Genomic DNA, 72,089 nt, shown 5'->3' with positions numbered 1-72,089 from the left:
TCAAGCGAGGCAGAGATCAGCCCGAGTCATCCAAGAACGGCCGACCATTCTGCGCCTTCCACAACCTGAACACCCACAACACCAGCGACTGTCAAGAGCTTAGAGCCATACGAGAAGGACGCTACGATCGACGCCCCAAGCGCAATGACCGGGGCTACGGCCGCGGAGGAGGACGTGGAGGCGGACGCTGGGATGACCGTGGCCCGCGCCAGGAGTGGCGCGACCGGCCTCGTGAGGACCGTTGGTAGGACCAACCTCACAAGGGCGCCTGGAGGGACCCGCCTCGTGAGGATCGCCCCCAGGGCAACGCCGGTCTTCCCCTGCTGCCGCCACCAAGAAGGAATGACGACCACCACCAGGACGAGGGGGCTGGGGGCTTCTAGGAACCGCGTGCGGTCGCCTACATCTTGGGCGGCGCCCAGGCCCCAGCCTCTCAGTGCATCTTCAGGCAGTTCGCTCGTGAGGTGAACGCGGCGCTCCCCAAGCTCGAGGTCACGTGCCCGCTCAGGTGGTCCCAATGTGCCATCACTTTCAACTCGGCGGATCATCTCGAGTGTGCAGCCACCTCTGGCACCCTCCCTATGCTGTGTTCCCCAATCATCAGCAATGTGCAGGTCACCAAGACCCTTATCGATGGCGGCGCAGGGCTCAACGTCATGTCCGTCGACACGTTCGACAACCTCCAAGTGCCATATGAGCAGCTCCAGCCCACCAAGCCATCCTCAGGAGTGACCGACGGCTCCACCACACCGATAGGGCAGGTCCGCCTGCCTGTCACCTTCGGGGAGCGCAAGAACTACCGCACCGAGCACATCGACTTCGACGTCGCGCACATCCGTCTGCCATACAACGCCATCCTCGGGTATCCAGCCCTGGCCAAGTTCATGGCAGTCACTCATCATGGCTACAACGTTCTCAAGATGCCAGGAAGCGGGGGAATCATCACGGTCCTGTGTGAGGAAAGGGATGCGGTGTGCTCCCTCGAGCGCGCCTTTCAAGCCGCAGCAATCGACGACCCCGACAGCAGAAATGAAGGCCCTCTGGAGGCCGTCCCCAAGAAGAAGCAGCCGCGCCGTGCAGGACCTCAGGAGGATGGCGTCGTGGCAGGAGCCACGTCAGGACCGGCGCTCGCTCCAGGGGCGCCTCCCTACATCACATAGGAAGGTGCGCCCGGCACCCTCCTCAGGCAGGGCTCGGGGGCTCTCTTCTGGAGGGCCTCAGACCTTGCCAATCTCACGAGGGAGGCGCTTGGGCACCACTTGGAGGCGTGCTTCGCGGCACGTGACCCTCAGGAGAGCACAAGGCAAGGAGTGCCCATCACTCAGGAGTTCATCACCAAGATCACCCAGGAACTGCAAGAAGCAAGAGCCATGTGCGGCGACAGCCGCCCACAGGGCGCAGCTCCGCATCCTGGCGAGGGTGCTGGGCTGCGCGTCTGCATCGACATCCCAAGGCTCAACAGGGCCGCATCTCAGGAGTGTTTCTGGCCTTCGCGTGTGGGCTGCTGCAAGGGCCCGTCGCACAGCTACGTTCGTATGCCCTTTGGCTTGCCGAGCACGGCGTCGGCCTATCAATGCAACATGCGACATGTCCTGGCCAGGCGCCACACCATTCTGGAGGAGATGGAGACGGTCTTCAGGGAACCTCCCCAGCCCCTAGAGCCTCCCGAGGCTCAGGGTTCTGGCGGCTCATGAGGAGTCATTTCTTCAACGCACGCCTTCAGCTGCACCAACTCTACTTCGTCTACAGAACCAGGTGACATCTTCCAAGCTCGTTTAGCTGGGAGCGCCCCACGGGCTGCATTATTCCCAGGCCGCATGGGTCCGTCCCTACGGCGTGTATCCCCTTTTGCTTATGCCTTTAGCTTACCTTGTTGGGGGCGCCCCTTGGGCTGCATCATCCCCAAGCCGCTCGGGCCGGACCCGGTGGCACGCATCTTCCTACATTTATCCAAGCTGATTTGCCTTCCCTGCTTAACCTGCACACGGTTATCACCTCCTCGATTGCTGCCCACCACGGGTCTGTTCAGCCTATGCAATTCACTTGCACGTTAAAAGGGGGGCTCCTGAGCATCGCGACTCAGGAGCTCTTACTGGCTCTTCAGCCCTCACCCCCTGGCCTTGACCACGGCATCGCAACCTGGCATACCAGCGGCGGCTGAGCTTACTCGAGGGCCGGGACCTGAGGACGTAGAGTCCTTGCATCTAACCGCCTTGCAGGGACATACAGTCACCAAGACTCAAGACCAGGCGCAACCCGTCTTGAGGTAGGGCCTCGTGAGTCCTGCGCTGGCTCACGAGTGCCCAGATACACCTCGCAGCCCAGCCGTGCAAGCCACGTGTCAGGGCGGGGCTGTACACGCCCCGGGGGCTCCTCCCGGAGGGGCCCCCCATCCCACGCCCAAGTGGAAGCACCATGCTCCGCGCTGGCTGTCGACACTGCCGAGGAGCGGCTATGCCTGTGCAGAAGCGGAAGCACTATGCTCCGCGCTGGTGATAAACAACTGAGGGCAGCCCACGGTCGTACCAACCTCAGGGAGCCCAGAGCTCAGCGCCCAGCCTCACCACAACGCCTTCCCTCGGGAGAGCCACACGAGGGGGCTGGGCATAGGGGCTGCGCTCGGATCACGCCCAAGCGCACACCACCCAACCAGGTCCCCCGGACCTGGGCGTCGCGAGCCCCTCCCAAGGCCTCGGCAAGGGCATGTATGGAAATTGTTTGCACGTCAAGGGGGACTCCTGAGCATGGCGACTCAGGAGCCTAACTAGTCACGTAGCCCCTCACTCCTTGGCCCATCCTGGTCTCCGGTCGGCCCAATGGCGGTTGAGGTATGCACGTGGCCGGGCTCTGCCGACGTAGAATATTAATCTATCCTCACAAACTCTCCCTATATGCTGTTTGCGCGTCAAGGGGGACTCCTGAGCATCGCGACTCAGGAGCCTAACTGGTCATGTAGCCCCTCACTCCTTGGTCCGTCCTGGTCTCCGGTCGGCCCAATGGCGGTTGAGGTATGCGCGGGGCCGGGCTCGGCCGACGCAGAACACAGCAAATAGGAAGGAAAATGCAAAATCTCGAAGCAAATATTACAAGCATATTGTTCTCACAATACCAAATGAAAAGTCTAAACGCCTCCACGAGGCATGATATATGTTGCAGGAATGAAACGGGAAGAATAGCCGCAGGTCACCCCTGGATATCGCCATCGCCTGCGGAAGGTGCTCCCCATGGGCGACGATGTTCTCACCTTCAGCCGCAGGATCCGCGGCATCGCCAGACAGAGGATCGGAGACAAAGCTGCGGAACTTCCCCAGCAAAGCCTCCACTTGGCCTTCAACAGCTGCGGCGGCGGCTTCGCAGTGATCTTCAGCCACAGGCTCCAGCAGCTCGTCAAGGCGGGCGTTGGGGTCGCGGAGGTACAGATGGCTGAGGACGCGAGTTAGCGCGGCCGAAGACAGGACGCGAGCTTCTGCCTCCGCCATGGGACCGAGGTTGTCAACGACCTCCTCAAGCACCTTCACCATGAGAGGAAGCAGCTGGGCGGGGCCGTCCTCATCGGTATCCAGCGGCTTCTCTAGGTTGTGCTCGTAGAGTGTCTTCAGCGCCTTGCGAGACCTCTTCTCGAGATCGGCGAAGGCCACGCGGTCTTCGGCCAGGACTCGCACCTTGTCATCAAGATCGGCCTCCCTCGCCCCCATCTTCCGCTCCAACCCTTCCAACCGGTTGCGCTCGGCGGCCTGTTTCTTCCCCAGCTCCGCCAGCTCAGCATCACGGTTCTTGATGGCTTCCTCCCAGGCCTCCATCTCCACCTCCTTCGCTTGGCGGCGGCGAACCTCTTCGGCAAGCTTGTCGAGCAGGCTCTGCAACTCGCCCTCCAGCGCTTGGCAGCGGTCACGGGTGGCCTTGGCGTCCTTCAGCGCCGTCTCACGATCGGTTGCAGCGCTCGCGGCTCCTTGCTAGATCGGAGTGAAGCCAGCCAGAGGCCAGCTCCAGATGCCCATCCACCAGGCGCGGGTCCGCGCTCAGGAGATCCGCCTGCAGCTGGGTCATCTCCGAAAGGGCACGGTTCAAGATAGCAGCAGGAGCAGAGGAACCAGGGAGTGGAGGTGCTGCGAAGGGAGGAAGCGGCACCGTCACCAGGGCTCGGGAGACCGCGGGTTCCGGAGCAGCTGGGTCCTCGTCCGTCGCGCCAAGCGCCGGCACCTCCAGAGCCAGCGGGGCCATGGGGGCTGACTCCACACGGCGATGCTCTTCTTGGCCCTGCGAGGACAACCGGGCTGGGGAAATGTGGGCGTTGCTGCTTCCTTTCTCTGCGGAGGGAGGCACGGCCGCCGTATCCTCCTTCCACTTCTTCGCCGAAGATGCCGGCCTGATCAACCAAGGGCGAGCGTTATTACCTCTAGAGCACTACTTTGGATTTCCTTGAAGACGAAAGGATGATGCAGCAAAGTAGCGTAAGTATTTCCCTCAACTTTTGAGAACCAAGGTACCAATCCAGTAGGAGGTTGCGCGCGCGTCCCTAGTACCTGCACAAAACAAATAACTCCTCGCAACCAACGCGATAAGGGGTTGTCAATCCCTTCACGGGCACTTACGAGAGTGAGATCTGATAGATATGATAAGATAACATTTTTTGGTATTTTTGTGACAAAGATGCAAAGTAAAATAAAAGCAAAGGAAATAACTAAGTATCGAAAGATTAATATGATGAAGATAGACCCGGGGGCCATAGGTTTCACTAGTGGTTTCTCTCAAGAGCATAAGTATTTTACGGTGGGTGAACGAATTACTGTTGAGCAATTGACAGAATTGAGCATAGTTATGAGAATATCTAGGTATGATCATGTATATAGGCATCACGTCCGAGACAAGTAGACCGACTCCTGCCTGCATCTACTACTATTACTCCACTCATCGACCGCTATCCAACATGCATCTAGAGTATTAAATTCATGAAAACAGAGTAACGCAAGATGGCATGATGTAGAGGGATAAATTCATGCAATATGATAAAAAAAACCATCTTGTTATCCTCGATGGCAACAATACAATACGTGCCTTGCTGCACCTACTGTCACTGGGAAAGGACACCGCAAGATTGAACCCAAAGCTAAGCACTTCTCCCATCGCAAGAAAGATCAATCTAGTAGGCCAAACCAAATTGATAATTCGAAGAGACTTGCAAAGATAACCAATCATACATAAAAGAATTCAGAGAAGACTTAGATATTGTTCATAGATAATCTTGATCATAAACCCACAATTCATCGGTCTCAACAAACACATCGCAAAAAGAAGATACATCGAATAGATCTCCACAAGAGAGGGGGAGAACATTGTATTGAGATCTAAAAAGAGAGAATAAGCCATCTAGCTAATATCTATGGACCCAAATGTCTGAGGTAAACTACTCACACTTCATCGGAGAGGCTATGGTGTTGATGTAGAAGCCCTCCGTGATAGATTCCCCCTCCGACGGAGCTCCGGAACAGGCCCCAAGATGGGATCTCGTGGATACAGAAGGTTGCGGCGGTGGAATTAGGGTTTTGGCTCCGTATCTGATCGTTTGGGGGTACGTAGGTATATATAGGAGGAAGGAGTACGTCGGTGGAGCAACAGGGGGCCCATGAGGGTGGAGGGCACGCCTGGGAGGGTAGGCGCGCCCCCCTACCTCGTGGCCTCCTCCTTTGTTTCTTGACGTAGGGTCCAAGTCTCCTGGATCTTGTTCGGTGAGAAAATCACGTTCCCAAAGGTTTCATCCCGTTTGGACTCCGTTTGATATTCCTTTTCTTCGAAACCCTAAAATAGGCAAAAACAACAATTCTGGGTTGGGCCTCCGGTTAATAGGTTAGTCCCAAAAATAATTTAAAAGTGAATAATAAAGCCCAATAATGTCCAAAACAGTAGATAATATAGCATGGAGCAATCAGAAATTATAGATACGTTGGAGACGTATCAAGCATCCCCAAGCTTAACTCCCGCTCGTCCTCGAGTAGGTAAATGATAAAAACAGAATTGTTTGTGTGGAATGCTACTTGGCATAATTTCAATGTAATTCTTCTTAATTGTGGTATGAATATTCAGATCCGAAAGATTCAATATAAAAGTTTAATATTGACATAAAAATAATAATACTTCAAGCATACTAACTAAGCAATTATGTCTTCTCAAAATAACATGGCCAAAGAAAGTTATCCCTACAAAATCATATAGTCTGGCTATGCTCTATCTTCACCACACAAAGTATTTAAATCATGCACAGCCCCGATGACAAGCCAAGCAATCGTTTCATACTTTTGACATTCTCAAAACTTTTTCAATCTTCACGCAATACATGAGCGTGAGCCATGGATATAGCACTATAGGTGGAATAGAATGGTGGTTGTGGAGAAGACAAAAAGGAGAAGATAGTCTCACATCAACTAGGCGTATCAACGGGCTATGGAGATGCCCATCAATAGATATCAATGTGAGTGAGTAGGGATTTCCATGCAACAGATGCACTAGAGCTATAAGTATATGAAAGCTCAAAAAGAAACTAAGTGGGTGTGCATCCAACTTGCTTGCTCACGAAGACCTAGGGCATTTTGAGGAAGCCCATCATTGGAATATACAAGACAAGTTCTATAATGAAAATTTTCCACTAGTATATGAAAGTGACAACATGAGTGACTCTCTACTATGAAGATCATGGTGCTACTTTGAAGCACAAGTGTGGTAAAAGGATAGTAGCATTGCCCCTTCTCTCTTTTTCTCACATTTTTTTTATTTGGGCCTTTTGTCCTTTTTATGGCCTCTTTTCTTTTCTTTTTTTTATTTTTCGTCCGGAGTCTCATCCCGACTTGTGGGAAAATCATAGTCTCCATCATCCTTTCCTCACTAGGACAATGCTCTAATAATGATGATCATCACACTTTTATTTTCTTACAACTCAACAATTACAACTCGATACTTAGAACAAAATATGACTCTATATGAATGCCTCCGGTGGTGTACCGGGATATGCAATGAATCAAGAGTGACATGTATGAAAGAATTATGAATGGTGGCTTTGCCACAAATACGATGTCAACTACATGATCATGCTAAGAAATATGACAATGATGGAGTGTGTCATAATAAAGGGTACGGTGGAAGGTTGCATGGCAATATATCTCGGAATGGCTATGGAAATACCATAATAGGTAGGTATGGTGGCTGTTTTGAGGAAGGTATATGGTGGGTGTATGATACCGGCGAAAGGTGTGCGGTATTAGAGAGGCTAGCAATGGTGGAAGGGAGAAAAGTGCGTATAATCCATGGACTCAACATTAGTCATAAAGAACTCATATACTTATTGCAAAAATCTACAAGTTATCAAAGCAAAGTATTACGCGCATGCTCCTAGGGGGATAGATTAGTAGGAAAAGACCACCGCTCGTCCCCGACCGCCACTTATAAGGAAGACAATCAAAAAATAAATCATGCTCCGACTTCATCACATAACGATTCACCATACGTGCATGCTACGGGAATCACAAACTTTAACACAAGTATTTCTCAAATTCACAACTACTCAACTAGCACAACTTTAATATCACCATCTTCATATCTCAAAACAATTATCAAGCATCAAACTTCTCATAGCTTTCAACACACTCATAAGAAAGTTTTTACTATTCTTGAATACCAAGCATATTAGGATTATTTAAGCAAATTACCATGCTATTTAAGACTCTCAAAATAATCTAAGTGAAGCATGAGAGATTGATAGTTTCTATAAAACAATTCCACCACTGTCTAAAAAATATAAGTGAAGTACTAGAGTAAAACTATATAACTCAAATGATATAAGCGAAGCACATAGAGTATTCTAACAAATTCCAAATCATGTATGGCTCTCTCAAAAGGTGTGTACAGCAAGGATGATTGTGGTAAACTAAAAATCAAAGACTCAAATCATACAAGACGCTCCAAGCAAAACACATATTATGTGGTGAATAAAAATATAGCTCCAAGTAAAGTTACCGATAGAAGTAGACGAAAGAGGGGATGCCTTCCGGGGCATCCCCAAGCTTTGGCTTTTAGGTGTCCTTAGATTATCTTGGGGGTGCCATGGGCATCCCCAAGCTTAGGCTCTTGCAACTCCTTGTTCCATAATCCATCAAATCTTTACCCAAAACTTGAAAACTTCACAACACAAAACTCAAAGTAGAAAATCTCGTGAGCTCCGTTAGCGAAAGAAAACAAAAGACCACTTCAAGGTACTGCAATGAACTCATTATTTATTTATATTGGTGTTAAACCTACTGTATTCCAACTTCTCTATGGTTTATAAACTATTTTACTAGCCATAGATTCATCAAAATAAGCAAACAACACACGAAAAACGAAATCTGTCAAAAACAGAACAGTCTGTAGTAATCTGTAACTAGCGCAAGATCTGGAACCCCAAAAATTATAAAATAAATTGCTGGACGTTAGGAATTTATCTATTAATAATCTTCAAAATAATTAACTAAATATCACTTTCCAAATAAAAATGGCAGTAGTTCTCGTGAGCGCTAAAGTTTCTGTTTTTTACAGCAAGATATCAAGACTTTCCCCAAGTCTTCCCAACGGTTCTACTTGGCACAAATACTAGTTAAACAAAAAAACACAACCAGAACAGAGTCTAGGTAAATTATTTATTACTTAAGAGGAGCAAAAATCAAGGAATAAAAATAAAATTGGGTTTCCTCCCAACAAGCGCTATCGTTTAACGCCCTTAGCTAGGCATAAAAAAGGATAGATCTAGGTATTGCCATCTTTGGTAGGCAATCCATAAGTGGCTCTCATAATAGATTCATAAGGTAATTTAATTTTCTTTCTAGGAAAGTGTTCCATGCCTTTCCTTAACGGAAATTGGAATCTAATATTTCCTTCCTTCATATCAATAATTGCACCAATCGTTCTAAGGAAAGGTCTACCAAGAATAATAGGACATGAAGGATTGCAATCTATATCAAGAACGATAAAATCTACGGGCACATAATTCCTATTTGCAACAATAATAACATCATTAATTCTTACCATAGGTTTCTTAATAGTGGAATCCGCAAGATGCAAGTTTAGAGAGCAGTCATCAAAATTACGGAAACCTAACAAATCACACAAAGTCTTTGGAATCGTGGAAACACTAGCACCCAAATCACATAAAGCATAGCATTCATGATCTTTAATCTTAATTTTAATAGTTGGTTCCCACTCATCATAAAGTTGTCTAGGGATAGAAACTTCCAACTCAAGTTTTTCTTCATAAGATTGCATGAAGGCATCAACGATATGTTTAGTAAACGCTTTATTTTGACTATAAGCATGAGGAGAATTTAGCACAGATTGCAACAAGGAAATACAATCTATCAAAGAGCAATTATCATAATTAAATTCCTTGAAATCCAAAATAGTGGGTTTAGCAACATCTAGGGTTTTAATTTCTTCAATCCCACTTTCATCATATTTAGCATCAAGATCAAAAAACTCCGAATTTTTGGAACACCTTCTAGGTAAAGGTGGATCATATTCAGTCCCATCATTATCAAGATTCATATTGCAAAACAAAGATTTAATAGGGGACACATCAATAACTTTTAGATCTTCATCTTTATTTTCATAGGAACTAGAAGAACACGCTCTTATAAAGGCATATTTCTTAGCACGAATCCTAGCGGTTCTTTCTTTGCACTCATCAATGGAAATTCTCATGGCTTTGACAAACTCATTGATATCATGCTTAGGAGCAATATATCTAAGCTTTAAAGAATCAACATCAAGAGAAATTATATCAACGTTCCTAGCGAAATCATCAACTTTAAGCAATTTCTGTTCAAGCAAAGCATTGAAATTCTTTTGTGAATTCATAAATTCTTTAATATTAGATTCAAAATCATAGGGCATCTTATTATAATTTCATAAGAATTGTTGTAGGAATTACCATAATTATTAGAGGGATTACTAGGATAAGGCCTAGGATTAAAGTTTCCTCTATACGCGTTGTTACCAAAATTATTCCTACCAACAAAATTCATATCCATAGATTCATTACTGTTCTCAATCAAAGTAGACAAGGGCATATCATTAGGATCAGAAGAAACACTCTTACTAGCAAATAATTTCATAAGTTCATCCATCTTTCCACTCAAAACATTAATTTCTTCTATCGCATGCACCTTTTTATTAGTAGATCTTTCAGTATGCCATTGAGAATAATTAACCATAATATTATCTAGGAGTTTAGTAGCTTCTCCTAAAGTGATTTCCATAAAAGTGCCTCCCGCGGCCGAATCTAAAAGGTTTCTAGAAGCAAAATTCAATCCGGCATAAAATTTTTGTATAATCATCCACAAATTCAAACCATGAGTAGGGCAATTACGTATCATTAATTTCATCCTCTCCCAAGATTGTGCAACGTGTTCATGATCAAGTTGCTTAAAATTCATAATATCGTTTCTAAGGGAGATGATCTTAGCGGGAGGAAAATACTTAGATATAAAAGCATCTTTGCACTTGTTCCAAGAATCAATACTATTTTTAGGCAAAGACGAAAACCAAGCTTTAGCACGATCTCTAAGCGAAAAAGGAAATAGCTTCAACTTAACAACGTCGTTGTCCACATCTTTCTTCTATTGCATATCACACAAATCAATGAAGCTATTTAGATGGGTAGCGGCATCTTCACTAGGAAGGCCGGAAAACGGATCTTTCATGACAAGATTCAGCAAAGCGACATTAATTTCACAAGATTCAGCATCGGTAAGAGGAGCAATCAGAGTGATAATAAAATCATTATTGTTGGTATTGGTAAAGTCACACAATTTAGTTTTATCTTGAGTCATCGTGACAAGCAAGCAATCCAACACACAAGCAAAAAAAGCAAGCGGGCAAAACGAGGCAAATAGAGAAAGAGAGGGAGGATAGAGAGAGAGGGCGAATAAAATGGCAAGGGTGAAGGGGGGAGAGGAAAACGAGAGGCAAATGGCAAATAATGTAATGTGGGAGATAAGGGTTGTGATGGGTACTTGGTATGTTGACTTTTGCGTAGACTCCCCGGCAACGGCGCCAGATATGGCTCGTTGTCGGGAGTCAAATCTTGACTTGTGCGAACCTCCCCGGCAATGGCGCCAGAAATTCTTCTTGCTACCTCTTGAGCATTGCGTTGAATTTCCTTGAAGAGGAAAGGATGATGCAGCAAAGTAGCGTAAGTATTTCCCTCAGTTTTTGAGAACCAAGGTATCAATCCAGTAGGACGTTGCGTGCGCGTCCCTAGTACCTGCACAAAACAAATAACTCCTCGCAACCAACGCGATAAGGGGCTGTCAATCCCTTCACGGTCACTTACGAGAGTGAGATCTGATAGATATGATAAGATAATATTTTTTGGTATTTTTGTGATAAAGATGCAAAGTAAAATAAAAGCAAAGTAAAAAAGCAAAGGAAATAACTAAGTATTGGAAGATTAATATGATGAAGATAGACCCGGGGACCATAGGTTTCACTAGTGGCTTCTCTCAAGAGCATAAGTATTTTACGGTGGGTGAACGAATTACTGTTGAGCAATTGACAGAATTGAGCATAGTTATGAGAATATCTAGGTATGATCATGTATATAGGCATCACGTCCGAGACAAGTAGACCGACTCCTGCCTACATCTACTACTATTACTCCACTCATCGACCGCTATCCAACATGCATCTAGGGTATTAAGTTCATGAAAACAGAGTAACGCCTTAAGCAAGATGACATGATATAGAGGGATAAATTCTTGCAATATGATAAAAAAACCATCTTGTTATCCTCGATGGCAACAATACAATACGTGCCTTGCTGCCCCTACTGTCACTGGGAAAGGACACCGCAAGATTGAACCCAAGGCTAAGCACTTCTCCCATTGCAAGAAAGATCAATCTAGTAGGCCAAACCAAACTGATAATTCAAAGTGACTTGCAAAGATAACCAATCATACATAAAAGAATTCAGAGAAGACTCAGATATTGTTCATAGATAATCTTGATCATAAACCCACAATTCATCGGTCTCAACAAACACACCGCAAAAAGAAGATTACATCGAATAGATCTCCACAAGAGAGGGGGAGAACATTGTATTGAGATCCAAAAAGAGAGAAGAAGCCATCTAGCTAATAACTATGCACCCGAAGGTCTAAGGTAAACTACTCACACTTCATCGGAGGGGCTATGGTGTTGATGTAGAAGCCCTCCGTGATGGATGCCCCCTTCGGCGGAGCTCCGGAACAGGCCCCAAGATGGGATCTCGTGGATACAGAAGGTTGCGGCGGTGGAATTAGGGTTTTGGCTCCATATCTGATCGTTTGGGGGTACGTAGGTATATATAGGAGAAAGGAGTATGTCGGTGGAGCAACAGGGGGGCCCACGAGAGTGGAGGGCGCGCCTAGGGGGGTAAGCGCGCCCCCTACCTCGTGGCCTCCTCCTTTGTTTCTTGACGTAGGGTCCAAGTCTCCTGGATCTTGTTCGGTGAGAAAATCACGTTCCCGAAGGTTTCATTCTGTTTGGACTCCGTTTGATATTCCTTTTCTTCGAAACCCTAAAATAGGCAAAAATAACAATTTTGGGCTGGGCCTCCGGTTAATAGGTTAGTCCCAAAAATAATATAAAAGTGGATAATAAAGCCCAATAATGTCCAAAACAGTAGATAATATAGCATGGAGCAATCAAAAATTATAGATACGTTGGAGACGTATCAAGCGTCAAGAAATAACAAGTACCGGCAGGATAAAGCGAAGCTCGAGGCACCTACCGGTCCACCACGAAGTACTCCACCTTTCGCTTGTGAAGCTTGAGGCCTGACAGCATCGGGACCTGAGGGGCAGGCGTTCGGGCCCCGGCGGCGCCAGGCGGTGCGGAGACGGGACCGGATCCGGCCCCAGGAGGCGTCGGGGTGGAAGCGACGGATCACCAGCGACGACCTACCCTTTGTTGGGATGAGGGGTTGCTCTCTCTCCCCTTGGTAGGTGTAGGCTTCGGCATCATCAGGAAGGGCGTGGAGAATCTCGGCCTTGCTCAGAGGGGAGGTCTCCCCCACCTCTTCTGGGGTCTTCTCTGAGTCCACCTCCTCCTCCCCCTCTCCGCGGGACTCGCCAGAAGACACCTCCACTGGTTTCTGCATCATAGGAGCTCTCGAAAACGCCGGCGGCACCAGCCCACGTGCATCAAAAGTCGGCCTGGAGGCGACGAATTCCTCCCGGTCCCTGCGTTGGAATAGGGGAATGAAGGTGCTAGGCGGGTACTCTGGTTGTCTCCGACTATGAGACGCAGGACGGCGTCCAGTTCGTCATCAAGCAGGTTGCCCAGCCTTAGGCGGGCCTTGTTTCCCCTCCTTCAAGCTCCAAGAAGGGGTGGGCGCGCGCCTGGAGTGGGCAACCCGTAGCGTCAAGAACTCCCTCAGGAGCATCGCTCCTGTTATTTTGGCCGCCCTCGCATTGCCCGGCTTTAGGTCAGTCATCATTTGTCCCAGCACCGACGATGCCCACTCGTCGACAAGCTTTGCCCTGGGCCACTCCTTGCCCTGCCGGGGTGCCCCCATCGGCAACATCAGGTGCGGATGGGCAAGCTTGGCATCCATCATGACCCATTCGGATCGAATATTGTCGGCCCTCTTCCCGGTGCTCGAGATCGAGTTGGCCTTGCCGGACGCAACGAAGTTGGCGCATCCAGAGATGTGACCCTCGCTGATGCGGAGGAAGAAGAAATGGTGCAGGAGTGCCACGGACGGCATCATGCCCAGGTACGCCTCACAGTAGTAGGCGAAGATGGACAGGAGGAGGACAGAGTTGGGATGCAGGTGCAACGCCTGCAGCCCGTAGTGGTCGAGGACTTCATAAAAGAAATCAGAGAAGGGAGGAACCAACCCAACAGCGACGCTGCTCGAGAAGAAGGGGAAGAAGGTGCCCCCCTCAGGATATGGCTCATCGGACGCAAGCCGAAGCTCCGTCTTCCCCCACTCGTTGCTCTCCCCCGCTGTCAGCAGGCGCATTGAGGCGAGGCTCTTGTCCGTGATGGTGGGCGCCTCGAGAGCAGGCTCATACCAAGCCGGTGCCGAGGAAGTCATGACCTTGCGCGGCGCCATGAGCGGCAGATGCAGAGCAAGGCCAGAGCAGATCTATAGGTAGCGGCGGCGAAGAGCGAGAAAGAGGATTTGGAGCAAGGCAAGGAAGAAGCAATGAAGGCAAACGCTGCCTGCGCCAGCCTTTTGTCAAGTCAAGTAGTTACCGAGGCAACATGGGGAAGCGGAGACGCCCACGTCCAATCATCCACCACACGTCAATCGAGGCCATAGGCTTTGGGGGCCCCGGTGCTTCGTACTTGGCCCTTGGCTTCGCCGCAAAGCCAAGCCCGAGCGCACCTTGGGCCCGGGGGGCTACTATCGGCGTTCTGGGAACAGGGGTCCCTAGACTTGCCTACCTGCGGCCCACGGCGTGGCTGAGCCAGTAGGCCGTACGGCCCATCTTCACCAGCAAAGCATCCAAGACCCTTGCGAGGGTCCGAGCCTCGCGAGGCGGACGATGCAAGACCTCCTCTGGAGTGGCCTGGCTAGGCAGGCTCACGAGGAGCGGAGATATCAAGGCGGGGCAAACCTCGCGAGGCTCTCGTGACATGAGCCATGACGCACGGCACCAGGCGGGCGCTAGCGCGCGCAACGTCCTTGTTTCCTCTTTGGTGCTAAGGAGGCCAGCGCATGCGAAGAGTACCGAGGCATCAGGCAAAGGTTGCTATATTGGTGCAACGAGACCAAGACCAGGAGGATGGCAAGACAGAGGTCATCGTGGAGCCCAAGACAGTGTCACCACCAGAGCTTTTGGCAGGCGAAGACCACCTTTGTAAGGATAGCTTGTACTAGCTGCCCCCCTTCAAATTAGCCTGCCATTGTTGGCTCCCTTCCCGCTCGATATTTTGGAAGAGGACCAGGGCTTATATAAGTAGAGCTAGCCACCATAGACAGGGGGAGACGGGACACAAGAGAGAACGACGAGAAGGGGACGGATCATTCTGACCATCCTCACACACACAAGCTCACCGAGCTCAAGAACACCTCAACCTCAGGAGGCTGTTCTTCCCTTGTACTGTTCATCATCAGCCCTAGAGGCAATCCACCACCACCACATTGGAGTAGGGTATTACACCACAACGGTGGCCCGAACCAGTATAAACCTTGTGTCTTTCTGTGTTGCGAGTTCGTCGAGTTCGTCCGCGAGATCTTAGTGAGCTAGGGTGTAGATTGGTAGTAGGGAAAGACTTCGCGCGCACCCCAGTGTTTGAACCTTAAGGGTTTGCCGAAACCCCACATCCGACAATGTTTAATGACTACACCTCATGTATCCCCAAGGATATGATCCATGTTACCCTACTGAACCTTACTATCACTGGTGTTCGGTATAACACTTCACTGTCTGATACATCTCCAACATATCTATAATTTATGAAGTATTCATGCCATGTTTACAACAATTTTATATGGTTTTGGTATGATTTGAATGGAACTAACCCGGACTGACGTTGTTTTCAGCAGAACTATCGTGGTGTTGTTTTTTGTGTAGAAATAAAAGTTCTCGCAATGGGCTAAAAATTTACGGTGATTTTTTGTGGACCAAAAGAGACCCCCGAGCTTGTCGCTCCCTCGTGGCCCCCCTTGGTGTGAAACTGACGCCAAAAATTCCTATAAATACACAAACCCCTGAAAAGAACCCTAGATGAGAAGTTTTGTCGCCACAAGCCTTTGTATCCATGAAAACTAAATCAGGACCCTGTTCCGGCACCCTGCTGGAGGGGGGAATCATCACCAGAGGCCATCTTCATCATCCCGGCGGCCACCATGATGAGGAGGGAGTAGTTCACCCTCGGGGTTGAGGGTATGTACCAGTAGCTATGTGTTTGATCTCTCTCTCTCCCTCTCAATCTCTCTCTCTCTCTCGTGTTCTTGATTTGGCACGATCTTGATGTACCGCGAGCTTTGTTAATATAGTTGGATCATATGGTGTTTCTCCCTCTCTATCTTGTTGTGATGAATTGAGTTTTTACCTTTGAGGTATCACTATTATCGGATTGAATACTCTTATGGATTTGAGAACACTTGATGTATGTCTTGCATATGAAAACCTCGGGTGACAATGGGGTATTATATCGATTCACTTGATGTATATTTGGCACTCGATTGCGGATTCGTGAGGTGACATTGGGGTAATCTATGCATTGGGGTGACATTGCAGAGGCATGGGCAGGAACTGCTAAAAGGATCGAGAAGAGGTGTCTAGAGGGGGGGTGATTAGACCCTCAACAAGCAAAAGTAGCTATTTTTAGGTTGATTAAGTTGAGGTGGAGTTTTAGCACAAATTTAAGCATTCACAATACATTTCAAGCAAGCATGGCAAGAGTATATGAGCAGCGGAAAGTAAAGCATGCAAGTTGCACGAAAGTAAAGGGATGTGATTGGAGTGTGCAAACGCAATTGGAGACACGGAGATTTTTGGCATGGTTCTGATAGGTGGTGCTATCGTACGTCCACGTTGGTGGAGACTTCAACCCACGAAGGGTAATGGTTGCGCGAGTCCACAGAGGGATCCACCCATGAAGGGTCCACAAATAAGCAACCCTGTCTATCCCACCATGGCCATCGCCCACGAAGAACTTGCCTCACTTGGGTAGATCTTCACAAAGTAGGCGACCTCCTTACCCTTACAAACTCCTTGGTTCAACTCCACAATCTTGTCGGAGGCTCCCAAGTGACACCTAACCAATCTAGGAGACACCACTCTTCAAAAGGTAATAGAAGGTGTGATGATGATGAACTCCTTGCTCTTGTGCTTCAAATGATAGTCTCCCCAACACTTAACTCTCTCTCGGGTTGCAAGGCTTATGCCTCAACCCATACCTTACCGACTACTCACACATGGAGATCAGATCGCGGGGAAAAACATTGAAGAACACATCTTGATATTGATTGATTGCAATATGTTTTACAATGGATGCCTTGTGCGATGCACGATTACAAGTATGAATGGGATGGTTGATCACTATGGTGGTGGTGGAGATAGCTATGGATATGGTGGCGGCTAGGGTTTGTGGACCAGGATGATGATGATGACGTACTGACTTATGTGCTTCGTGCTTGTCTCTCTGTTGACATTTTGACGGGGTCCCTTTAGCAAAAGTTGTTGGGTTGGACGACCTTCCTTGGAATTCGTGCCATACGGGCGCTCATACGGGCGCCCGCGCCCGTATAGAACTCCGTCTTTTGTGTTGTCTTTTTGAAGACGTCTCCTAGTGATTCCTTCCTATTCCATTCTCCTTCCGTTCCATTTCCACACGTGATTTGTTCCCTTTTAGCCCATTTCCTATGGAAACACATCAGAGAGAGGATTTGTGTAATCCTTTGCATTCATTAATGCTACTTCTTGAGCTTGCGTTGGTTTTTCCCTTCAAGAGGAAAGGGTGATGCGGCAGAGTAGAGATAAGTATTTCTCTCAGTTAGAGAACCAAGGTATCAATCTAGTAGGAGAAGAACACACAAATCACCAATACCTGCACAAACAATCAAACACTTGCACCCAACGCGATAAAAGGGGTTGTCAATCCCTTCATGGTCACTTGCAAAGGTGAGATATGATAGAGATAGATAAATAAAACTAAACAAAAGATAAAATATTTTAGTTTTTTTTTGGTTTATAGATCTGAAAGTAAAAGATTGCAAAATAGTAGATCAAAAACTAATATGATGGAAAATAGACCCGGGGGGCATAGGTTTCACTAGAGGCTTCTCTCATGAAGGCAAATAATACGGTGAGTGAACAAATTACTATCGAGCAATTGATAGAAAAGCGCAAAGTTATGACGATATCCAAGGCAATGATTATGCAATATAGGCATCACATCCGTGTCAAGTAGACCAACTCCTGCCTGCATCTACTACTATTGCTCCACACATTGACTGCTATCCAACATGCATCTAGATTATTAAGTTCATAAAGAATGGAGTAACGCCTTAAGTAAGATGACATGATGTAGAGGAATAAACTCATGCGATATGATGTAAACACCATCTTTTTATCCTCGATGGCAACAATACAGTACGTGCCTCGACCCCTACTTTGTCACTGGGTGAGGACACCGCAAGATTGAACCCAAAGCGAAGCACCTCTCCCATTGCAAGAAAAACCAATCTAGTTGGCCAAACTAAATCGATAGTTCGAAGATAAATACAAAGATATCAAATCATGCATATAAGAATTTAGAGAAGATTCAAATAATATTCATAGATAAGCTGATCATTGATACGTCTCCGTCGTATCCACTTTTCCAAACACTTTTGCCCTTGTTTTGGACTCTAACTTGCATGATTTGAATGGAACTAACCCGGACTGACGTTGTTTTCAGCAGAATTGCCATGGTGTTATTTTTGTGCAAAAATAAAAGTTCTCGGAATGACCTGAAAATCAACGGAGAATTATTTTGGAATATATAAAAAATACTGGAAGAAAGATCCACGTCTGGGGGCCTACACCTGTCCACAAGGGTGGGGCGCGCCCTACCCCCTGGGCGCGCCCCCTGCCTCGTGGGCCCCCTGACGCTCCACCGACCTCAACCTTGACTCCATATATTCACTTTCAAGGAGAAAAAACCCAGAGAGAAGGATTCATCACATTTTATAATACGGAGCCGCCGCCAAGCCCTAAACTCTCTCGGGAGGGCTGATCTGGAGTCCGTTCTGGGCTCCAGAGAGGGGAATCCATCGCCATCATCATCGTCAACCTTCGTCCATCACCAATTTCATGATGCTCACCGCTGTGCGTGAGTAATTCCATCGTAGGCTTGCTGGACGGTGATGGGTTGGATGAGATTTATCATGTAATCGAGTTAGTTTTGTTAGGGTTTGATCCCTAGTATCCACTATGTTCTGAGATTGATGTTGCTATGACTTTGCTATGCTTAATGCTTGTCACTAGGGCCCAAGTGCCATGATTTTAGATCTGAATCTATTATGTTTTCATCAATATATGAGAGTTCTTGATCTTATCTTGCAAGTCTATAGTCACCTACTATGTGTTATGATCGGGCAACCCCAAAGTGACAATAGTTGGGACCACTCCCGGTGATGACCGTAGTTTGAAGAGTTCATGTATTCACTATGTGTTAATGCTTTGTTCCGGTACTATATTAAAAGGAGGCCTTAATATCCGTTAGTTTCCACTAGGACCCCGCTGCCACGAGAGGGTAGGACAAAAGATGTCATGCAAGTTCTTTTCCATAAGCATGTATGACTATATTTGGAATACATGCCTACATTACATTGATGAACTCAAGCTAGTTCTGTGTCACCCTAGGTTATGACTGTTACAAGATCGATCACATCCGGCATAATTCTCTATCACCGATCCATTGCCTACGAGCTTTCTGTATATTGTTCTTCGCTTATTTACTTTTTCGTTGCTATTGTTATCATCACTACAAAACACCAAAAATATTACTTTTGCTAACGTTACCTTTTACCACCATTACCACTACTATCATATTACTTTGCTACTAAACACTTTGTTGCAGTTATTAAGTTATCCAGGTGTGGTTAAATTGACAACTCAACTGCTAATACTTGAGAATATTCTTTGGCTCCCCTTGTGTCAAATCAATAAATTTGGGTTGCATATTCTACCCTCGAAAACTGTTGCGATCCTCTATACTTATGGGTTATCAACCATAAATCCACAATTCATCGGATCTCGATAAACATACCGCAAAAGAAGATTACATCGGATAGATCTCCAAGAACATCAAGGAGAACATGGTATTGATAATCGAAGAGAGAGAAGAAGCCATATAGATACTAGCTATGGACCCGTAGGTCTGAGGTAAACTACTCACGCTTCATCGGAAGGGCAATAGATTTGATGTAGATGCCCTCCGTGATCGAATCCCCATCCGGCAGGATGCCAGAAAAGGCCCCAAGATGGGATCTCATGGAAACAGAAGGTTGCGGCGGTGGAAAAGTGTTTTCGTGGATGCTTCTGGTGGTTTGGGAATATATATATATATATATATATATATATATATATATGTGTGTGTGTGTGTGTGTGTGTGTGTGTGTGTGTGTGTGTGTGTGTGTGAATATATAGGACCAAGGGTTAGGTTAAAGGAGTCCCAAGGAGGCAGCAAGGCACGGGGGCGCCCCCCCCCTAGGGCGTGCACTATCCCCTTGCCGCCGCCTCGCGACTCTTCTGACTTCATCTCCGAGTCTCCGGGGTGTCTTATGGTCCAAGGAAAATCATCGCGAAAGTTTTATTATGTTTTGAATCCGTTTGGTATTCCTTTTCTGCGAAGCTCAAAAACAAGGAAAAAATAGAAACTGGCACTGGGCTCTAGGTTAATAAGTTAGTCCCAAAATAATATAAAATAGCATATTATGCATATAAAAAATCCAAAGCAGATAATATAATAACATGGAACAATAAAAAATTATAGATATGTTGGAGACGTATCAATTAATCATTAATACCAATATCGAAGCGAATATCTCTTTTTAATTGAAATATCTTGGTTAAAATAAAGGTGAAATGAGTGTAAAAATATCACTCATCCTCGAGCAACATAAAGATAAATCCGAATCATAAGGAATTGAGTTGTTTAAACCGAAATAACGAGAAGGTTCTGGTTCACTTATGATCGATGTGCCTAGATAGCCCTCCGCTTCTTGACCTGAAAACCTAGAATAGTTGTAGCGGTGGCATGGCTATAGTGCAAGTGTTAGTGAAGCAAATATAACCAACACAAAGTTCTTGCTCTACTAGATTTAGCAACTTTGCAACACTTTTATTCTATTTATTCTAGACAACACTTGCTTGCCGAGAATGCACTGAAGAGTTTTTCTTTAGATAGAGCCAATAAAACACAAATTAGGGAGTGAAAGCATGTAGAAAAATGTGACGCCCTAATGCTCTTAAGCACACCCACAATCATTTCCTCCTCAAGGCTCTTAGGCACTTTATTTCAATCATTGTGTGCTGGAACTTTATTGTCACGTGAAGGGATTATACCAACTAAGTGATCATGCATAGGTTTTCGCTGTGGGTTGATGTTTAGGAACTATGGACCTCTGATATATGTCTCCTTGAAGCTCTTTAATTTGATCAGTTCCTTTTAATCACCACATAGACACCATTTCAAGAGAAAGCCGAATAGGTGGACGGAGTCCTCAGTGTAAATCAAGAAAGGTGACGCAGCCACATTTATACACGTACACGTGCATATAGTAGCAGGGCCATGGCACCGGCAAGGAGCTGAAGCACCATGTAAGAGATACAACACTGATTTTTGGTATAATCTCGTTCACACTTCAACTAAGTTCCTCTAGACAATTTAATCCACAAGTGTTATCAAGTCTGTTGAGATTAACAACATGGGGTTGAGCAATTCAATCATCACTTCTACTACAATTTTCTCAACTCCGAAGTCTTGAAAGACTCTTGCTTGTGCATATTTATCCTTAGTTAATATCATTTGATTCAAAAATAGTCCCATGACTCTTGGTTGTCTAAACTAAACATAATAAAGGCTACAAAATTATTTCAGTGGTGAACGTTGGGGTAACGACCTCAAAGGCATGTGGATGTTGCAAGTCGCTTCCTGTTGGCGTGGAGTGGCGGCGCCTAGATCCGCATAGCAACATGGTTGGCCTCCTGATGGTATAAGGTGGTAATATGTCCTACTCATTTGCTAGTGCCACTCCGAGTTGGGTAAATATTGGAAATTCTGTTTACAAGAAGGTGTGAATATTTCTCTTCGATCTATTGAATTGGTTTGGCCAACTAGATTGATTTTTCTTGCAACGGGAGAGGTACTTTGTGATGGGCTTGATCTTGCGGTGCTCAATCCCATTGATAGAAGGGGACATGACACGTATTTGTACTGTTGTCATTAAGGATAAAAAGATGGGTCTATTCATGCGTGAGTTGTCACTGAGGTAATTACTTATCTCTACTGCACTACTCTGCCCTTCCTCTTCAGGGAAAATCACAACAAAGCTTACCAGTAGCAACCAGCCTCTTTAGGGGTAAGCTGAGGCTAGGGCGATGATACCATATGTGAAGTCCTATTTGCTTCGGCATCAATCTCTTCATGAACCCACTCCTCATCTGAGTTTAGTGATGGTGTCATACACCAGACGCGGCTCACCATTATGGAGCTCAGATGTGGGCCTGTCAGTAGGCACAAGAGGCCCACTGTTGATCTAGCAATAGGAGGAAGCCCAACGGAGGTGGGCGATAACCCTGGATCATCTTGATCCCCAAGCTGGTAGCGGCAGCCACCGAATAGCATCTCCATTTTTAAAACCCTAGCCCGCACCATGTATATAAGGGAGAGCTAGAGGTCTCTCATTCCAAGGTCTACTCCTCGTAGAACAACTCCTAGTAGCAATCTACATCTACACCATTGTAACCCATCGCACGAGGTATCCCACCATGAATAACCACAACAAGCAGGATATAGGGTATTACTCCCCGGAGGCCCGGACCTAGATAAACTCCCCATGTGACCTCTGATCTATGACTTACGCTAGGCACCCTTGTTGGGGAACGTAGCAGAAATTCAAAAAATTTCCTACGTAACACCAAGATCTATCTATGGAGAGACCAGCAACGAGTAGAAAGGGGAGTGCATCTACATACCCTTGTAGATCGCTAAGCGGAAGCGTTCAAGTGAACGGGGTTGATGGAGTCGTACTCATCGTGATTCAGATCACCGATGATCAAGTGCCGAACGGACGGCACCTCCGCGTTCAACACACGTACAGCCCGGTGACGTCTCCCACGCCTTGATCCAGCAAGGAGAGAGGGAGAGGTTGAGGAAGACTCCATCCAACAGCAGCACAACGGCGTGGTGGTGGTGGAGGAGCGTGGCAATCCCGCAGGGCTTCGCCAAGCACCATGGGAGAAGAGGAGGAGGGAGAGGGGCAGGGCTGCACCAACGAGAGATCAAATCGTATGATATGGGCAGCCCCTAGGCCTCATATATATAGGGGAAGGGGAGGGCTGCGCCCCCTTTAGGGTTTCCCACCCCCAAGGGGTGCGGCCAGCCCTAGATGGGAAAGGGGCGGCGGCCAAGGGAGGATTCCCTCCCCCCCAAGGCACCTAGGAGGTGCCTTCCCCTCCTAGGACTCTTCCTTAGGGTTCCCCTTTGACCCTAGGCGCATGGGCCATGAGGGAAGTGGCGCCCCAGCCCACTTTGGGCTGGATCCCTTCCCACTTCAGCCCATGTGGCCCCCCGGGGCAGGTGGCCCCACCCGGTGGGCCCCCGGGACCCTTCCGGTGGTCCCGGTACAATACCGATGATCCCGAAACTTGTCCCGATAGCCGAAACAGGACTTCCTATATATAAATCTTTACCTCCGGACCATTCCGGAACTCCTCGTGACGTCCGGGATCTCATCCGGGACTCCGAACAACATTCGGTAACCACATACAAGCTTCCTTTATAACCCTAGCGTCATCGAACCTTAAGTGTGTAGACCCTACGGGTTCGGGAGACATGCAGACATGACCGAGACGTTCTCTAGTCAATAACCAACAGCGGGATCTGGATACCCATGTTGGCTCCCACATGTTCCACGATGATCTCATCGGATGAACCACGATGTCAAGGACTCAATCAATCCCGTATTCAATTCCCTTTGTCTAGCGGTATTTTACTTGCCCAAGATTCGATCGTCGGTATACCAATACCTTGTTCAATCTCGTTACCGGCAAGTCACTTTACTCGTTCCGTAACACATCATCCCGTGATCAACTCCTTGGTCACATTGCGCATATGATGATGTCCTACCGAGTGGGCCCAGAGATACCTCTCCGTTTACACGGAGTGACAAATCCCAGTCTCGATCCGCATAAAACAATAGATACTTTCGGAGATACCCGTAGTGCACCTTTATAGTCACCCAGTTACGTTGTGACGTTTGATACACCCAAAGCACTCCTACGGTATCCAGGAGTTACACGATCTCATGGTCAAAGGAAGAGATACTTGACATTGGCAAAGCTCTAGCAAACGAACTACACGATCTTTGTGCTATGCTTAGGATTGGGTCTTGTCCATCACATCATTCTCCTAATGATGTGATCCCGTTATCAACGACATCCAATGTCCATAGTCAGGAAACCATGACTATCCGTTGATCACAACGAGCTAGTCAACTAGAGGCTCACTAGGGACATATTGTGGTCTATGTATTCACACGTGTATTACGATTTTCGGATAATACAGTTATAGCATGAATAAAAGACAATTATCATGAACAAGGAAATATAATAATAATACTTTTATTATTGCCTCTAGGGCATATTTCCAACAGTCTCCCACTTGCACTAGAGTCAATAATCTAGTTCACATCGCCATGTGATTAACACTCATAGGTCACATCGTCATGTGACTAATACCCAAGAGTTTACTAGAGTCAGTAGTCTAGTTCACATCACTATGTGATTGACACTCAATGAGTTTTATGTTTGATCATGTTTCTTGTGAGAGAGGGTTTAGTCAACGGGTCTGAACCTTTCAGATCCGTGTGTGCTTTACAAATCTCTATGTCATCTCCTAGATGCAGCTACCACGCTCTATTTGGAGCTATTCCAAATAACTGTTCTACTTGGAGCTATTCTAAATTATTGCTCCATTATATGTATCCGGTCTCTCTACTCAGAGCTATCCGGATAGGTGTCAAGCTTGCATCGACGTAACCTTTATGACGAACTCTTTTACCACCTCCATAATCGAGAAAATTCCTTAGTCCACTAGTTACTAAGGATAACTTTGACCGCTGTCTTGTGAGCCATTCTTGGATCACTCTTGTACCCCTTGACTGACTCATGGCAAGGCACACTTCAGGTGCGGTACACAGCATAGCATATTGAAGAGCCTACGTCTTAAGCATAGGGGACGACCTTCGTCCTTTCTCTCTTTTCTACCGTGGTCGAGCTTTAAGTCTTAACTTCGTACCTTACAACTCAGGCAAGAACTCCTTCTTTGACTGGTCCATCTTGAACACCTTCAAGATCATGTCAAGGTATGTGCTCATTTGAAAGTATTATTAAGCATTTTGATCTATCCTTATAGATCTTGATGCTCAATGTTCAAGTAGCTTAATCCAGGCTTTCCATTGAAAAACACTTTCAAAATAACCCTATATGCTTTCCAGAAATTCTACATCATTTCTGATCATCAATATGTCAACAACATATACTCATCAGAAATTCTATAGTGCTCCCACTCACTTCTTTGGAAATACAAGTTTCTCATAAACTTTGAATAAATCCAAAATCTTTGATTATCATCAAAGCATACATTCCAACTCCGAGATGCTCACTCCAGTCCTTAGAAGGATCGCTGGAGCTTTGCATACTTATTAGCATCTTTTGGGATTGACAAAACCTTCCGGTTGTATTACATACAACCTTTCCTTACGAAAACTGGTAAGGAAACTCGTTTGGACATCCGTCTGCCAGATTTCATAAATGCAGCTAATGCTAACATGATTCCGACGAACTTAAGCATCGCTACTGATGAGAAAATCTCATCGTAGTCAACTCCTTGAACTTGTGAAAAACTCTTCGCCACAAGTCGAGCCTCATAGACGGTGACATTACCATCCACGTCCGTCTTCTTCTTAAAGATCCATTTATCTTAATGGCTTGCCGATCATCGGGCAAGTCCACCAAAGTCCATGGATCCGTTCTCGAATTTTATGGCCTCGAGCCATTTATCGGAATCCGGGCCCACCATCGCTTCTCCATAGCTCGTAGGTTCATTGTTGTCTAGCAACATGACCTTCAAGACAGGATTACGTACCACTCTGAAGTAGTACGCATCCTTGTCATCCTACGAGGTTTGGGACTGACTTGATCCGAAGTTTCATGATCAATATCATAAGCTTCCACTTCAATTGGTGTAGGTGCCACAGGAACAACTCCCTGTGCCCTGTCACACACTAGTTGAAGAGACGGTTCAATAACCTCATCAAGTCTCCACCATCCTCCCACTCAATTCTTTCGAGAGAAACTTTTCCTCGAGAAAGGACCCGATTCTAGAAACAATCCATATTGCTTTGGAATCTGAATTAGGAGGTATACCCAACTGTTTTGGGTTTCCTATGAAGATGCATTTTATCCGCTTTGGGTTCGAGCTTATCAACCTGAAACTTTTTCATATAAGCGTCGCAGCCCCAAACTTTTAAGAAACGACAACTTAGGTTTCTCTAAACCATAATTCATACGGTGTCATCTCATCGGAATTACGTGGTGCCCTATTTAAAGTGAATGTGGTTGTCTCTAATGCCTAACCCATGAACGATAGTGGTAATTCGATAAGAGACATCATGGTACGCACCATATCCAATAGGGTGCAACTATGATGTTCGGACACACCATCACATTATGGTGTTCCAGGCGGTATTAATTGCAAAACAATTTCCACAATGTCTTAATTGTGTGCCAAAACTCATAACTCAGATATTCATCTCTATGATCATATCATAGACATTTTATCCTCTTGTCACAATGATCTGCTACTTCACTCTAAAATTACTTGAACCATTCAATAATTCAGACTTGTGTTTCATCAAGTAAATATACTCAACATTTACTCGAATCATCTGTGAAGTAAGAACATAATGATATTCACTGCATGCCTCAGCACTCATTCGACTGCACACATCAAAATGTGTTACTTCCAACAAGTTGCTATCTTGTTCCATCTTACTGAAAATGAGGCTTTTCAGTCATCTTGCCCATGTGGTATGATTTGCATATCTCAAGTGATTCAAAATCAAGTGAGTCCGAACGATCCATTTGCATGGAGTTTCTTCATGCATATACACCAATAGACATGGTTCGCATGTCTCAAACTTTTCAAAAACGAGTGAGTCCAAAGATCCATCAACATGGAGCTTCTTCATGCGTTTTATACCATTATGACTTACATGGCAGTGCCACAAGTAAGTGGTACTATCATTACTATCTTATATCTTTTGGCATGAAAGTGTGTATCACTACGATCGAGATTCAATAAACCATTTATTTAGGTGCAAGACCATCGAAGGTATTATTCAAATAAATAGAGTAACCATTATTCTCCTTAAATGAATAACCGTATTGCGATAGACATAATCCAATCATGTCTATGCTCAACGCAAACACCAATCTCTGTGGTAGAGGGAGCGTGCGATGCTTGATCACATCAACCTTGGAAACACTTCCAACACATATCGTCAGCTCACCTTTAGCTAGTCTCCTTTTATTTCGTAGCCTTTTATTTCGAGTTACTAACACTTAGCAACTGAACCGGTATCTTAATACCCTGGTGCTACTAGGAGTACTAGTAAAGTACACATTAACATAATGTATATCCAATATACTTCTATCGACCTTGCCAGCCTTCTCATCTACCAAGTATCTAGGGTAATGCTACTCCAGTGGTTGTCCCCTTTATTACAGAAGCACTTAGTCTCGGGTTTGGGTTCAACCTTGGGTTTCTTCACTAGAGCAGCAGCTGATTTGCCGTCTCATGAAGTATCCCTTCTTGCCCTTGCCCTTCTTGAAACTAGTGGTTTCATCAACCATCAACAATTGATGCTCCTTCTTGATTTCTACTTTCGCGGTGTCAAACATCGCGAATACCTCAAGGATCATCATATCTATCCCTGATATGTTATAGTTCATCACGAAGCTCTAGCAGCTTGGTGGCACTGACTTTGGAGAAACATCACTATCTCATCTGGAAGATCAACTCCCACTTGATTCAAGTGATTGTTGCACTCAGACAATCTGAGCACAAGCTCAACAATTGAGCTTCTCTCCTTAGTTTGCAGGCTAAGAAAATCGTCGGAGGTCTCATACCTCTTGACGTGGGCACGAGCCTGAAATCCCAATTTCAGCCCTCGAAACATCTCATATGTTCCGCGACGTTTCGAAAATGTCTTTGGTGCCTCTACTTAAACCATTTAACTGAACTATCACGTAGTTATCAAAACGTGTATGTTCGATGTTCGAAACATCCACAAACGACGTTTGGGGTTCAGCACACTAAGCAGTGCATTAAGGACATAAGCTTTCTACTGTTCGCATAATTGCTACTATCAACTTTCAACTATATTTTCTCTAGGAACATATCTAAAACAGTAGAACTAAAGCGCGAGCTACGACATAATTTGCAAAAGGTCTTTTGACTATGTTCAGGATAATTAAGTTCATCTTATGAACTCCCACTCAGATAGACATCCCTCTAGTCATCTAAGTGATTACATGATCCGAGTCAAGCTAGGCCGTGTCCGATCATCACGTGAGACGGACTAGTCATCATCGGTGAACATCTTCATGTTGATCGTATCTACTATACGACTCATGCTCGACCTTTCGGTCTCCGTGTTCCGAGGCCATGTCTGCACATGCTAGGCTCGTCAAGTTAACCCTAAGTGTTTTCGCTGTGTAAAACTGTCTTACACCCGTTGTATGTGAACGTAAGAATCCATCACACCCGATCATCACGTGGTGCTTAGAAGCGACGAACTGTAGCAGCGGTGCACAGTTAGGGGAGAACACTTCTTGAAATTTTGTAAGGGATCATCTTATTTACTACCGTCGTCCTAAGTAAACAAGATGCATAAACATGATAAACATCACATGCAATCAAATAGTGACATGATATGGCCAATATCATTTTGCTCCTTTTGATCTTCATCTTCGGGGCTCCATGATCATCATCGTCACCGGCATGACACCATGATCTCCATCATCGTGTCTTCATGAAGTTGTCACGCCAACGACTACTTCTACTTCTATGGCTAACGCGTTTAGCAATAAAGTAAAGTAATTTACATGGCGTTGTTCAATGACACGCAGGTCATACAATAAATAAAGACAACTCCTATGGCTCCTGCCGGTTGTCATACTCATCGACATGCAAGTCGTGAATCCTATTACAAGAACATGATCAATCTCATACATCACATATTATTCACCACATTCTTGTTGGCCATATCACATCACAAAGCATACCCTGCAAAAACAAGTTAGACGTCCTCTAATTGTTGTTTGCATGTTTTACGTGGCTGCTATGGGTTTCTAGCAAGAACGTTTCTTACCTACGCAAAACCACAACGTGATATGCCAATTGCTATTTACCCTTCATAAGGACCCTTTTCATCGAATCCGTTCCGACTAAAGTGGGAGAGACTAGCACCCGCTAGCCACCTTATGCACCAAGTGCATGTCAATCGGTGGAACCTGTCTCACGTAAGAGTACGTGTAAGGTCGGTCCGGGCCGCTTCATCCCACAATACCGTCGAAACAAGATTGGACTAGTAACGGTAAGCATATTGAACAACATCAACGCCCACAACTACTTTGTGTTCTACTCGTGCAAAGAATCTACGCAATAGACCTAGCTCATGATGCCACTGTTGGGGAACGTAGCAGAAATTCAAAATTTTTCCTACGAATATCACCAAGATCTATCTATGGAGAGACCAGCAACGAGTAGAAAGGGGAGTGCATCTACATACCCTTGTAGATCGCTAAGCGGAAGCGTTCAAGTGAACGGGGTTGATGGAGTCGTACTCGTCGTGATTCAGATCACCGATGATCAAGTGCCGAACGGACGGCACCTCCGCGTTCAACACACGTACAGCCCGGTGACGTCTCCCACGCCTTGATCCAGCAAGGAGAGAGGGAGAGGTTGAGGAAGACTCCATCCAACAGCAGCACAACGGCGTGGTGGTGGTGGAGGAGCGTGGCAATCCCGCAGGGCTTCGCCAAGCACCATGGGAGAAGAGGAGGAGGGAGAGGGGCAGGGCTGCACCAACGAGAGATCAAATCGTATGATATGGGCAGCCCCTAGGCCTCATATATATAGGGGAAGGGGAGGGCTGCGCCCCCTTTAGGGTTTCCCACCCCCAAGGGGTGCGGCCAGCCCTAGATGGGAAAGGGGCGGCGGCCAAGGGAGGATTCCCTCCCCCCCCAAGGCACCTAGGAGGTGCCTTCCCCTCCTAGGACTCTTCCTTAGGGTTCCCCTTTGACCCTAGGCGCTTGGGCCATGAGGGAAGTGGCGCCCCAGCCCACTTTGGGCTGGATCCCTTCCCACTTCAGCCCATGTGGCCCCCCGGGGCAGGTGGCCCCACCCGGTGGGCCCCCGGGACCCTTCCGGTGGTCCCGGTACAATACCGATGATCCCGAAACTTGTCCCGATAGCCGAAACAGGACTTTCTATATATAAATCTTTACCTCTGGACCATTCCGGAACTCCTCGTGACGTCCGGGATCTCATCCGGGACTCCGAACAACATTCGGTAACCACATACAAGCTTCCTTTATAACCCTAGCGTCATCGAACCTTAAGTGTGTAGACCCTACGGGTTCGGGAGACATGCAGACATGACCGAGACGTTCTCTAGTCAATAACCAACAGCGGGATCTGGATACCCATGTTGGCTCCCACATGTTCCACGATGATCTCATCGGATGAACCACGATGTCAAGGACTCAATCAATCCCGTATTCAATTCCCTTTGTCTAGCGGTATTTTACTTGCCCGAGATTCGATCGTCGGTATACCGATACCTTGTTCAATCTCGTTACCGGCAAGTCACTTTACTCGTTCCGTAACACATCATCCCGTGATCAACTCCTTGGTCACATTGCGCATATGATGATGTCCTACCGAGTGGGCCCAGAGATACCTCTCCGTTTACACGGAGTGACAAATCCCAGTCTCGATCCGCATAAAACAATAGATACTTTCGGAGATACCCGTAGTGCACCTTTATAGTCACCCAGTTACGTTGTGACGTTTGATACACCCAAAGCACTCCTACGGTATCCAGGAGTTACACGATCTCATGGTCAAAGGAAGAGATACTTGACATTGGCAAAGCTCTAGCAAACGAACTACACGATCTTTGTGCTATGCTTAGGATTGGGTCTTGTCCATCACATCATTCTCCTAATGATGTGATCCCGTTATCAACGACATCCAATGTCCATAGTCAGGAAACCATGACTATCCGTTGATCACAACGAGCTAGTCAACTAGAGGCTCACTAGGGACATATTGTGGTCTATGTATTCACACGTGTATTACGATTTCCGGATAATACAGTTATAGCATGAATAAAAGACAATTATCATGAACAAGGAAATATAATAATAATACTTTTATTATTGCCTTTAGGGCATATTTCCAACAACCCTACCGAGGGATTTGACGGTTTTTGCACCGCCGTCCACCGCGAGGACACCCCAATCAATAGGATTGGCTCCGGACGAGGAGTCGCTGCCAGATCTAGACATGGTATGGTGAGCGAGGGGAGCGAACAGTGAAGTGGAGTGGATGGTGAGAGGATAGTGAAGCGAGGCGAACGAGGAGAGTGAAGAGAAAGTGGTTAGGGTCTTGTCGGGATGTGTGGGGTCCGTGTGGGACAGCACATGTCGAATTCAACATGGTCGTCGTGTTTGGACGCGTTAGGACTGCTCCATATCCGCCCCCACATATGAGCCAGATATGAGGGTGTCGGACAACCCTTGAGGGTTCTAGTTGGGTATTGTCACATATCCGCATAGTGATGGAGCTAGTGAATTGTCAAAGCCTAGGCACACGATAAGCTAAATTTTACTTTATGGTATCAAACACCACAAGCTCCTCATTTCTGTCACATTCTCGGTGGTTTAAAAGACATTGCCGGTTCGGTCAGCATCCGCTCGAGCCGGAGTTGAATTCCCACATGAATTGGAGGATCCGACAACTTGGTATGAGTAGGCTGACCCAAAATGAAAGAAAGCACCCAGGCTGGCCCAGTTGGAGCAACTTACATATTTTTCATCCTTTCGTATTTTCCAACAATGTTGAGGAATACGATAGCTTGGGACGCTTGCCATAGTTTAGAAAATTGTCGACATCGAGCCCGAGAACGTGCCCATTTTGCCCGGTCGGTAATTCACCCATGTATCCATCCCACATATGAACTAGATATGAGGGTGTCAGACAACCCTTGAGGGTTCTAGTTGGGTATTGTCCCATATCCGCATAGTGATGGAGCTAGCGAATTGTCAAAGCCTAGGCACACGATAAGCTAAATTTTACTTTAGGGTATCAAACACCACAAGATCCTCATTTCTGTCACGTTCTCAGTGGTTTAAAAGACATTGCCGGTTCAATCAGCATCTGCTCGAGCCAGAGTTGAATTCCCACGTGAATTGGAGGATCCGACAACTTGGTATGAGTAGGCTGACCCAAAATGAAAGAAAGCTCCCAGGCTGGCCCAGTTGGAGCAACTTACATATTTTTCATCCTATATTCGTATTTTCCAACAATGTTGAGGAATACGATAGCTTGGGACGCTTGCCATAGTTTAGAAAATTGTCGACATCGAGCCCGAGAACGTGCCCATTTTGCTCGGTCGGTAATTCACCCATGTATCCACCCCACATATGAACTAGATATGAGGGTGTCGGACAACCCTTGAGGGTTCTAGTTGGGTATTGTTCCATATCCGCATAGTGATGGAGCTAGCGAATTGTCAAAGCCTAGGCACACAATAAGCTAAATTTTACTTTGGGGTATCAAACACCACAAGCTCCTCATTTCTGTCATGTTCTCGGTGGTTTAAAAGGCATTGCCGGTTCGCTCAGTATCCGCTCGAGCCGGAGTTGAATTCCCACGTGAATTGGAGGATCTGACAACTTGGTATGAGTAGGCTGACCCAAAATGAAAGAAAGCACCCAGGTTGGCCCAGTTGGAGCAACTTACATATTTTTCATCCTATATTCGTATTTTCCAACAATGTTGAGGAATACGATAGCTTGGGACGCTTGCCATAGTTTAGAAAATTGTCGACATCGAGCCCGAGAACGTGCCCATTTTGCCCGGTCGGTAATTCACCCATGTATCCACCCCACATATGAACTAGATATGAGGGTGTCGGACAACCCTTGAGGGTTCTAGTTGGGTATTGTCCCATATCCGCATAGTGATGGAGCTAGCGAATTGTCAAAGCCTAGGCACACGATAAGCTAAATTTTACTTTAGGGTATCAAACACCACAAGCTCCTCATTTCTGTCACGTTCTCGGTGGTTTAAAAGACATTGCCGGTTCGGTCAGCATCCGCTTGAGCCGGAGTTGAATTCCCACGTGAATTGGAGGATCCGACAACTTGGTATGAGTAGGCTGACCCAAAATGAAAGAAAGCACCCAGGCTGGCCCAGTTGGAGCAACTTACATATTTTTCATCCTATATTCGTATTTTCCAACAATGTTGAGGAATACGATAGCTTGGGACGCTTGCCATAGTTTAGAAAATTGTCGACATCGAGCCCGAGAACGTGCCCATTTTGCCCGGTCGGTAATTCCCCCATGTATCCACTAGTTGGGTATTGTCCCATATCCGCATAGTGATGGAGCTAGCGAATTGTCAAAGCCTAGGTACACGATAAGCTAAATTTTACTTTAGGGTATCAAACACCACAAGCTCCTCATTTCTATCATGTTCTCGGTGGTTTAAAAGACATTGCCGGATCGGTTAGCATCCCCTCAAGCCGGAGTTGAATTCCCACGTGAATTGGAGGGTCCGACAACTTGGTATGAGTAGGCTCACCCAAAATGAAAGAAAGCACCCAGGCTGGCCCAGTTGGAGCAACTTACATATTTTTCATCCTATATTCGTATTTCCAACAATGTTGAGGAATACGATAGCTTGGGACGCTTGCCATAGTTTAGAAAATTGTCGACATCGAGCCGGAGAACGTGCCCATTTTGCTCAGTCGGTAATTCACCCATGTATCCACCCCACATATGAACTAGATATGAGGGTGTCGGACAACCCTTGAGGGTTCTAGTTGGGTATTGTCCCATATCCGCATAGTGATGGAGCTAGCGAATTGTCAAAGCCTAGGCACACGATAAGCTAAATTTTACTTTAGGGTATCAAACACCACAAGCTCCTCATTTCTGTCACGTTCTCGGTGGTTTAAAAGACATTGTCGGTTCGGTCAGCATCCGCTCGAGCCGGAGTTGAATTCCCGCGTGAATTGGAGGATCCGACAACTTGGTATGAGTAGGCTGGCCCAAAATGAAAGAAAGCACCCAGGCTGGCCCAGTTGGAGCAACTTACATATTTTTCATCCTATATTCGTATTTTCCAACAATGTTGAGGAATACGATAGCTTGGGACGCTTGCCATAGTTTAGAAAATTGTCGACATCGAGCCCGAGAACGTGCCCATTTTGCCCGGTCGGTAATTCACCCATGTATCCACCCCACACATGAACTAGATATGAGGGGTGTCGACTAGTCCAGACGTTTGGACTGGATTTGAGGGGGGTCTAATAGGGTGGCTTAATTTGATTTTGGGAGTGTTTGAACTGTCCACTCGGACATTTAGGGGAGAAGTAGGAGGTTCGGTTGGAGATGCTCTTTGTTTTTCTCTCACATTGTTGTCTGACAAGTTTCCTTAGTTGTTCCTACAATATTTTTTCCATCCAACAACCCCAAGGAGGCACGATAGTCTTCCTAAAAGATTACTATTGTCCCACATATGAGTTGGATATGAGGGGTGTCAGACAACCCAGACGTGTGGACTGGGGCTGAGGGGTGTGGTAGGATGGCTTAATTTGATTTTGGCAGTGTGTGGATTGTCCGCCCGGGTGTTTTGGGGAGAAGTAGGACGTTCGGTTGGAGATACTTTTATTTTCTCTCACATTGCCTTCCAACAAATTTGCTTTGTTTTTGTATGGTATTTTCTCAGTTCAACAACTCCAAGAAGGCACAATAGTGTTTGTAAAAGATTACTATTGATTACAAATCTTCTACCGTCAATCTTCCTCGAAAGAAATATTCAAGAACACATTAGATGCTACGAAAAAAACAAAAGATCACAATGACTAAATTCCCATAGAAGATGGATTCTTCATCTTTTTCTCTTCAACTATTCCCTCCGTAAAGTGTGTTTAAATCGCTAGTAACTTTCTCCGTAGATCACTAATAATAATTTAAATGATTTTATATTTCTTTACGGAGAGAGTATTTCGCGAGATACCTCCATGGATGGGCTGGAAGTCGAGACGCGAGAGCTGGAGCAAAGATGGCGTGGAATTTCGGGGTGAAACACGGGGCGCGCTTTAGCGTTTTCGTTCGCGGCCTTGTCCATTTTGGCCCGCACCACGTGCTCTTTCAGGAAGGGTCCAAACTCCAAAGATGCTTTGGTGCCAGTCCAGACATTGACTTGGACAAGGCCCCTGTGAATGACTTGATCGCCTGCGCTGCCATGCCCTGCAGGTGGGGCCAGCCCTCCTCCTGTCTAGTGGCTGCCTCTTTCTCTTGGGCTCTGAACCTCGCGGGGCTGCTTGCTCGTGCCGTCTGCCGTGCGCATGCACGAGAATCCGAGTCGGTTCAGTTCAGGCTCTTTTTTTTTGGTCAGATGGATGGGTTCGGTTCAGGCTTGGTATTTTGGTAAAGTAACAGACGTGCATCCGTTGGTTGTTACAGATGGCCGGGAGCATGACCCGGGAAAATGAACAAATGGCCGTAATAAAAAGAGGCTGCTCGTAGCAGAGCTTTCCATTTCGATTTCCATTTCGAGCTTTTCAACGCGGATTCGACGGGGCGGGCGGGGAATCGTATTCACCGGTCCATGCTCCTAGGCTTTGTTCCACGACCACCACCACGTCCACCGTGAAAAGGGGAAAGGAAATGGAGCATCAAATTCGCGTTTCTCAACGGCCACGGGAGACGCCATTGACTGACTGACTATTCTCGATCCCCACCGCCACCGGGGTCGTTGATGAGTGGGCGCTCGGTTCGGCCCGGTCGAGCGAGGCGCGCATGAGGCGGACACGCGCCGGGTGCATGCCACGTAGGAGTATATATCATGGGAATGCATGGTGCTGCTGGTGTTGCTCACGTCAGGGTATCTTCAAAACATACTCGTAAACCTCTCTCAACCGTTTCATTAGCAAAAAAAAAACCTCTCTCAAACGTTTGGACCGTGCTGTCCAGACAGCGGAAGCCATTCAAGGTCGACCTGTATCGGTCCACGGAGCGGTCCGAACGCGATTTCTATCGCAAACCGAAGACAAACGTGGACGAGGTTTACGGGAGTCCGGACTGATCTCAAACCCGTTTTCTGACCGTCCTGACCCACCAAGAACTCCTCCCTCCCCCCTCCGGCGCCAAATGCCCGCATTTCATGCCGCTGTAGAGCGCATCGTTCAACGTTGAAGACGGCTCAGAGCGGACACAATCTCTGACTGCCTCCGCCATTGAAGCGGCGCGCCGGCTGAGGGCGCCGCCCGTGACGCGTCTTCCGTGTCCGCGCATGTTCAACACCGGAGGCGCGTGACTGGACTGGACGGAACGGATATCTGTCGCGCCCGTTCAATGCCGTTGTCCGTCCGTCTGCCGCCATTAAGTAGGTTTGTCGGCCGAGAAGCCCACTCCGACGCCGCGCATTGACGCCCCAAGATGCCTAGCCTCACCGAAATCCACTATATAAAGGCGGCTACACCCTGTTAACACCACACCACAACACCAGCCCCTACACATCATACTCCCTTGCACTACATCCGCCATGACTGCCAGCGGGAAAGCATTGTGAGACAGTTTGTCGTCGGAGATAAAGCACGCGATGGCCGCCCTTGCCGCCGCCTGGCATAGCCGGCGTGCCAGACGGATCAAGGCTGGCTTGCCGCCCAGCTCGCCCGAGGTCTCCAACGACGAGGACAACACCACGATAGAGACGGGCTCCGACGACTCCGCCCCAGCTCCTGCGCCTCCTGTGCACGCCGGCTTCACCATGGAGCAGGCGCATGCACAGTTCAACGCCGACATGGTGAAGGTGCAGCCTGCTCTGGCGCCTTTGTCGGCGTTTCAGTGGGCGCAGGAGGAACAACGGTACAACATGTTTCTCCTGAAGCAGCACTGGCTGGTGGACGGCTAGATCTACGGCGAGCGCGCGAGCGAGGAAGCCGTGGCAGCCATGGCTGCAACGAGCCTGAATTTCATCGCGGAGCAGCGTGCCATCTATGATGCCTTCCGCGCTCAAGCTGTTGTTCGGATGAGTAGGCCATGGGAGGCGGCGGGGCCTGGTATCTCATGTGGGCCGGTCTGTCTCCCGTGTTCTACTCTTCCTAGCCAGAGATCGCACATTCACTTTATCTGTCTTATCGCCGGTGCTCATGGAGACGGCAGAAGAAAGACGACACGGGTTTGGACGCCGGCCGAGCGCCGCCGTATGATGTGCTTAGGGGCGGGTCTTTTTTTTCTTCTAAATGTAGTTAAATCTGCCGTGTTTGTATAAATATGTTATGTTTGTACAAAATACGCATGTGTTTACATGAATTTCATTCAATTTATTAAAAAATAGTCAAAATATATGCGGCTAATGTTGGATGGCTGCCTCCCGCATCCATATTCGCGGATTGGTCCCTCTGTCCGCGGACAAATGCGGGAGTTCTTTCTGTGGCTTGCCGTTAAAGATGGCTTAGGGGATGATATCCGTTCGGCTGAGGAGTGTACGCCAGTTGATCCACCTGGCTGCTCTCTTCCGTCCTTGATCGCCTGATCTCCGATTAATGCGTATCCACGATCTTGTAGTACTCGTACGTATACTAGTACTAGACTCCGTGGCCGAGCGTGGCCTGGGCCACCGCAAGGCACAGCGCGCTCGGCAAAGTCGCGTGGTGAAAGAGACTGCCGAAACAGGAGAGGAGGGGCGTCGACGCGGGTGCAGGGGGGCCGGCACCCGGCAGCGCGCGCGTAGCCACGAAAGGCTGTGGCGCTGCCGGCCCGACCGACCTGCCCTGCCTGCCGCATCGGCATCAGCTGAGCCGAGGGCGAGGAGAAATGGGATGACATCCCCCGTGTCCCGCCGTTGCCGTTGCCGGGTCGGCACGGCGCGCTCGCTCGACGCCAAAGGCCCTGGTCGCTCTCGCCGAGTTGATCATTGTCCCCCGCGCCAACGGAACCACGTCTGGCCGGCGGGAACACCGGTCAAACACTCCATCGCTCGCTCACGCCGTGCGTCGACCAGCAGCCCGCCCACTCGCTCTCGCCCTTCAGGTCTTGGAGCGCACTTTCAGCTCCCGATACATGTGGCCTACACTCAATCCATACGCCTGCGGCCCCGCCGCTGCTCGTGTCGATCAGTTTCTAATTTGGGAACGCTGAGTGAAGGTGCAGATAACCTAGTAGGAGTAGCTCACAGGTGCACCGGCCGTCGTGTCACTGCACTATTTTGTAGTACCAGCCTGCCAGAAGATCCACGATCAAACCATGCATGGCGTGGGGACCTGGGGACGCAAGCTTGCCGAATTTATGCATCCAAACAGCTATAGTATTTCTTTGCATCTGCAGTAGATTTGCGTCTTTAAATCCAAATCTGCGTGTTGGAGTGTCTGTGTATCTTCAGCTAGATCCATGTGTAGCATCACGGTGGGATTGCATAGTTTCAGCAGCTCTGCATTTCATCTCCGGTGAGTCCCTGTGTTAATTCCGCATAGTTTCAACTATCCTTACCCCCACAAGCTATAGATGGGGAATTAATCTGGTTCATGATGGTTCGGCTGCCATTTCTGCATCAGGACCCATCAAACCCTCTCTGACCGGCAAATCAAGCGTGCTTAATTCCCGTCCAAGTCCGCATATACCAGTATTGACCATGAAACAACGCCAATCAACCGCTCTGGATTCTGAACCACACTTGCTGACTTAAGGCCTGTTCGGTTCCTCTCCGCTCCCTGGACTGCGCTCCCGGAGCGGGGGAAACTGCAACTTATTTCCACGGAGCAGCTCAAACCGAGGAGCTCCGCGGAGTGGAGCGGACCGGAGAGATTTCGAACAGGCCTTTAGTGACTTGCTGTCACTTTTAGCTCACCCTACTACACACTTCCATTTCCCTCTCAAAAAAATACTTTCGAGACAGAGAGATCCACCGAGTGCCATCGCGACTGCGAACTCATTCCCTCACAACAGCCACCAAATCCTGCAGCGTACAGCCCGTCTCATTCTTGAAGACCAGTGTACAGTAGACCAAAACGCGTAGGTCGCTGTTCCTTCACGACCCGGTGTCCCCAGAACGCAACCCACTGTTTGATGATCTATCTACTACTGCAACTCCCATGGTCCTTGGGCTCCATCAGACCATGATTCCACCGTCACGCGCACTGTACTGCATGCATCCGCCGATTCTCCATGGACCACCCAAGTGGATGGCACAAGATGCCCATCCATGATCCATCAGCTGGGATGGGAGGTGCCTCCAAAACGGTGGAGAAAACCCAGCACCAATTCTCCTGTCTTCCTTTCACTCACCCCTCCACGCTTGGGCTCAAGGCCTCGCCATCATCTCACTGATCCCCCGTTGAAGAATCTTGTTTGAGATACGAACATGTAATAAAGCATGATTTGAACATGAAAATATCAAGATAGTCTGAACCTTTATACCAACAAGTATCTTTAAAAAGGTGGAGGCACGGGGGATTCGCCACCATCCGTTGACCGAACAGGCAGACGACGGGACAGAGAAACAAAGAAGGAACCACAATTTTTGTAGTACCAACAAGAGAAAAGCTGCTTGTTTTGACAGATCGATTTCGAACAAGACATTCCTCTAGAAAAGGTGCGTGAAGAGAAGACTGTTGCGTCGTCAATTCGGTGTTTCAAATCACTGTAAATTGCTCGATGTATTTTTGTACAGAGTTCACTGGAAGGGAAAAAGATTGACGCGAAAGAGAGATCAATCTCAACCATGAACAAACCAAGTCATTGATTGATAACAACTGAGCAGTTGCGTGCTTGAGATTGACAAGCCATCAAACAATTTTAGCGAGCCAAGTAGGCATGTCATTGTTACCAAAGGCAACCAGAATAATTTTGCAGGTCTGTCCAAAATGAACTAGAAAGCGAAACCACATATCGCCCAATTCCTCGACAGAATAATGGAACAACGGCAGAAAACATCGTTTCATCAACTCTTTTTATTAAAAGAGCAGAAAACATGGCTTAAGTGACAAGGAAATCCAGTTGCAAATAAAGGAAGAGAAGTGGGAAGCATGTACCATAACTGGGAACGGAAGCAGAAGAAATCACCTCATCTCACCTAGTTTCTGATGCAGGTGACAGGGTGACAGACAGTTGAAAATACGGCCAGAAAGATACAGGGAGGGAGCCATCAAACTCCAACCAACAACAGCCTACTGTATTTATTAGGTGCACATCTAAACACTTTCGCATCGTGGCCAATTCATACTCAACTAATCTCATACTAAAACCAAAACGAGAAACAGTCAAACCAGACCACATGCTGAGTATAAAATACAGACTTGGCCCTAACATACGAATTGTACCGTATCTTGAAACAAGATGGATATATATGTTGTATAGGAGTTGTGCACAACTGGTGAGATTCGAGATCACAAAATCTAGTTAGTTGCAACTTTATAATCAAGTTGTATATAGCCCCAATATCTGATAGGGATAAAACATACATCTTCAACAAATGCCAAGTAGTAGCACACAAATTGTCAATAAGGAATTTGACACACAGAGAATACAACGAACAGCCTGCATTAAGGTACAGAAGCATGGAGGCTCAGGAGGATGTGCAACAACAATAAAACAACCTTCAATAACTGTGTTGTATTGTAGGGGAATACCCTGAAGCTCATGAAATACATGCCAGTGGAAGAAGCGCCAGAAACATCTTCCTTACAGAGTCCGTGAGATGTTCTTGAACTCGCTTAAACAGGACAGCAGAATCTTTTGACGCTTCAGCAGAGACTGGCGCTCATTCTGGATACAATCAATCGCGCCGGGAGACACAAACATGTCCATGAACTTCTCATCATTTACAGCAAACAGCTCGAATCCAAGCGCTAAAAACAACCTTTCACGGCTGCATTGCATCAGTAGAGAAAAAGTGTTAGAAGAGAACAAAACTTCACATGCTGGATGCGACTATTCAACAAGCACTAGCAATCAAAGCACATTCAGTTCATATCGATCACTGGATTAATGGTTATTCTTGATACTGAGCTTAGAATTTATGCCTAGTGGACATGTCTTCAATATATGTGCTAACTTAGATTGCTCGTTGAGTTTGTGTTCATCTAATCACAAACATAAAAAGAACTGACGATTTTTTAGCCTGTGACTTCTAAGCAGATGAGCTAACTTAGGCATGAATCACAAGTTAAATTCCACAGTTCACTTCCAGGCTAAACAAGCAGAAAGAGAAACGTGTAATATAGCTATAGCCCATAGTTCAAACATACCATGGTGTTAAGAATCCAGAATTCAATGCAGAGGGAACATTCCTTTCAATCAGGACTTCTCGCATTTTGGCAAAGTACTGAGCAGATATGGAACATATGCTGGAGTACGATGACCCTGACCTTGAGACCAGATCATCACCACCAACAGTCACATTGTTATGGTGACCCCTGTTTGCATATGCTGCCATCCTTGCATGTCTTTTCCTTGCCCCACCGTCATTCATATTTCCATTGTCTTTCTTCTTACCACCATGTATATCAGCTGGCAGATCAGGAGAAGGCGTCTCAGGAACCGTCAGCTGGCTTTCTTTCAGAATTTCCCTCTCATTTGCTTTAGCAGGTGGAGTCATCTGTTGCTGATCTCTTGGTGGTAGATTCTCCTGGCCTTCCTCCAGTGATCCACTGTCTGATAGGTCAAAAGATGCAACTCCACTGAACTGATTAAACCTGTGAAGGGTGTTTGCTACAGTTCCAACGCCACCAAGAAAGTCGCTCTCATAACAAATATGGGAGTAGGGGCTCGTGACTGAATCAAGGTGATGTCGTACTATCTGCTTGCATTGCTTGGACAAATCCTTGACAAACTTATAATAGGAGCACCGGAGAGCAGCAAGGAAGCCAACATATCCATCCATATTTTCAACATTTTGATCTGATAGGGAAAAAAGGTGAAAACACGAGAACCGTTAGCAAATTTATCCTGATGTACTCCAAGAACTTCTAAAAGTATGCAATGCCCCTAGTTGTATTCCAGTGAAATGATGAAGATAATAAGAGAACAAAAGACAAAACTGATGATATGGTATCTTATAAGCTTTTTAAAAAGTAAGATGCACATATAAACAGTAGTATCAATATAAGAGTAGCTCAACAGTAAATGCCCACACTAATTATTGACTGAATAAACTTTGTATGGAGACAGTGATCAACAGTAATAGGGAAAACATGTGTGTAAGTAGTTAAGGGATCCAAACACTTTTAATGGCACACATTTGGTTTAGAAAATGCTATTGGCAGTTCCCTAGAAAAACTACTACACAATAGTAATTGGACTACTAAATAAGGCTAGAAGCCAGATGAACCCCAGCACAATAAAAATGCCAAATCTTACATCTTGAATCATCAGTGCGGCTGCGCTCCATTGCAAGGTCAAATAGGCTTTGCAGGACAAATGCAAGCCGATCACAAGCAGTTTCAGTAAGAGGAGCAAGCCATGATCGTGCAGCTGCGCGTGCTATCTCAGCAGCTGCCTCAGTCATCCCACTGCTCCCACCTCTTCCAGCATGGGCAAGTAATATGTTCGCAACCTGATGACATCAACATCTCAATTTCAGCTAACTTACCCAAAATGATGTACGGAGTACCTACAACTTTCCAATCCAAATTGTACCTTCTCTCTTGACACCTGTGGGCACTCCATGGAATATGTCGCACAGCGGAATTCGTGCATTACTCTCTCAAAAGCCGCACCGCCATACAGCTTAAGGCTAGAATTGGGAGGTTTTACAGGAACACTGATGCCAGGCCAGCTGTTAATACCACTGTGCATTTGCTCCTCTTCAGTAGTTTTTCCCCATACCTCTGGGGCTGGATCAGCTGCTCCATCAAGTAATGCACGCTTTCATACAAAAAAATATAGTGCCAGTTAGCTCCAGTACAAGAAATAGCAACCTAATTACAAAGAAATGTTATGCAAGGACAGATTGTGCTTTGTTTACATACCAAATGGGTGCAGATAGAAGCAGCATGAAGCATTGCCGATCTCCTCAGCTGAGAGACATCAGAGGTTGCTTGCAGTTTGGAGTCCAGTCTGGATAGGTCCATCGAGACATCACTGCATCTCTGCTCCAACAATGCTAGGGTGGCTGGAGCTGCTTCTTTGTACCTCTTCTGAAGTTCAGACTCCAGGTACTTCCTGAGGCAGCTAAACCCAATGTACGGACCAAACTTCTCTTCATTGAAACCCCCTTTCACACCATCACGCAAGTGTCGCAGCACATCAATATCTACCTGACATATTTGCCGCCGGAACTCGTCATTGGAGATTGTTCCTCTGTCCTTTGGAAGAGCCACAAAGAATGGGTGGATATTGTCCCCAAGGTAACCGCTTGCGCTCAGGTAGCTATCGACCTCCCACCGTTCGGTAAATTCCTAGAAATGATCAAAACAGGCAACAATACCATATGACACAACACCAAATTCATTCCAGTAAATTCCTTGAAATGATCAAAACAGGCGACAATATCATAAGACACGGTACCAATTTCATTTCACAATCTACAGTGAAGAAGGTATTGAACCTCACAGTGTACTGATTGTTCTGCAGGCTGGCAGGCATACCTTGAGTCGGTTGTCAAACTTGGAGATGACTATCATGGTGCGCCTGAAAGTGGGATCGATCTCTCTAATTGCATCGAGCCAGAGTGAAGAGCACCACTCGACGCTGCTCTGCTGGAGGAACAGAATGAGGCGGTGGGGCGGGCTCGCTAGTGTCTTCACCATCGACAGGATCTCCTCCGGCGTCCTCTCCGGCTCACCTTTCTTAGCCTACAGCAGTCACGAATTCCATCAAACAGCTGACAGACAGAATAAACAACCACTACCCTTTGTTGAGAAGTGGAAGCCCCAAATTCATCAAACAGCTGACAAACTGAAAAACTGACTAAACAATCACTGAACTGAAGTGCCTCGACCTACCTTAAGCACGAAACCTGGGGTGTCGATGATGGTGAGGTTGGGGCAGTGGGCGTACTCGGCCCTCATGACGATGGGCTTGGACGACACGGCGGCCTGGATCGTCCGGAGGTGCGACTCGGTGCGCTGCTTGATGAGGTCGGCTATCGCCGCGGCCTGCACCATGGGGTGCCCGTACTCCTCCGAGTCCTCCTCCTGTGATTCGCCGCACAACCCACGCAAATCAGCCGCTCGCTCGCATTCACCAGAAGCACCAGACTCGATCTGTGAGGGGAACGAAGGGGGAAACCCTAGAAGAGGTGAAGCGGAGCGCGCACCTGGAAGCGGCACCGGGGATCGAGGGCGGTGGGGTCGTGGACCATCTGGAGGACGAGGGGGCGGCGGGTGCCCATCTCGACCTCCCGGACGTTGAAGCGGAAGCCGAGGAGCGCCTCCAGAAGCGAGCTCTTGCCGTCCGACTGGCCCCCTATGGCCACTATCTCCGGAATCGGGAGCTTCTCCCCGAACGCGACCGCCGCCGCCTGCAGCCGGTTGTACGCCTCGAACCGGGCCTTGGTGTCCGACGCGGCGGCGGCGGCGGCGGCCGAGGCCGAATCCGCCCCGGCTCGGCGGGCGGACGGGGACGGGGACGGCGCCGCCTTGGGGTTGGGCGTCCTGCCCGCCGCCGGAGACATCGCCATGGGTAGGGGAGCCACGGTGGCAGCCGAGGCGACGGGGTTTGAATTTGAAATGCGGGAGAGGTCCGTGTGGGAAAGGGTTGCAGAGTACAGGCTGTAGTGCGATGCGAGAGCCGTTTGGGATTGTGATATTTATTTATACAGGAGATGGGCCGATCTCGAATCGTGTCTTCCACGCCTCCCTTTTGGATCGCATCGAGGTCATGCGTCCGGCCCATCCAGCCGTCGATAGTGGACTTTGTGTTCTCAGGGCATCTTCAACAGGTTGTATGTTATTTTTGTTGGTAAAATGTTCATATCATCAACCAACAAGCTATCATACAACTACTCCAATGGATTGTATGTAAACTATTTAATAGATGGTGAGATAATAAATGTGATTTCTCTCTATTTCACCTTGGAGCTTGTGCAAAGGTTGTTGGTTAATCTACATACAACTTTGCTCTCTCTTCACATTTAATACATACCACATCATCATTATGTCCTAGGTGGCAAATTTACCAACACCTATCTCACAACTGTTGGAGATGCCCTCAAGGCACAAGCCCAGTAGCCCACAGAGCACTACACTCTCCTGGTCTCACAGTTTCTTTTGCTCAAAAGAAGAAAAATCTGACAGTTCTCTCCTGGGGTAGTGAGAGCATCTACAACTCGATTTGACAAATCCAACCCCCTAAACATCCACGGACGCGTCCCCACATTGTGTCAAACGGCCTCTTATATGTCCTATCGAACAGCCACACTCCTCATATCTAAACCCCCAATCCATACAATCCATGCACATGGATCATATAAAACAAATTCATCAGGATTTAAAAATTTAAAGTTACAAAGCAAAGTAAATCACAGTTCAACAATTCAGACATGCCAAGATAAAATTCAGGTCCAGGCCACGGCTAATCAAGAAGGGCACATCTTCAAACACATTTGGAGTAGCTCCAACAGGCTCAAGCACAAGATATTTTTCTGGCTAATAACACATGACTGGGTCAACACAAGACATATGTTAACGAGAAGGGGCGTGCATTTGGATGACAAATGTTGCCCAAACTGTGACCGGTAGGCTGAAGAAACCTTTATGCACTTGCTTTCAGACTGCGCATTTGCCCAAAGACGTTGGAGCACTTTGATGTCCAGTGAAAAGAGAAGCACATCTGTTTTTGAAGAAACATTATTTGCAAGGGAAAACTACTAGCTCACTTTGTTCTGGCAGTGACTATCCTAGGATGTTGGAGCATTTGGATTCAGAGAAATGGGCTGGTCTTCTGAAACATTCAGCCAATTGTCCAAAATTGGAGATTTATTTTTAAACATGAATTACAATTTCTCAAATAAAGATCAAGAGTAAATATGCAGCAAAGTTCAAGTCTTGGCTACCTCAGACCTTCTGATATAATGATGATCTTGTTCCAAAAAACTCAAGCTGGATAAACTTCTTTTTCCCTCTCGTAGGATCTTTTTTAGCTTCCCTCTCTTTTTCTCTACCATTGTAACATACTTTTTATAGTAATGAAGATGGGAGCCTAAAAAAGAAGAATCACTCGTCGGACGCCATTGTAGCGCTCAAGATGCGATTCTATCCCAATCACGTGATGAATTCATGATTAGGGCACAACCGCATTTCAAGCGCATAGCGAGGTGGATATCATTACAACATACCATGTATTGAATAGATGAGAATACAAGATAAAGGCTTACACTCGCCACAAGCTACATCATTTATACAACAGTTTGTCAATACATAGCGATTATCATACAGAAAAGCAGGATCCGACTACGGATAAAATCAAACGAAAAAGAAGATCGACATCCACCCTGCTAATCACAGGCTTCCCGGCCCGTGAACCTATCCCTTGATCGAAGAAGAAGAAGAAGAAGAAGAAGAACTCCAAACAAGCAAGCATCGCTCTTTCATCATGATCATCACATTACCAGTACGTACAACTGTTGTTGTAGTAATATGTGAGCCACGAGGACTCAACAATCCCATTACCATGGGTATCAAGACTAGCAAAGCTTAATGGGTATGGAATGGATAAGTGGTGAGGTTGCAGCAGCACTAAGCATGGTATGGTGGCTAACTTACGAATACAAGAGTAAGGTGAGAAGCTACGCAAACGATGGCAAACTAGTAGTGATCAAAAAGTGATCATGAACTACTTACGTTCAAACATAACCCCACTGTGTTCTCTTCTCGAACTCACTCGAAAAGAGACGGTTACGGTTACACACGCGGTTGGTGTATTTTATTTCAGATCTGGTGTCAAGTTCTCTACAACCGGATATTAAAAATTCCCATCTGCCACATAACCATGGGCACAGCTCTCGAAAGTTTAAACCCTGTAGGGGTGTCCCAACTTAGCCCATGACAAGCTCTCACGATCCGCGGAGACAATCCTCCATCTCGGGACACCCCGAGTAACCTCGGAATCCCGGTGCACAAGCTCTTCGAAGAAAGGAAAACTATCCCAAGGAGATCTCCCGGTGAGTCAGATCCGTGTCCAGAGCCGCGAGCTCTCTATCTACGGACTCATCCGTCTATGCTAAGTGTACGATAGCCAAAATACCATCAAGTTGCCCCAAGGCGGCACCGCCGACTGCTAGGTAGGTGGACCAACACTCGTGAGGAGCACTGGCCCGAGGGTTAATTAAGAGACATCGGGTGCTAGCCGGTCCCTATGCAAGTTTTAGTTGTTATTAGTCAAATGGTAAAACCAATGTTGGATCTCCTCAGGAAAGCTTTACTTTAAACGAAGAAACAAAGGGGGGGCATAAACCCCGACCGCGTTAGGAACGCAAAATTCAAGGAACATAACACCGGTATGACGGACACTAAGGCGACAAGAGTGGAACAAAACACCAGGCAAAAGGCCGCGCCTTCCACCCTTTACCAAGTATATAAATGCATTAATTAAATAGGAGATATCGTGATATCCCATGATATCCATGATATCCATGTCCCAACATGGAACAACCTGCAACTGCACCTGCAACTAGCACGCTATAAGAGGGTCTGAGCAAGCGGTAGCATAGCCAAACAACGGTTTGCTGGGATGGTGAAAAAGGTTAGAGGCCATCATGTCAATTTGGGAGGCTTGATAAACAAAGTGATAGGTAGCGCGACATAGCGATAGCATCGAGACAACTAGCATAGCAAAGATAGTAGTGAGATCCAGGGTGACGGTCATCTTGCTTGAAATCCCGCTAGGAAGAAGACCGAATCCATGAAGAAGACGAGCCCACATAGTTGAACGAAACCTCACGATCGCAATGAAACAGGAACTATCGAGAAGAAGCACAACCGAAAAGAAGCAAACAACATGGTAAACAATCATCACATAAACATGGCATGATGCATAATCAAGTATGATGCATGTCCAGTTTAATGAGGTATGGCATAGCAAAGTGCAACAAACAATACTACAAATTAAGTGGAGCTCAATATGCAACACCACACTTAATTATTTAGTTCGCTCTCGTTTATGAACAAGACAAGATTAAATGTTAGTTAACATGGCAAGAGGTGAAGCATATATAAACTATCTATTTAGGCAAGTTTAAATGAGGCCGGAACAACAAAAAACAATTCCGGAAAATCCTCATATGCAATTTAGCAATTTAATGCAGACAACAATTTTAAATATTTAAATGTTGTTATCATGATGCGGATGATGTTGGAAATATGCCCTAGAGGCAATAATAAATTGGTTATTATTATATTTCCTTGCTCATGATAATCGTTTATTATCCATGCTAGAATTGTATTGATAGGAAACTCAGATACATGTGTGGATACATAGACAACACCATGTCCCTAGTAAGCCTCTAGTTGACTAGCTCGTTGATCAATAGATGGTTACGTTTTCCTGACCATGGACATTGGATGTCGTTGATAACGGGTTCACATCATTAGGAGAATGATGTGATGACAAGACCCAATCCTAAGCCTAGCACAAAGATCGTGTAGTTCGTATGCTAAAGCTTTTCTAATGTCAAGTATCATTTCCTTAGACCATGAGATTGTGCAACTCCCGGATACTGTAGGAGTGCTTTGGGTGTGCCAAACGTCACAACGTAACTGGGTGGCTATAAAGGTTCACTACAGGTATCTCCGAAAGTGTCTGTTGGGTTGGCACGAATCGAGACTAGGATTTGTCACTCCGTGTAAACGGAGAGGTATCTCTGGGCCCATTCGGTAGGACATAATCATAATGTGCACAATGTGACCAAGGAGTTGATCACGGGATAATGTGTTACGGAACGAGTAAAGAGACTTGCCGGTAACGAGATTGAACAAGGTATCGGATACCGACGATCGAATCTCGGGCAAGTACAATACCGCCGGACAAAGGGAATTGTATACGGGATTGATTGAATCCTCGACATCGTGGTTCATCCGACGAGATCATCGTGGAACATGTGGGAGCCAACATGGGTATCCAGATCCCGCTATTGGTTATTGGCCGGAGAGTTGTCTCGGTCATGTCTGCATGGTTCCCGAACCCGTAGGGTCTACACACTTAAGGTTCGGTGACGCTAGAGTTGTTATGGGAAATAGTATGTGGTTACCGAAGGTTGTTCGGAGTCCCGTATGAGATCCGGACATGACGAGCAGCTCCGGAATGGTTTGGAGGTGAAGATCGGTATATTGGACGAAGGGTATTGGAGTCCGGAATTGTTCCGGGGGTACCAGGTGATGACCAGCGTGTCCGAAAGGGGTTTCGGAGGCCCCGGAAAGCGTTGGGGAGCCTTATGGGCCAAGGGGAGAGGGCACATCAGCCCACTAAGGGGCTGAGCGCCCCTCCCACCCCATCTCACGTAACCAGGAGAGGTAGGGGCGCCACCCCTAGGGCAGCCGCCCCTCCCGGCTTGGGGGGCAAGTTTCCTAGGGGGTGGGGGCGCCCAAACCCATCTAGGGTTTCCCCTGTGGCCGCCGCCCCTCCCTTAGGGAACCCTAGGGCGCCTCCCCCTCCTCCCTTTCCCCTATATATAGTGAGGGAGAGAGAGGGCAGCCGCACCCTTCCCCTGGCGCAGCCCTCTTCCTCCTCCAACACCTCATCCTCCTCCGTAGTGCTTGGCGAAGCCCTGCCGGAGAACCACGAGCTCCATCACCACCACGCCGTCGTGATGTTGGAGTTTTCCCTCAACTTCTCCTCTCACCTTGCTGGATCAAGAAGGAGGAGACGTCTCCCAACCGTACGTGTGTTGAACACGGAGGTGCCGTCCGTTTGGCGCTAGGATCATCGGTGATTTGGATCACGACGAGTACGACTCCATCAACCCCGTTCACTTGAACGCTTCCGCTTAGCAATCTACAAGGGTATGTAGATGCACTCTCCTTCCCCTCGTTGCTAGATTACTCCATAGATTGAACTTGGTGATGCGTAGAAAATTTTAAATTTCTGCTACGATCCCCAACAAATGACATATGTAAGTTTTATGCCATTTTATGAAAATGTTGACATGAGTGTGTTATGAAGCATTTGGTCACCATGGCGAAACAAAAGGGGTGCCACGGAAACACCAACGGGAATGGTGTCACGACAACATTCCGATGATCTGATGACTCGTCGAGATGTTGGTGCAAAAAAAAGTGTGGATGTACGGAACATGCAAAAGATGGTGGGGTGATCCCGGTTACCGGGTTCCCACGGGTCGACGGTATGGCAAACGAGGAGGAACGCGCAAAGACAACTCGGACACGGTGCCAACACGAACATCTCATACAACAAACATGCATTCGTTCACGGGTGTCGTCTCGGGGTTATACCTTCGAAGCGTGCATTCAGGACGGTTCGGGTTCGATGCGATGTAGTTGTTCATGGGTCGTAGTCGACGTAGTGGTACTATCGGTACTCGGCGACGGTAGTGAAAGTAGTGGTAGACGACAACGGTAGAGGTACTTGCGATATTGGCGACGGTAGTCGTACACGGTTCGTAGACGTTCGAGTCATCGGTAGAGGTACTTGTCGCATCATCGGGCGTATTCGACCTTGGCGTATCCGTGCGTAGGGGTACTTGCCAAAATCCACGGGAACAGTAGTGGTACATGGTCTTCGCTTTGTAGTCGGACTTGGCGAATCCGCGTAGTTGTACACGGGTCGTTGCACACTTGACGAATCCGAGTCTTTCAAGGTCGGTCTTGGCGAGGGATGGTCGTAGTGGTACTTGTCGGTCTCGGTCAGGGCATTCCTGGTCTTGAGGAGGTCCCCGAAAGAGAGCTTGGCGTCCACGGGGACATGGAGCTGCGGTCTTGGCGTCGGGCAAGGGATCGAAAGCCAACAAGGGTTGCGTGTAAGAGTGTTGCAGGAGAGGCCGGAGTTGGGCAGACGGCAACCCGTTCCCGGCAGCGGTGCAGGAAGCCAGCGGTGGCTTGAGGCGTCGGTGAAGGAGGCGGCCCCCATGTCAGGTCGAAGAGCGGTCGGGCGATGCAGGACGAGCACGTGCGCGAAGCAGAGGGCTCCCGACGCGGCTCAAGTGAAGCAGAGGCAGCAGCGACGAGGCTCGAGTGGCTTGGCCCTCCGACAAGGCGGGGAGGCGAGGAAGGCTGGAGTTACGGGCGTTGGAGGCGGGGCCGGTCGATGATGTCCGGTCGAGGATGAAGCCAGAGAAGTAGGGGCGGAGCTGGGAAGAAGTGGCTGCAGTAGGAGCTTGGGGTCGGGTTGGCCATGGCGTGGAGGATGAACCAGGGAGCCTCGGCGAGGAAGCGCGTGGAGGCAGGGCCGACGGGAGCAACAGCTCAGACGGCAAGGCGCGGCCATGGGGATCGGACGCGACGCGCGGGAAGAGCCTGGAGGGCTGCGAGATCGAGCGCAAGCTCTTTTGCATGCGTTGGTGGCGGCGCTATCGGGAGGGAGATGGGGATAGAGGAGAGCTGAGCAGCGTGGGGATCGGGCTAGGGTTAGATAGGCGCTGATTGGGCCTTGGGCCGGCCCAAGAGGCCAGCTAGGCTGCAAGGCTGTCTATCTCTCTCTCTCTACTCTTATTTCCTTTAGTACAAAAGAATTAGAGAGAAGAAAAGAAAGAGAGGGTTAGGGAAAGAATTTGCGCACGGGGTTAATTTTCCCGGGCTCACAAAAATGACCTTGATCCAAGAAAAATAGAAAGTGAGCATGGGCGTGAAGTTGAAATCAACCTCATTTGAATTTAATTCAAATGAGTGTGAGAAAGAAGTGGGTATTCGCTAGGTCCAAAAATGTTGAGAATTTAGGAGGAGCCTCGATAAATTAAGAAAGAATTATAGACAAGGTTTGGAGGTCAAACTTGAAGTAGAAAAGGGATATGATTGAAATTGCAAGTGTGTTGCGGTTAATTCCAAACTAATGGAATATTTATAGTAGCTCCCTAAATATCGAGAGGATATGTTATAAAGAGAAATCACCATGTGAATTCCCTTGAGTTAAATAGATCGAAAGATCTATGCAATTTATTTAATTGAGTTTTAAAAAGGGGTTGCATGATGACATGATGCAATGCAAATGATGCAATGATAAATGCAATAAACAAAACAAATCACACGACGAAACTCGAAAAACATGGAAAGCGTCTGAAACGTCGGTTTTGGGTCGTCACAGCCATCCATGCCGCATTTGCTGTTGCAGCCCCTCGTTCTCTCTAGGCAGGTCGGTCTCCTTCTTCCCCTCAAGCCACCTTTTCTCTTTCTCATCCAGGAGGCTTGCGTCCTCCAACATTATCATCGAATCCTCCATCTCTCGAGCAAGTTGCAACCTCTCCTTCTCGAGCTCTATTGATCCAAAAGTACGGGCCTTCTTGAGCTCCCATCTGAGTCACATCTCTTTCTTCTCCAACTCTATTTTCTCTCTCAATTTTCAGATAGTTGCTCTCAATTTGTAACTTGTTGTTCACCCTCTCTCAGTTTCAATCCATCCTTTCTTTTTGCTCATCCAACATGAGTTTGTACCTCTTCTCTTTCTTGTCCTCGCTTGTGGAAAAAATGTCCATCCATGTGTTGGACATTTTTGTCATTGAGGCGTCACGGACGGCTCCCCCCTTCTCTCACTTATTTCCTATCAGTTGTGGGTTATTCATTAGCATGATGGCTCGTCCAATCTCCCCTACAACTTCTTCCTCTTCATCATCCAATCCAATGGATTGGTGGGAGCTTGAGCCATCAGTTTTCTTCAACCTCTTGTTACCAGTCTTGAGCTCTTCACAGGTTGTACCCACTTTGGTTGGCCATTCAATTTCATCTAACAATGGCTAAAACCGAATAGCTTCTTCTCGTTTGTTGGTACAAAGTGTCAGCCAACACCATCTATCAAACAATAAAGTAATTATGATAGTTCGACATAAAAAACTACCAATGCAAATTATGACAAAAAAGAAGCAATTCAACTTATGTGACTTTGGACTCCAATCTCACTTTGACTTCGTCCAAGCACGGAAGCATAGTGACCAAAAAACTTGTTCATGTTGTCTTGGATTGCGGACCATCTATATTGGAGAGAGGCCACATTGCAGGTGGTATTGATAGGATGCGGTTCCACATTATTTGCATTCATGATATTGTGGATCTTCTTCCAATACTTGTTGCCATTTTCCTCGGTGCCACATAGAGTCCATGCTTATGGTCAACCAAGATTCAACCAACAAAACATCCTCAGATATTGTGTTCCCCCAATATCAAACTATGACAATTTGGATCCCCAAAGTCATTCCATAGGGTCCATAGACTCTTGACCATCATTGATCATGTTCGATATGATATTGTCCTAAAATGACCATGATTCGAAATAAACTAGCAGAATATGCAAAAAAAATGATCCAATGGCACAATGATATAATGAACGAAGTGATACAAAATAGAGCAAAAATTGTACCATCTCCTGCTAGGACATTATCTTGATCAGGACCTAGGCAAACCGGGCGCCGGAGTTGCCCGTGCTTTTTCGCACCCTTTGGAATTGCAGCAAGTCGCACACTTGCGTAAATACATCCGAAAATGCCCATTCGGCTATCGGATCGTTGTCAATCGCAGGCGGGGCAAACGTCGGCTTCCTTGTCAGTGGTAGGATGGATGGGCTTGGGGCGACCGGGCTCAGCGGAGGGGACACATCCTCCTCGACATCCACAATACCCTTGGTCGAAACTTCCTTCGTTGTCGCTTTCTGCTGGTGTTGCTTCCTTTGCCGCTCTCTTCGGATGACGTTCTCTGCCTTGCAACTCGTCGCCGCGGTCAAGAGCTCCATGACAACGCCGAGGCGACATCTATGCCGTCGGTGGGCGATGGGGTACCAGAGATGACATCTAGGGCGACGGACGGGGGTGGTGGCGCGGATGGGGGAGCAAGGGTGGAGGACGGCGATGGCTGGGATGTGGGAAACGGAAGCGTGGGAAGATGATGGATTTGGTGGACTTGTCAATTTGATGCAATTAGAGGTGGATCCGATCTAGTCTGATATGGGGAGTATACGTCAGCCATGATGTAGTATAAGTCCAATTTGAGGAGCCCAACTAGGTCACGATTTTATGGCAAGTCACTTACCCACCCAGCCGGATGTATAGGGGCGTTTGAGGAGCCCTGAGTGTACAGCACAAAAAGAACCTCTCCTGGGACACAGGAAGAAAGATTGCTCCTGGGCTAGAATATGATCTCATTTGAAGAAGAGATTGATCCAGTTTATAAAACAGAACGAGAACCAAGAGCACGATCGTACTCTTCTAGTGAAGTGAAATTGCATGTCACAGATACCAGATAGGATGTCATTGATCTCGTTTCATTAAACTCCCAGGAAAAAAAATGAAAGGAACAACTCTCAATTCACAGCATGTTTACAAGATACAATCGAAACAACGGTTCACATCAGTTTCTCTCAACATGGCTACCCATCAAGATGATACAAGAACATGGCAAACAACAGTTGTAATGTCCACTAGAGTCTACAGGCTACGCTAATACTGTTACACCCAGCTTAACCCTTGTTGTGGATGAAGTACTTCAGATTCCAGGTGTACCCAATCAGAAATTCAAGGCTCTATAGAGAAACAGGGCTACGATAAGCAGGCTTGTCAACTGATGAACTTGAAACAAACGAGGCACAACAATTCAGCTGTCAGTCATCTTCTCTGGCTGCGAAGCAATCCAGAGTTCAAACTTGTTGAGTAGCATCTAAAACTTGACTTGCACTGAAGGTTCGGAAATGGTTCAAACGATACCTCTCTGGGATCTTCACCTGCCTGCGGCCTTCATCTTCCTCAGCTCCCGCAGTATAGCCTTCCTCCTTGCCTCGTCTACATGTTCTAGCCCAGGAATGTTCTTCTCGGCAGACCCACGTCTTGGGCTTCCAACACTCCTTGGAGAGTTCTTAAGGCGCTTGTTTCCTCCAGGCGCACCTTTCGGTGAGCCGACATTGCTCGAGCCGATAGTGCAGTTTTGGTTGACAGCAGCCACGGTCTGCTCACAGCCAATATCTTGTCCGAGTGGGGTATCTTCTGCATTCCTCGAGGTGTCATTCCTCGAGTTGGCAGTGTTGTGTTTGTTAGCAGGAGGAGTCCCATCTAGTGTCTGCTCACAGCTGATATGTTGTCTGAATGGAGTATCTTCTCTCTCACCTTCATCAAGATTTTTTTGCGCCATCCTTTCCTCCGAAACAATACCGTTTCTATCTACATTTGGTTTGCCCAATACACTGCCATTGGGTTCTCTCTGTTGTATGCTATCCGCAGCAATGCCATCGTTGTTCTCAGCAGTATAGTTTTCTAAACGCTTCCCTTTTTTGGCAGCACTAACTCTTGAGTAATGACGAGTACTAGAAAACCATCTAGTGATCTGTCAACAGAAACTCTAGTGAGGCAGGAGAAATACAGTGGCACCCCCAACAAAAGTGCAGCTAACATTGATAAAAAAGGGTGTGGCCAGAAATGCATGTTATGATGAAAGGACAAACTGGCATTTCAAACCTGATGGAATGTCAGGCCAAGCTCTTGTGCCAGACTTTCTTTTGCTGGGCGACTAGGATAAGGTTCTTTTTCGAAATATGCCTTGAGCTTCTGCAAGAGAAATGGAGTGCCAATGACATAATTTAGAATGCAACTGATATAAACTTTCAGCACCAATATAACTGTAGAGATGCATAGTTAGCTATACCTGATTAACAATAGGACCATAACTTTTTTTCCTGGCCGTGCTACTGGTGCCATTGGAAAGCACTTCAGGATGCTGTTCACTTACTGAACCGCTGTGCCGTTCACTCTGTGGAGTACGCTCATTGTTCTGGCGCCCACCTCGTGCTCTTCTGGTTTTTGCCGGCTTAAGTGGTCCAGCAAATGAATCTGTATCACTGTCTTCTGGATTTCCATTTGGGCTATGTCCAGACCACTCTTCTTCATCGCTTGAATCAGTGGTTTCTTTTCCATAAGCCTCCTTTAGATTCCAATATAAAATAAATAGAAATAACCCGAGTAAGGTCCATGCATGCATTATTAAAGAACAGGATTAGCTTTAATGAATGATGTGATTTTCACAAACAATGCACTGATTACTTAGTGAAAATATGTATAATTCAATAAAGCAACAACCCCAAACTGAGCCAAAATAATTTGTACAACCCAATAAGGCAACAACCTGAAACTGAGCCAAAACTACCCACACACCACTCACAATAAGGGAACAACCCGAGTCAAGATGCAGAAGGGTGACGACTTCTGTTATATCATAAATATATTTCTAATACTGAATGGCCTTTATTTCCGGAGTAAATTAGGGCTTTATTCTTCAGGTCAACAGCATGCCAAATAAAGAGAAAATGCTTTCACGTAGGAATTTGAGTATAAGAAACATGCATTTTTTTAGGTGAAAAAACATGCATTTATGGTACGGAGAAATGCGAGGAAAAGACATACATCATAAAGCTTTTTGTAATCCAAATGTCCAACTTGTCGCCTATTTGAAGCTGGTAGCACAGAGTCTTGCTCTAGCTCTGCTTCCATAATGTCCACTCCATTAGTTTGGTCTGAGAATGAAGGTGCCGAAACTTTATCCTTGCCAGAAGATTTAGAAATCTCAGCACAGAAATCATCAGAATCAGATGTGAAGTCTGACTCGTCTGAGTTTGTTTTGGTCTTTTGGTCTTCACTGGAATTTGGACCTTCTGGATCAAAGTCATCATCCTCTGAGTCATCCGAAGGCAACGCAAGGTCATTGACGGTATTTTTGTTCTTTGATTCAGACCTTTTCTTCTTTGAAGGTTCAGACTCATCGGATGATGTAATAAAATCCAGGTCATCAGAATCTGATCCTTCGTCCCCATCCTCTGCAGATGATTTGTTTTCATCTACCGTGTCCCCTTCAGCTAAAGTAGGGTCATAATCCTCCTCTGAATCATCGGATGGAAGATCAGATGCTCCAATTTGGTTTAAGCCATTTGAAGTTGACTCAGGAAAAACTTTCTGCGGAGAACAAACAGTCTTGTTTATATCGAGGGGACGCTGGCAATAGAGGACTGTACATTACTCTATCAAACAAGGCACCCAGTAGGTATTTACCTCCCATGAGTCATGCATAGCAAGTGTGCTCCCTTGGAGTTCATTTAGTAAATCAATACAATCTAGCTTGCAATCGCACGCAGGGCAAAGCCATCCTTCATCCCCCTGAGGAACTAGAAATAAACGTTATTAAGTACATGAGCAACATAGGGAATGGTGCTTTCTATATCAAGGGAAGAGAATTAGGTATTACTATCTTCTGCCAGCAAAGGAGGATTCAAACATTTCTGGTGGAATCCTCTATCACACACTCCATCGCAAAGAATGATATCATTTTTTAGTGTAACATGCTTTGAAGCACATATGGCACAGAAAATCTGCAAGACAAAACAGATTATGTCTGTTGAAGTCACAACAATGAGTATAAACAAGCAGGAGTGAACAAAATAAGATGGCCTACATCTTCACTAGATATTTCTCCCTCAGAATCAAACAAAGATTCGTCAAGCTTCCCCTCCAATAGAAGAGAATCCATATTACGAAAAGCTTCCCGAATTCTTAACTTGCATCGCAAGATTTCTGCCTTGGCTCGCTCAAGCTCCTTCTCAGGTCTTATTTTTTCCAAACTACATATGCAAGTATCAAGAAAGCATAGCGTTAGAGGGTGGAGATGTTAAACGACATCAAAGAGAACAATAGATACACCCATATCTGAATTTATAGATCACAAGGACACATTACATGACTAATGACTTACTTATGTAACCTCTCATCCCCCTGTGCCATAAACCCAAACTCATATTTTTATTTGCACTGGCTAATGTTTACCACAATTTGCCTCACTAAATTGATCCTTTTCTGAGATGTACAACACCAGGTTCCAGCAAACAAAGAAATGAGAGATCAAAGGGAGTGTGAAACATAGTGATTAGAGAGACAAACCTTTGACCTTTCCAACCTTCACCAGCGTATGCTTGAATGAAACTTTGTTCGTAGTTCATTCGATTCAAAATGTATCTAACTCGCTGGCGAATTTTGATGCACTCATTCTTGGGACTAGCTGCATTTGAGGGCCTGCCTCTTTTCCTTTTCCTGGCAGCTGGTTGAGCAGCAGTACTGTCGTTTACTGGCTCATTAGGTACCTTTTTCTTCAAGGTAGAGCTAAGCACCCTGGCACTACTATGTGCGGACCTCAATGAATTTACTTGCTTTTTAGGTGTCTTGCTCTTGTTTTTAGGGGTAGATCGAAGAACCCTGGGACTACTATGAGCGGATCTCAATGGACTTACTGGCTCATTAGGCGTCTTACTCTTGTCTTTTGAAGTAGATCGAAGCACCCTGGTACTACTATGTGCAGATCTCAGGGGATACTTTTTATTTGCTATAATCTGGGACCCTTTCCTTCCCCTTTTCCCCTTGGTAGGAGAAGAGGGTGAACCATTCCCAACTTTTTCATTCTCCTGAACAACACCAGAAGCAGATGTTTTGCCCATATCGATGATGACCACAGACCGACCTTCTCTGCAGGAACTGATAGGCCGATCCTGGGAGATTTAGGGCAAGCCTTGTAGAACCTTTCTGTAGGGGAAGATGATCCAGTAAGCTTTTTCAGTCGATAGAAATGTGCCGGGGCCTACATCAATAAAGTAAATACAAATATGGTTATTAGCCAAAAATTAACAAAAAAAAAGGATAGACCAAGTGCTAGAAGCTCCCACACCAGTTGGGGTCCGGGGAAGGATTATACGAGGCAAGCCTTACCCCTGCACAGTGCAATGCAGAGAGGCTGCCTCAAACCCAGGACCTCTTGCCACAAGTGTGGAGTACTTCCCCACTGCGCCAGGCCTGTCCTTCAAATATGGTCATTAACACCATAAACCAAATGTTGGAGGCAATTGTTCACGTGCAACTTCTAAGTACTTGATTTGGATGGACTTGTCGTTTCTCTTATAGTTCACAGTGGAGTGTACGTAATACCTATCTGGTCAAAAGAGGCATGACACGAAGCAAGGGAGTGCAGGACCAAAGGGAAGAACCACAAGACACACATCTTTTATGTGGTATTATCATCAAACTGAACTGATGCACCATATTAACAGCTCATTGGATACATGTGGATGGGCAAGGGAGTGCAGGACCAAAGGGAAGAACCACAAGACACACATCTTTTATGTGGTATTATCATCAAACTGAACTGATGCACCATATTAACAGCTGATTGGATACATGTGGATGGGTATCTCAGATACTTCACCTGAAACACGATCCAGCTCTGCAGCTATAGGCAATTAGGTATTGCAGTTTCCTGTGTCGTCACAATGCATGTGTTATGATAGTGCCTAAATGTACAAACATTTGCAAACTTACCACAAAATTACCTTTTAGACCTAATTTTGTAACCTTAAAAAAGAGGAAGTGCTGAGAAACGTAAGTCATACGCTAGTCCGACTTGACAAGTATGATTAAATTAAATTATTCTAAGAAAGAAGGGGAAAACAGTTACAGTGTACTGTAAGATGGCGTGTGGATTGTGGAGGACATATAATGCTATGAAATGCGGTCGTGACACAAGGAATCCAAAGCAAGGTAGAAGCAATTAGTGTCACTTGAGAGGATCAGAAGCTAGATTATTCTGTGGCACTAGATACAGCAAGAATCCGAGAGCCCAAATAGGTTTGATGGGGATGTGTGAGACACAATCCCTTGCAACTCTGAAGGGCTTGCTTTAACAAATATGTGACTGGCTTCACCAAAATTTCTCCCTTGTCATGATTGTTCATCGCTATTATTTGGTTCTCTCAATGCACATTATTTCATATCTCACGGTATCATACCAGATTCAGGAGTTACTGTACAAAAGATGAGGCATCAGAGGGTATTAACAGGGAAAACATGCTTTGAGGTGGCAAGAAAGCCAATATCACTATTGCCACATTTCACTAATATAAACTAGCTAACCAGCGTAAGGCGGATCCAAAGTATTCCCCTACCTCTCCATCCCACCACTCCAGATCCAAAGCTTCCTACACCACCTCCTTTCGTGCAAAGTATATTTAAATCACCTAATATACTGCCGAGTCACAGCAAGCCTTGCAACTGTTACAAATCCGCAATGAAGAAAACTAGCTCAAAAGCAACAAAATACACACCGTTTTGTACACGAAACCCTAGATTCGCAATTAGTAATCGCAAGTATCATAATAGCCTTTGCACGTCCGCAGAATGGGCACTGACAAGGAGGGGACAAAAAGACAGAAAAGCACGAGCGGTAGAATTGGGCACGGAAGATGAGGAAAACATTCTTTGCGGGATATGGAGATGCGAGGCCTGCTTGTGGGGTGGCATGAAAGCGGAGAAATCAGCGGGGAGTGCGGCCGGGGCACGGATGCGATCGGCCGCAGAGGAGAGCGGTTGGAGAACGGCGGCCCCTGGGGGTAATTCAGTGGGCGACGAGCCGTCGCGCGACAGGATTGCGGAGGAAACAGTCGGCCTTCCCACGGGGACGGGGACGGGGACGGGGACGCGGCACGGCACGGCACGGCAGGCTCGGTCCGGCGGGGGCTAAGACTGTCGGATGCTGCCGCCCGGCGATGGAGAAGGACGGGGTAAGATGGAGGTCAGACCTGCGGGCAGTTGACGTGCAGGAAGCAACGGGGCAGTGGATGGGAGGGGGGAGGGGAGCAGGGACGGCGGGGGCACTGACCTCGCCGTCGCCGGTCGCCGCGGCCTCGGCACCGCGCGCCTCGGGGAGATTTCGCAGCTTCCAGACACCCTCCCGCGAGCGACGCCGGGTACGCGATGGACTGACCCGCTCACGCGCTAGGGCTTCCCTGTTTATCGAGTCTCCGCCGCGTAGCGGTTGCCGGGCCTCGGTGGACCGGGAGGGTGATGGTTCGTCAGAGCGGCCCGGCTAGCCCAACCGTCAGCGTGTTTTGGTTCGTGGGAGTTAGAAAATGGGGAACGTTTGTGTTTTTTTTTTTGTTTTTTTGTTTTTGCGAATAGGGGAACGTGGCGTTGTAAAAAAAATAGAAACGGGGAATGGGAATCGATGGGTGAAGATATTAAAAGTCCATTGACTAATTAGAGAGAATGCATTGTGCTCATGAACGTACACATTATGCTCTCCGCTCGAAAAAAGAAAAAAGAAATACTACATTGTGCTCGTGGCAACATGGCAACACGAGTACTTTTTTTAAGCCACGGATGCCCATATACACACACATACACTCATCTCTATAAACGCGCACACCTTCAAGATACCGAGTCGGCATCATCTCCAACACGAGTACTCTTTGTAACATCACCAGTGAACAACACTTATGATTAGGACTACAAGCACGAGTCCTAGATGCACACAACAAACCTTCATTGCACCTAATATTTCCTTTAAATCAATATACCTACCATCAACATCCACGTCTTTGCAGCAATTTTGCAGCTTATTCTCTCTGTCCATCTTGCATTGGCTTTATCTGCACGATTCAATTGTTGGTGGATCGGCATTCAAAGGATGCAATATTATGTCATTTTCATCCAGGTCATCTTCATACACATCAGCCCATATTCAAAATCACAATCACCATTTTCACAAATGCAGTACATAACAAGACTAGAGCGATCATAACAACCAAACCAGGAGCAATTGGGGCACTTGTGGTAATCCTGGTACTTGCTGCCCAAGAAATCCTAGTCGGTACGGTAGTCGGCGACAGATGAAGATATATCAGTGGAGGGGAGAGTTAGGGTTAGGGATTTGCAATATAATTGGGAAGATTGGGGAGAAGATTGACTATATAGGCCAACTTAGGGGGGTTATTTGAAAAAAACATGACAAGAACTGAACTAAAATGAGACACACAAACAAGTTCAAGGTACTGAATTGTCATTTCTCGAGTCTGAGGTTCGACTATAAGTGAGATTTTTAGACAACTACAATGACATTAGGTGTATTTAACTCGTCCCATTATAGCAATGCCAAAACATTTCAACATTCACTCATTTCCCAACTAATCTAAAAAAACTCAGTTATAAGTCTAGCTAATGATTGGTGTGCAAAAATCTGGCAAATCTATTTCGGCTATGAACTGTGATATCACTTGGTTGGCATGGAAGATCTAGGAAACCTAAGAGGGCACATCTTTATATTGGCCCCAATAGAGTCACGGACTAATGAGTTTGTCATTCCCAGGCATAGGGGTGAGCAATTGGGTCTGCAAATCAAGCACCCTAATTTTAAAAACATCAAAGGAAATGAGGTGTAATGTGGGACGTCTTCAACCGTCTAATGGAACTCACTGTAAGGCCTCGAATGCGAAACTATTCCAAACTTAGCGTGTTACTCTCAAATACAGAATAGACGCATATTAGATACATGCCCGATTCAGATAGCTTCGACACATAAATGCATGGATATACGGATTGAGGTGAAACATTATCCATATCATCACATAAACAGACTAATGAAGGTAAGTAGGTCTCACGTGAAACATGATCCAAATTACATCCAAGTCACATTTACATCACATTCATTACATAGCGGAAACATGGCGAGTCTGAGTACAGACGAAAGCTAGAATGCCTAGAGAGGCTAGAACGGAAAAGCAAATTTGTCCCATCCCAGAGGTCTCAAGCTGCCACCTAGGATCTACTATCTACTTGTCGGCGTACTAGTCCACGTAGTATCAACCTAAAATGACGCTGTAATAGTAGTCCTCTACAACAATGGTTATAGCAAAGGCGAGTATATGGCATAATCATGATTTATTTATATTATTCAGGACAAAAATACATTACCTATTTAAATTTTATGTCTAATTGCAGAATTACCGAACACATGTACAAACCATCCGTGGTGATGAATCAATGGGACATGATTAGATGTTGTACAATAATTTCTTCAACTTCGCTTTGGGCCCAAAAGAAATTAGAGACCAAGCCCCTCACGCGGTGGACTCATATTCGGACTTGTAACGCCCATGATGCGGATATATCTCCCACGTGTCGAGGCACGACTTAGAGGCATAACCGCATGGTGGTTTAGTTGCAAGTGGGGTAATCTTCACACAATCCCATGTACTGAATAAGAAAGGGATAAAGAGTTGGCTTACAATCGCTACTTCACACAAATAACAAGTTAAACATACATCATCCAGAGTATAATCAAAGGTCTGACTACATAACCAAAATAAAGAAAGACAACCCCAAATGCTAGATCCCCGATCGTCCCAACTGGGCACCACTACTGATCATCCGGAAAAGACACATAGCAACGACCAAGATCTTCATCGAGCTTCCACTTGAGCTCGGTTGCGTCACCTGCACTGGTATCATCGACACCTGCAACTGTTTGGAAGTATCCGTGAGTCACGAGGACTCAGCAATCTCACACCCGCGAGATCAAGACTACTTAAGCTTATGGGTAGGATAAGGTAGTGAGGTGGAGCTGCAGCAAGCGCTAAGAAAATATGGTGGCTAACATACATAATATAAGAGCGAGAAGAGAAGCAACGGTCGAGAAGCTAGAAGTGATCATGAAGTGATCCTGAAGCTACTTATGTTTAAGCATAACACAAGACCGTGTTCACTTTCCGGACTCCGTCGAAAAGAGACCATCACAGCTACACACGCGGTTCATGCATTTTAATTAAGTCAAGTGTCAAGTTCTCTACAATCAGACATTAACAAATTCTCATCTGCCACATAACCACGAGCACGGCTCTCAAAAGTTTATACCCTGCAGGGGTGTCCCAACTTAGCCCATCACAAAGCTCTCACGGTCAACGAAGGATATTCCTTCTCCCAAAAAGACCCGATTAGTCTCGGAATCCCGGTTACAAGACGTTTCGACAATGGTAAAACAAGACCAGCAAAGCCGCCCGATGTGCCGACAATCCCGATAAGAATCACACGTATCTTGTTCTCAAGGCACACCGGATGGGACAAGCTACAAGTAAAACCAGCCCTCAAGTTTCCTCGAGGTGGCCCCGCAGGCTGCCCGGTTCGGACCAACACTTAGAGAAGCACTAGCCCGGGGGGGGGGGGGGGGGGTTAAAATAAAGATGACCCTCGGGTTGTCCGACCCAAGGGAAGGGTAATAGGTTGTTAGGCAAATGTAAAACTAAGGTTGGGCCTTGCTGGAGGAGTTTTATTCAAAGCAAACTGTCAAGGGGGTCCCATAAATCCCCAACGACGTAAGGAACACTGATAAACCACAAGTATAGGGGATCAATTGTAGCCTCTTTCAATAAGTAAGAGTTTCGAACCCAATGAGGAGCTAAAGGTAGAACAAATATTCCCTCAAGTTCTATCGACCACCGATACAACTCTACGCACGCTTAACGTTCGCTTTACCTAGAACAAGTATAAAATTAGAAGTACTTTGTAGGTGTAACGGGATAAGTTTGCAAGAATATAAAGAGCACGTGAATAAAAACTATGGGCTGTTTTAGGTAAAGAAGCAATAAAGTTAGTATAGAGAGTGTGGAGAAGTGGTGGTAGGAGTTGCGAAATTGTCCCTAAGCAATTGACTACTTTATTAGACCAATAGCAAGTTTTATGTGGGAGAGGTCACTGCTAGCATGTCATCCCTGACTTGGAATTCTATGCACTTATGATTGGAACTATTAGCAAGCATCTGCAGCTACTAACATTCATTAAGGTAAAACCCAACCATAGCATTAAGATATATTGGTCCCCCTTCAATCCCGTATGCATCAATTTCTATGCTAGGTTGAAGCTTCTGTCACTCTTGCCCTCCAATACATAGTCCTATCAACATACAACTAACCCTATGGTGTGATCCACGTGCACTCTCATATGATGGGCACCAAAGGACAACAACATAACCAAAAGCAAATTAAATGAACCATAGCAATTCATCAACCACCGATAGGACAATGAAAATCTACTCAGACATCATAGAATGACAACACATCATTGGATAATAATATGAAGCATAAAGCACCATGTTCAAGTAGAGGGTACATCGGGTTGCGGGAGAGTGCACCGCTGTAGATAGATGGGGGAAGGTGATGAAGATGTTGGTGAAGATGACGGAGGTGTTGGTGTAGATCGCCGTCACACGATGATGGCCCCGGTGGCGTTCTGGCGCCACCGGGAGAGAGGGGGAGAGAGCCCCCCTTCTTCTTCTTCCTTGACCTTCTCACTAGATGGGAGAAAGGTTTCCTCTCTGGTCCATGGCCTCCATGGCGGCGAAGGGGCGAGAGCCCCTGCTACCTCTTGAGCTTGCGTTGGATTTCCCCGAAGAGGAAAGGATGATGCAGCAGAGTAGCGTAAGTATTTCCCTCAGTTTTTGAGAACCAACGTATCAATCCAGTAGGAGGCTACGCTCAAGTCCCTCGTACCTGCACAAAACTATAGCTACTCGCAACCAACGTGATTAGGGGTTGTCAATCCCTTCACGGTCACTTACGAGAGTGAGATCTGATAGATATAATATTTTTGGTATTTTTGGTATAAAGATGCAAAGTAAAAAGTAAAGGCAAAATAAAAACAAAGCAAGATTAAAGTGATGGAGATTGATATGATGAGAATAGACCTGGGGGCCATAGGTTTCACTAGTGGCTTCTCTCAAGAGCATAAGTATTCTACGGTGGGTGAACAAATTACTGTTGAGAAATTGACAGAATTGAGCATAGTTATGAGAATATCTAGGTATGATCATGTATATAGGCATCACGTCCGTGACAAGTAGACCGAAATGATTCTGCATCTACTACTATTACTCCACTCATCGACCGCTATCCAGCATGCATCTAGAGTATTAAGTTAAAAATAGAGTAACGCCTTAAGCAAGATGACATGATGTAGAGAGATAAATTCATGCAATATGAAATAAACCCCATCTTGTTATCCTCGATGGCAACGATGCAATACGTGCCTTGCTGCCCCTTCTGTCACTGGGAAAGGACACCGCAAGATCGAACCCAAAGCTAAGCACTTCTCCCATGGCAAGAACTACCAATCTAGTTGGCCAAACCAAACGGATAATTCGAAGAGACTTGCGAAGATAACCAATCATACATAAAAGAATTCAGAGAAGATTCAAATATTATTCATAGATAGACTTGATCATAAACCCACAATTCATCAGTCTCAACAAACACACCGCAAAAAGAAGATTACATCGAATAGATATCCACAAGAGAGGGGGAGAACTTTGTATTGAGATTCAAAGAGAGAGAAGAAGCCATCTAGCTACTAACTATGGACCCGAAGGTCTGAGGTAAACTACTCACACTTCATCGGAGAGGCTATGATGATGTAGAAGCCCTCCGTGATGACGGCCCTCCTTTGGCGGAGCTCTGGAATAGGCCCCAAGATGGGATCTCGTGGATACAGAAAGTTGCGGCGGTGGAATTAGGTTTTTGCTCCGTATCTATTCGTTTGGGGGTACGTAGGTATATATAGGAGGAATAAGTACGTTGGTGGAGCATCGAGGGGCCCACGAGGCAGGGGGGCGCGCCCTAGGGGGGGGGCGCCCCCCACCCTCGTGACTGCCTCTTTTGTTCCTTGGTGTAGGGTCCAAGTCTCCTGGATCACGTTCGGTGAGAAAATCACGTTCCCGAAGGTTTTATTCCGTTTGGACTCCGTTTGATATTCTGTTTCTTCGAAACACTGAAATAGGCAAAAAACAGCCATTCTGGGCTGGGCCTCCGGTTAATAGGTTAGTCCCAAAAATAATATAAAAGTGGAAAATAAAGCCCAATATAGTCCAAAACAGTAGATAATATAGCATGGAGCAATCAAAAATTATAGATACGTTGGAGACGTATCAGGCATCCCCAAGCTTAATTCCTGCTCGTCCTCGAGTAGGTAAATTATAAAAAAAGAATTTTTGATGCGGAGTGCTACTTGGCATAATTTCAATGCAAATCTTCTTAATTGTGGTATGAATATTCAGATTCGAAAGATTCAAGACAAAGGTTTATATTGACATAAAAAATAATAATACTTCAAGCACACTAACAAAACAATTATGTCTTCTCAAAATAACATGGTCAAAGAAAGTTATCCCTACAAAATCATATAGTCTAGCTATGCTCTATCTTCACCACACAAAGTATTTAAATCATGCACAAACCCGATGACAAGCCAATCAATTGTTTCATACTCTAACTTTTTCAAAACTTTTTCAATTTTCACGCAATACATGAGCGTGAGCCATGGATATAGCACTATAGGTGGAATAGGATGGTGGTTGTGGAGAAGACAAAAAGGAGAAGATAGTCTCACATCAACTAGGCGTATCAACGGGCTATGGAGGTGCCCATCAATAGATATCAATGTGAGTGAGTAGGGATTGCCATGCAACGGATGCACTAGATCTATAAGTATATGAAAGCTCAAAAAGAAAACTAAGTGGGTGTGCATCCAACTTGCTTGCTCATGAAGACCTAGGGCAATTTGAGAAAGCCCATCATTGGAATATACAAGCCAAGTTCTATAATGTAAAATTCCCACTAGTATATGAAAGTGATAACATGAGAGACTCTCTACTATGAAGATCATGGTGCTACTTTGAAGCACAAGTGTGGTAAAATGATAGTAACATTGTCCCTTCTCTCTTTTTCTCTATTTTTTATTTTTTATTTTATTATTTTTATTTTTATTTTTATTTGGGCCTTTTCTCTTTTTTTATGGCCTCTTTTTTTGGGCTTCTTTGGCCTCTTTTATTTTTCGTCCGGAGTATCATCCCGACTTATGGGGGAATCATAGTCTCTGTCGGTGTCAAAACCGGTGGATCTCTGGTAGGGGGTCCCGAGCTGTGCGTCTAGGCGGATGGTAACAGGAGACAAGGGACACGATGTTTTTACCCAGGTTCGGGCCCTCTCGATGGAGGTAAAACCCTACTCCTGCTTGATTAATATTGATGATATGGGTAGTACAAGAGTAAATCTACCACGAGATCAAGGAGGCTAAACCCTAGAAGCTAGCATATGGTCTGATTGTCGTTCGTCCTACGGACTAAAACCCTCCGGTTTATATAGACACCGGAGAGGGCTAGGGTTACACAGAGTCGGTTACAATGGTAGGAGATCTACATATCCGTATCGCCAAGCTTGCCTTCCACGCCAAGGAAAGTCCCTTCCGGACACGGGACGAAGTCTTCAATCTTGTATCTTCATAGTCCAGGAGTCCGGCCGAAGGTATAGTCCGGCTATCCGGACACCCCTAATCCAGGACTCCCTCAGTAGCCCCCGAACCAGGCTTCAATGACGACGAGTCCGGCGTGCAGATTGTCTTCGGCATTGCAAGGCGGGTTCTCCTCCAAATTTCATGTACCTGTTGAATAATGTCCGGTTTCTTGTAAATGTAGCGCTCCTTGGCTTCTACGCCCAATAATGGCCGTCTTCCACGTGTCAAACAAATACGAAAAGTCAGGGTGTTTTTACATTTACACTCCTAGCCGCGTGAATGAGCCGCCTATTTAAGGGGACGAGAATTTAGATCCAAACCACACCTTCTCCCCTCCGCGAGTATTCATCAGAGCGTATCCGACAGAGGTCCATTCTATCATGGCCGGCCGCCGCAGCTCCTCCTCTCGCCCTTCCAGCCCTCAGCCTGGAGATTAGGAGAGATTCTCCATCCCGCACAGCGAGCTGGTGACGCTCCAGACCAAGGGATTTCTCCCCCCGGCCTATATGGTCCCGGTTTGAGCCGGACTTGCCACCTATAATGGCAGAGAGCAAGCGGAGAGCGCCCCCAATCCCTCCAAAGGAGAGCGGGTATGCCTTGTCCCTTCCTTAATAAGAGGGCTCGGATTTCCAATTCATCCGTTTCTCCGGGGGCTCCTGGAGTTCTATGGCCTCCAGCCGCACAACCTCACACCTGCCTCCATATTGCATATCACAGGCTTCGTAGCCCTTTGCGAGCTGTTTTTGGGCTGCGAGGCTCATTTCGCGCTGTGGAAAAGGCTATTCTACCTTGTGCCCCGTTCTCAGAAGGGGTCAATATATCAAGTGGGTGGAGCCGAAGTGTGGCGCATCGCCGGGACCGGATATCTATCCGGAACCCCAAAGAAGGCGTCCGAGGACTGGCCTTCGGAATGGTTTTATATAGAGGACGTCCCGCTGCCGGATCCTGTCCGGATCGGCCTCCCTGAGTTCGACAGTGCTCCCCTAAAGAAGCGCCTAAGCTGGCGTCCACGGAGCCCTCAGAGGGAAAGTGACAAGGACGTTCTTTACCTGATGGGCCGGATAAGATTGTTAGCTCATTCCGGACTGACCATGATCGGGGTCATGGCCGCATGCATCATGCGAGGGGTGCAGCTGCTTCAGTATAGAGGCCACCCCATGTGGGACTTCAACGGGGAAGATGACGCCACCCGCCACGGCCGTAAGGGGCCAGATTTGGCTCCCGCTCTAATAAAGATCTTGTCCGCTTTGTACAAGGGAGAAGAGGAGGAATTTCTCCGCGTCAACCCACAAGGTGGATTTTCTATGTACAATCCCCCAAGTTGGGTAAGTGGACACTTCTACTTGCCCATCCGTTTTATATTCCCATCGTTAAATATTCAGTCTAACGACTTCAACGCAGGAACTGCGCCAGGCTGTTAAAGAAATAAACAGCCCTCCTCCACAACCCGAGGATCCGGGACGGTCCCTCGACCTGGCCTTTCAAGAGGATCCGGACTTATCTGTGGAGCTGATTGATGGGGTGTTTCATCAATTGAGCAAGGACAATGCCTTGGTGGCCATTACAGCCGATTACCCAGGGCTACTCCCAGCCTCACAGGTAATTGAGACTGAAGTCCCAGCACTTTGAAAAGGGATCTATCCTTGCGTGTTTTCGATTGCCGTATGACAACCGCGTTTTGCAGGGGAGGTCCTTGAGACGGGAGGCCGAGCCTGCGGCGACTAGCCAACGAGGGGCGGCAAGGCCCCACGGGCTGAAAAGAAGTGCGATCCGGACTGAGACACCGGCGCAAAGTGTATAGCGCGCCATCTTATTCCCAGGTGTTATTCCTTCAAGGCGTATTAACGCTCGTGCTCTCTTCAGGGCGAAGAGACCTTGCCGGACTATATCCGGAGAGGTTGCCAATCGCGCCTCCACCAGCCAGGCTCCAAAGCCTGGTCCGGAAGTGGAGGCGAGAACAAGGCGCGCACCGGACGCTCCTCCGACAGAGGATGCGGACAGGCTGTCTGCCACCAATTCCGAGGTGGAGAGTGCTATGAACCTCAGGCGTCGCCGGACAGTTCTTCGCGACGCTTGTTTCTCCCAAGAGGCATTGGATGCCTTCCATTCGGGAGATGCGTACCTCCGTGCCGCTCAAAATGGTCTAGCCAGAGCCACGGAGCAATATGTAAAAGACATACGGGTAAGAAAATTTTGGTAATTATATATATACCAGTAGCCCTCGAGACTTGAAACAGTTAGAATAACTGATTTAAGGATCATTTGTTATGCAGATTCTTACAGAAAAGAATACCCTACTGTCCCAGGAGCTGGAAGAGTGCAAAGCCCAACTTGAGGCCGCACTAGCCGCGGCAGGGGAGCCCAAGGAGACCCCCTCTGGCAATATACGCTTCGAAAGATAAGTATTTTGCGAAGTGCGGCGTGGGTGCAAATCTGACAAATGAAATTGTAGATGGCGTCAGATTAAATCCGGAAGAGCAACAACTCCTACGCCAGCTGAAGGCTGGTGAGAGCGTGCTGACAAAGGTGAGGCGAGAGAAGAACGATCTCCAAGATGCCAACACCAAGTTGGGCGTTGAACTGAAGGATGTTCGTGCCCAGCTGTTGGACTCCATTAAGGAGAATCGGCGGCTTCGACGCGACATATTTAGTAAGTGCTTAAACGAACTTTGAAAAAAGAGTTCGGCGAGGAAGTCGACTAACAGAGTAATGTCTGTAGGTATGCTAACAGGTCGTCCTGCAGAGGAAATGCCCGGTTCTACGGGTGACCTTCTTCCCGAGCTCTCACAACTGCACGAGCGAGTTCGGCAGGTGATGCAGGGCGTCGCCCAGGCCTTGTGGCCATCCGTCTCCATGCCCGAAGGCCTTGGAGAGCTTGTAGAGAAGCTGAAGGGAGCGCGGCGGCGCTTTCGATTGTGGAAGATGTCGGCCTACCGTCAAGGCGCCAGGGAGGCCTGGGCCATGGTGAAGACGCGGTACACGAAGGCTGACCCAAACCACATGGCCGAGGTCGGACCCGTGGGGCCCGATGGGAAGGAGATCCCTGTGAGCTTAGTATACGACCAAGTAGAATTGGCCGCAAAGTACTCCCAACAGGACTGTAAACTAGACAGCCTGTTAGATGGTATTGAAGAGGAATACAATTAGTCAGATTGACTATGTAATTTTAATTGACATGTGTAATGCCTTCTAGCCGAATTGTAGATCGTTTGTCATGGCCGACCTTTTCGCTTCAACCTCGGGACCTGACAGTCCGGAGTGTGTCTGAATACTCTCGCGGTTATATAAGAACCGGGGTATGCATGGAGACCAGGCGTAGGGGTCATTAGTGCTTGAACAGACAAGTACCCAACTAGTTATGTTATATTACATGGTTAGTAAGAAACATCTTCCAGGGAGAATAGTTCCGTTAGGGGTTCCTTTCCCTGGGAGGCATGCCCTAAAGTGCATGTCCATTCTGCGAAAAGAGACGCAGGAAAAACATCTGGGGCGTATAGATAAATAAGTGAAGAAAAAAAAAGATCATCTTTAGTTCACCGACCGAATATTCCCTTAAGAATGCTAGCTTTCGGCTTCACCCAGTCTGAGCTACACATCCGGCTGACCCGGCAGTAACAATCGCAGAGGTGCTCCCTTTACCACCTAGCCGAACAATTGGGAATGTAGGGGTAAGCACAGGAGCCAGGCAACCCAGCTTGGCCAAAACTTAAGTCATATCGATGCATATAATGGTGAATAAAAGGTACATACGGAAGTGTGACACATGTGTTGGGCATG

The 72,089-nt window shown here is 46.8% G+C and overlaps 1 protein-coding gene and 1 pseudogene across 1 annotated transcript; both read right to left on the bottom strand.

Moving 5' to 3' along the window:
• Positions 1 to 40,472: 40,472 nt before the first annotated feature.
• Positions 40,473 to 44,822, bottom strand: LOC123061923 (dynamin-related protein 5A). Its single transcript, XM_044485209.1, has 8 exons — positions 44,352 to 44,822; positions 44,038 to 44,229; positions 43,681 to 43,887; positions 43,063 to 43,491; positions 42,731 to 42,958; positions 42,452 to 42,647; positions 41,341 to 41,992; positions 40,473 to 40,961 (listed from the first exon to the last, which is right to left on the bottom strand). The coding sequence occupies exons 1-8, from the start codon at positions 44,712 to 44,714 to the stop codon at positions 40,775 to 40,777; spliced, it is 2,454 nt and encodes an 817-aa protein (XP_044341144.1). The 5' UTR covers positions 44,715 to 44,822; the 3' UTR covers positions 40,473 to 40,774.
• A 7,457-nt stretch (positions 44,823 to 52,279) lies between these two features.
• On the bottom strand, positions 52,280 to 61,611 carry LOC123061922 (homeobox protein HAZ1-like; annotated as a pseudogene).
• Positions 61,612 to 72,089: the final 10,478 nt, after the last annotated feature.

The sequence above is a fragment of the Triticum aestivum genome, chromosome 3A, assembly GCF_018294505.1.
Source record: "Triticum aestivum cultivar Chinese Spring chromosome 3A, IWGSC CS RefSeq v2.1, whole genome shotgun sequence".
In the NCBI taxonomy this organism is placed as follows: domain Eukaryota; kingdom Viridiplantae; phylum Streptophyta; class Magnoliopsida; order Poales; family Poaceae; genus Triticum; species Triticum aestivum.
The sequence above is the reverse complement of the archived record's forward strand: the minus strand, read 5'-3'. Positions and strand labels throughout refer to the sequence as shown.

Coding starts and splice junctions, on each gene's coding strand:
- LOC123061923 (XM_044485209.1), bottom strand. CDS start 44,714: ATGGCGATGTCTCCGGCGGCGGGCAGGACGCCCAACCCCAAGGCGGCG. Junction 43,492..43,680: donor AGTTTGACAACCGACTCAAG/GTATGCCTGCCA, acceptor GATCATTTCTAG/GAATTTACCGAACGGTGGGA. Junction 40,962..41,340: donor TCTGGATTCTTAACACCATG/GTATGTTTGAAC, acceptor GATGCAATGCAG/CCGTGAAAGGTTGTTTTTAG.